The sequence below is a fragment of the Odocoileus virginianus genome, chromosome 1 (assembly GCF_023699985.2).
Source record: "Odocoileus virginianus isolate 20LAN1187 ecotype Illinois chromosome 1, Ovbor_1.2, whole genome shotgun sequence".
Lineage (NCBI taxonomy): Eukaryota > Metazoa > Chordata > Mammalia > Artiodactyla > Cervidae > Odocoileus > Odocoileus virginianus.
Genome location: NC_069674.1, coordinates 6,526,678 through 6,590,465, shown reverse-complemented (window position 1 = coordinate 6,590,465; position 63,788 = coordinate 6,526,678). Strand labels below are relative to the sequence as shown.

Below are 63,788 nucleotides of genomic sequence, written 5' to 3'. Positions count from 1 at the left end.
TGGCAATGTGTGATGCCTGGACCAGACCCCTAACTGGGGGTAATTGTGGTTGCCAGGATGTGGAACGCCCTCCCCTCCCGCTGAATGGGTGACTCTGGCCACGTTCATCCCCCTCCGAGCCAGAAGTTCCCCAGTGATTCCTGCCCTCCAGTTACTCTGCAATAATGTTCAGATAAAAGAATACGTTCATAGCATCACTACCAACAATCAGAGCCCTTCCAGTGGGAAAGCTACAAACTGAAGTTTTCTTCCAGGTTCATTGTTCTTTGCCTCACTCACATACTGATTGGAGTTTTTCTGCAAGAAAAAAAAGTGTTGTTTTTTTTTTCCCTCTCTCACTAAAAGTTCTGTCCAGCTCCATAGACTGCTTAACAAGCAGTAGCCAGGGGAGGAGATCTGAAGGTCAGTGGTTGACAGCTGGCTGGGGGTGCTCTTTGGCTGTTCCGACTGATCTAATCAAACTCGCCTCACCATGGAGTCAAGAACTCACATTTCCTTTTTCATTTGGTCCACAAAAACTCATAGAGTTCCTGCCAGGGGCTGGCACCTTTCTAGGGGCTGGCTGCTAGAGGATTCTCCGGTAGCTCAGACAGTAAAGAATCCGCCTGCTGAGCAGGAAACCCGGGTGGGTAAGATCCCCTGGAGAAGGGAATGACAACCCCCTCCAGAATGCTTGCATGGAGAATCCCATGGACACAAGAGCCTGGTGGGTGAAAAGTCTGACACGACTGAGTGACTAACACTTTCACTTTCACTTTTCATGTAGTGGATTAAAAATGTCAAATCCCTGACTTCATGTGGCTTATATTGTGCTGGGTAACTAGACAAGACTCATTTAATTGAGCACATGTCCAAATAATGTCAGGTAGGTGATCAAATCTATGAGAGCAATAAAACTGAGTAGTGGGCTAGAAGGGGATGGGACAGGAGTGGGCAGTGGGCTGAATCATGGCTCTAATCCCTTCCCAGGCCTGAATCCCTGCCCAACCCTAATCCCTACAACCTGGGAATGTTGCCTCCTATGGCAAAAAGGACGGCAGATGTGATTAAGAATTCTGAGATGGGGAGATTATGTCAGGGAAATAAAATTAAAAACAAAATCTGCCTGCCTGCCCCAGAAAGCTCTGCACCAAGGTAGAGGCGAAAGAAAACAGTTTTGTTACTGGATAAGCATTAAGCCAGCAAGATACATGTTACAGGTGATGCACAAAGAGACAGCAAAGACAGAAGATGTCATGCTATCTGATAGCCCAGCAGATGCGCACATGTTCTCGAGGGAAAGTGTAACCGGTTCTGGGTGAAGGGACCTGATAGCACCATTCTTCATACAGAGTTCGCCCTACATTCACCTGGAATTGGCAACCACCCAGGAGAGCTAACTGCCTTCATGCAAAGGAAGCACAGACTTCTTGGATGTTGGTGATGATGGGAGGAGGATTGCAGCTTGGAGCTGCTGAGTTAGGCTCCCACCTCCCAAGGGAGGGGACACTGGCTGCTGTTCCTTTGATGTTTGGGCTTGGAAGAGATGACTCCCAGTTCCTCAAGAAACACAGTCCTGGGTGTAAATCTGGCAAAAGGCTTAGTGAGCTTTTAAAAATATTTACATACACCTCAAAGGCACAGAGAAAGGACTTCTAATTATAAGTTTTCTAAAGAAAATGCCCCTAGGGATGGGGTGGGAGGGGGACTTTCCCCCCTTTTAGCACCAGGGAGAATTAGAAAGTTTTTCTTAGTTTGCACTTGTATCTTCCCTCACATTACCCTGAGTGATCTGGGTTCCCCCACAGTGTAACCACGAGTGTCCTCATTAAAAAGATGCAGAGAGAGGGCTGACTACAGCAGAGACAGATGTGGCCATGAACCCAGATGCCATCCTGCTGGCTCTGGTGCTGGAGGAAGGGGCCCCGAGCTGCAGGGCACATGGGAGGCAGCACTGGGAGCCTCTGCAGGGAATGTGGCCTTGCTGACACCTGGCTTTTCACCCAGTTGAAACTGGTTTAGGGGGCTTGATCCAGAACCATGAGAGAATAAATGTGTGTTGTCTGAAGCCACTGAGTTTGTGGTTATTTGTCATATGTGATCTCATCCAGGTGGGGGTGCAGAAGGGAGAAGAGGGTCTTTGGGGAGCATGTTGTGAGGAGATGAGGTGTGTGTGTTTGTTAGTTGCTCGGTCGTGTCTGACTCTCTGCAACCCCATGGACTGTAGCCCACCAGGCTCCTCTGTCCATGAAACTCTCCAGGCAAGAACACTGGAGTGGGTGCCATTCCCTTCTCCACGGGATCTTCGCGACCCATATTTGAGCCCAAATCTGAACAAACTGAAAGAGTGAGGACAAAGACCTGGATGAAGAACAACCCAGGCAGACAAAGCAGGGACTCCAGAGACTCTCCCTGCAGTGGACAGGCTTTTGCGGTCGCCCCAAGTGGCTGGCGGGATGTCAGATCCTGCAGAACCTTCGAGGCCTTGGCAGCCCATTGCCATGTTGTCACATGGGGAGTGAGCCATCCGATCTCTGTTTAGGTCTGGGAGACTGGGCTCAGGGTGGCCGGGGCAGGGTGGGGAGAGCAAACGGCGGTAGGGCTGGGCAGGAATGGTCAGCTGGCAGGAAACCCTGGTTTTCTTTGGACCAACTGTGTTCTTTCCTTTCGGGAGAACGGACCCCTGGAACTAGACCTGCAACCGAAGCGCCTTGTTGGCACTTGGCAGCAGGGTTAGGGGGGTGACATTTGATCTCAACCCGGGGATTCCGTACAGGGTCTGTCCTTGCCTTGCGTCCTGAGGTCACGTTCCTGCATTAAACGATGGTTTGGGAACTGCAGAGGGAGGAGCACTATGACGTTTTCCTGAAGTTTCCGCTGGACCCAGCAAGACCCCTTTCACCCAGGATGCTGGCCTGGGACAGTCCAGCTTCCGCTCCAGTGGAAGGGAGGACTTCTGGGGGTTGAGGGCTGCGGGAGCACCTAGGGGTGACAGCGCCCACATGAGGCCCTCCCGGCAGACGTGTCCTTCACCATGGTCAGCATGGAGGAGCTTCCTGCTTCCTCCCCTCACTGTCTGCTGCCCGGGAAATGAGCTCTGACAGTTTCCGGATCGGCCTCGGGGATGCTATGTGAAGCTGGAGAAAGTGATACAGGGGACCAAAGTTTCCTCTCTCTTCTCTTGCTTCCTATTGGTTCTTTCAGAAATCAGCAACAAATATTTGGCTTTATTTCATATGAAGTACTAACTCGAGGGGCTTTCCAGGCAGTGCTAGTGGTAAAGAGCCCACCTGCCAATGCAAGAGATGTGAGAGACGTGGATTTGATCCCCGGGTTGGGAAGATCCCCTGGAGGAGGGCAGGGCAACCCACTCCAGTATTCTTGCCTGGAGCATCCCATGGACAGGGGAGCCTGTGGGCTACAGTCCATGGGATCGCAAGGAGTTGGTCATGACTGAAGCAACTAACACACACACACGTACCCAAGAGGTACGTCCATCGCTAAACCAGCTTCTTTCAACATCCAAGGAGATGGATGTTGAGAAGACATCCATCTTCTCAACAAGCACTGAGAACTGCTTGAACCAAGGAGAAGCAGCACAGATCATTTCTGCTGGGCTCTTGGTCAGGCCCAGCAGCAGGTGGTGGCACTGATAACATATTTGCTGGGTGTCATGAGTGAGGCCCGTGGGCAGGGCCGGGACGCCATACCTGCTAGAGGGATGCAGTTTCCCTTCTTGTGGATGCAAGCCTCTTGCTAACCAATACCTGGGTGTCTTGGAACCGGGCAGGACCCTGTGGGGCCTTCTCGGGGACACACCCCTCCCCCAAATTCTCGGCCATAGCATCTCTCTGAAGTACCTGGATAACAGGATCTGATGCACACTTCCTGAGTTGTTTGACAGCTACAACCCGCACCAAAAGGAAGAATTTAACTATTTGATGACCATTAGCTTGAGGGTTGATCATGGGTTAACTCCCCTGACCCAGCCCTGTCACTCTACCATCAACCAGAGACTGACCACACACCGAGACTCCCCTCCCTCACCTGGCCTTTAAAAATGCTTGGCTGTAAAGCAGAAACAGACACAGACATAGAGAAGAAGCGTATAGATGCCAAGTGGGGAAAAGAGGATGGGATGAATTGGAAGATGGAGATTGACACTTATACACTATTAATACGACGTGTGTGCTAAGTCACTTCAGTCATGTCCAGCTCTTTGTGACCCCAGGGACTGTAGCCCGCCAGGCTCCTCTGTCCATGGGATTCTCCAGGCAAGAATACTGGAGAGGGTTGCCATGCCCTCCTCTAGGGGATCTTCCTGACCCAGGGATCAAACCCGAGGCTCTTACATATCCTGCATTGGCAGGTGGATTCTTTACCACTAGCAACACCTGGGAATTCCTTTGTGTTAACATAAAATAGATAACTAATGAGAACCTACTGTATAGCACAGGGAACTCTTACTCACTTACTCTGTGTGTAACAAGAAGGAAATCCAAAAAAAGAGGGAATCTGCCATTGCGGAGAAGGCAATGGCAACCCACTCCAGTACTCTTGCCTGGAAAATTCCATGGACGGAGGAGCCTGGTAGGCTGCAGTCCATGGGGTCGCAGAGTCGGACACGACTGAAGCGACTTGGCAGCAGCAGCAGCAGAGGTATATGCACGGCTGATTTACTTCACTGTACAGCAGAAACTAACACAATATCATAAAGCAATGATATGCTAATAAAATTAATTTAAAAATATTCTTATTAAAGCTTCAAAAAGTGCCTTGCTGAAACCCGTCAAGGAGTTTGGGTTTTTTCAGCACTAGCTGTCCTCAGCTCCTTACTTGGCACCTGAATTAAATGCTGCACTTTCCTTCACCACAATATGGGGTCAGCCGGTTGGCTTCACTGCATGCAGGTGGTGAGCAGATCCAAGTTTGGTTCGGTCATGTCTTCATAGGGGATTTCTGGAGATATTGTCCCCCTCTAACCCTGGCAAGCCCACCTACCTGGCCATGTAATCCAGTACAGGGGATGCTGGTGGGTTCAGGCACCATTGAGAGGGAAGAGGAAGCCTCCAGGTGTCCTTCTCTGGTATCACTGTCCAGTGGGCCCTTGACCCTGTACAGGCCTATCTTTTTCTTTCAGGTGTGTTGAAGTTGAGACAGTGTCCACAGGGATTGGCCATTTGGCCGTCTGGCTGGTCGTAGATCTTTGTCTCCCTAAGGCGTGTTGAGGGTGAATCCCCGAATGCCAAGGTCTAGAATTTCTGCCTGGGGGAAGGTCAGGAGTCCCTCTCCACTCCTCTGCATTTTCTCTCTGCAGAGGGAAGATCTTGTGGTTCTATATTAGTTCCCTTCGTCTTTCCAAAGACGAAGGTACAGTGGATGGAAAACTGACTGGACAAGAGGACACTGCTAGTTGGGACCGGAGACTGTGGAGTAGTTGATCTTGTTGTTGTTCAGTCACTCAGTTGTGTCCGATTCTGCAACCCCATGGACTGCAGCACACCAGGCTTCCCTATCTCCTGGAGCTTGCTCAAACTCATGTCCATTAAGTCGGTGATGCCATCCAACTGTCTCATCCTCTCTCATCCCCTTCTCCTGCATTCAATCTTTCCCAGCATCAGGGTCTTTTCCAGTGAGTCAACTCTTCACATCAGGTGGCCAAAGTATTGGAGTTTCAGCTTCAGCATCAGTCCTTCCAATGAATATTCAGGACTGATTTCCTTTAGGATTAACTGGTTTGATATCCTTGCAGTCCAAGGGACTCTCAAGAGTCTTCTCCAGCACCACAGCTCAAAAGTATCAATTCTTCGGCACCCGGTCTTCTATATGGTCCAACTCTCACATCCATACATGAGTACTAGAAAAACCACACTTTGGCTAGACAGACCTTTGTCGGCAAAGTAACGTCCTTGCTTTTTAATATGTTGTCTAGGTTGGTCATAGCTTTTCTTCCAAGGAGTTAGGGTCTTTTAATTTCATGGCTGCAATCACCATCTGTAGTGATTTTGGAGCCCAAGAAAATAAAGTCTGTCATTGTTATCATTGTTTCCCCATCTTTTTGCCATGAAGTGACTGGACCGGATGACATGATCTCAGTTTTCTGAATGTTGAGTTTTAAGCCAACTTTTTCACTCTCCTCTTTCACTTTCATCGAGAGGCTCTTTAGTTCTTCTTCACTTTCTGCCATAACGGTGGTGTCATCTGCATATCTGAGGTTATTGATATTTCTCCCCACAATCTTGATTCCAGCTTGTGCTTCATCCAGCCTGGCATTTCACATGATGTACTCTGCATATAAATTAAATAAGCAGGGTGACAGTATACAGCCTTGACATACTCCTTTCCCAATTTGGAACCAGTGTGTTGTTCCATGTCCAGTTCTAACTGTTGCTTCTTGACCAGAATACAGGTTTTGCAGGAGGCAGGTAAGGTGGTCTGATATCCCCATCTCTTGAAGAATTTTCCAGTTTGTTGTAATCCATGCAGTCAAAAGCTTTAGCATAGTCAACGAAGCAGAAATAAATGTTCTTCTGGAATTCTCTTGCTTTTTCTATGATTCATGGATGTTGACAATTTGATCTCTGGTTCCTCTGCTTTTTCTAAATCCAGTTTCAGCTCAGTTCAATCATTCAGTCATGTCTGACTCTTTGTGACCCCATGGAATGCAGTTCGCGAGGCATCCCTGTCTATCACCAACTCCTGGAGGTTTCTCAAACTCATGTCCATCAAGTCAATGATGCCATCCAACCATCTCATCCTCTGTTGTCCCCTTCTCCTCCTGCCTTCAATTGTTCCCAGCATCAGGGTCTTTTCCAATGAGTCAGTTCTTTGCAACAGATGGCCAAAGTATTGGAGCTTCAGCTTCAGCTTCAGCATCAGTCCTTCCAGTGAATATTCAGGACTGATTTCCTTTAGGATGGACTGGTTTGATCTCCTTGCAGTCCAAGGGATTCTCAAGAGTCTTCTCCAACACCACAGTTCAAAAGTATAAAAAAAAAAAAAAAGCATCAATTCTTTGGCACTCAGCTTTCTTTATAGTCCAACTCTTGAACATCTGGAAATTCTTGGTTCACATACTATTGAAGCCTAGCTTGGAAAATTTTGAACATTACTTTGCTAGCATGAGAAATGAGTGGAATTGTGTGGTAATTTGGACATTTTTGGTATTGCCCTTCTTTGAGATTGGAATTAAAACTGGTATTTTCCAGGCTTGTGGCCACTGCTGAGTTTTCCATATTTGCTGGCATATTGTGTGCAGCACTTTAACAGCATCAACTTTTAGGATTTGAAATAGCTCAGCTGGAATTCCAACACCTCCACTAGCTTTGTTCATAGTGATGCTTCCACTTAACTTTGCACTCCAAGATGTCTGACTCTAGGTGAGTGATCACACCATTGCAGTTATCCAAGTCATTAAGATCTCTTTTGTATAGTTCTTCTCTGTATTCTTGCCACCTCTTCTTATCTTCTGCTTCTTTTAGGTCCATACTGTTTCTGTCCTCTATCCTGCCCAATAATATTAATCATTATCATTAAGTATTTTGGGTTTCCCTGTTGGCTCAGATGGTAAAGAATCTGCCTCCAGTGTGGGAGATCTGGGTTCAATCCCTGGGTCATGGAAGATCCCCTGGAGAAGGGAGTGGCTACCCACTCTAATATTCTTGCCTGGATAATTCCATGGACAGAGAAGCCTGGCAGGTTACAGTCCATGGGGTCACAAAGAGTCGGACACGACTGAGCAAGTAACACACAGTAAGTATTTTGGTAAAAACTCAAGTATTTTCTGGTGGCACACATAGAAAAATCCATTCTTCTGTAACCATCAAACTTGACTTCCATTCTACCATATTTTCTGAACCTTAAAACTTTGATAAAGTTTTTTCATATTTGTGAATTTTGTATAGGATAAGTACAAAAGTTACACTATCTAATCAGCAGATAGAAAACGACTATGAGAGGCAAAAAAAGGCCTGGACAAATGGAGGGACAGGAATCTTAAGTCTCTTCACCTGGGTTTTTTAAATAATGACAAGAAAAAATGTTAAACATTGACAAGAAATTCTAAAGCTCATTTAGAAGAATAAATAAAAGAATAAATGAGTGATTTTATTTATTTATTCGTTCAGGTAAGAAGTGGATTTATTTAGAGAGAAACACACTCCACAGACAAAGTGTGGACCATCTCAAAAGAAGAAGCGATAAATGAGTCATTTTAGCTAAGAAAGTTTTGGAGAGAAAAAGGAAATCTGTGTATAAGGGGAGTGCTTACACTAAGAGATATTAAAACATTCTCTGTCATAAAAATACCGACATAAAATTGAATTTGGGGAGGGGTGGTGTGATCTCTCTAAACATAAGGCAGAAACCATAGAAGCCTTTTACTTTAAAAGGAGTGTCCCCCCCCCCCAAACAAAGTGAAATAAAACTAATTTCCCAACTTTTTTTTTTTTCTTGAGGTACTGATTTGCAATATCATATTTGTTTCAGGTATACAGCATGGTGAATCAAAGTTTTTATAATTTATACTCCATTTATAGTTATTATAAAATATTTGCTATATTCTCTGTGATCTACAATGTATCCTTGTAGCTTATTTATATATCTGTAGTATATCTGCCTTTATCTTGCTCCTCCCTCCTTCCCTCTCCTTATTGGTAGCCACAAGTTTTTCTCTGTATGTGTGAGTCAGTTTCTTGTTATATTCAGTAGGTTGTTTTATCTTATGTTTTAGATTTAACATATAAGTGATAACATAACAGTATTTGTTTTTCTCTGTTTGATTTATTTCACTAAGCATAATATCCTCCATGTTCATTCAGATTGTTGTAAAGGGTAACATTTCATTCTTTTAAGGCTGAGTAGTATTCCATTGTTTATGTGCACCACAACTTCTTTATCTTCTTTGTCTGTTGGAGGTCACTTAGGATGTTTCCCTATCGTGACTATTGTAAATAATGCTGCTAAGAACATTGAGATGCTTGTATCTTTTTGAATTATCTTCAGATATATATCCAGGAGTCAATTTCCCAACTTTTTAAAATGAACAAACAGAAAAGTGGGCAAAGGGACATAAGCAAATTCACAAAAGAGAAAATACAGTTAATAAATAACTACATGAAAAACAAGTCAGTTAACTAGTAATTTATGAAGCAACATTCAAAACAATAAGAAAGAACAACTTTGAATTTGAAAAAAGTCTGTATTTTCAATGATATGGAAAAAAGGGCATTTCTCATAAGAAAACCAATAAATTTTTCTCAAAGATAGTTTAGAAAACGTTTGAAAAATATACTTTGCCTTTGACCTGCCAGTTCTCCACTTCCAGAATTTTTAAATCAGGCATCTGTAATAAAATATGAATCCATGATACAGAAAGTAGAAAATGTATGTGCAGTTATGTTGCAATTAAGAATCTTGTTATAAAAGAATATTTAATAGGACGGAAGAAAATTCACAACATTGTTAAGCAAAAAAGGCAGAATACATCTTTGTAAGGCATTCCCCCAACCTCAAATAAGCATAGATAAGCCTAGAAAAAATGCCCGATGATATGTATGTTATTGTTCAGTCGCTAAGTCGTGTCCGACTCTTGCATGCCAGGCTTCTCTTTCTTCCACTATTTCCTGGAGTTTGCTCAAATTCATACCCTAAAGGATTCCTGACGGTGATAAATACCAAGGCATTAAATGCAATTGGCATTTTACATTACATTTAATGTAAATGTATGAGGTAAGTATGAGAAATCTGCGTATTTTATTTCCTATTAATGCAACAGATTTTGTTTTAAGAATAATTGTACAGGAGAACGGATACATATATGCGTACGGCTGAGTCTCGTCCACCTGAAACTGTCACAACCTTGTTAATCAGCTACACTTCCCAATACAAAATAAAGTTTTTGAAAAATTGTACAATTAGAAAGTTGCCTGTGTTGAAAAGCATAAGAGTACGTGAAACGGTCCAAGACTAGAAAACCCAGTAAGTGTTTCGTTGGGAAAGCCAAGGCCACCTGCTAGACGGTGAGTCAGGGACGCAGACTCGCACCTGCCTCCGCATTCGCCCTCGGGATGCGGTGCGTTTCCAAGCGCAGCGCCCTGAGTGCCAGGACCGCCCGCGCCCCGGGTCCCGCAGCCACGGAAGCCGGGGCGCCTGCGCTCGACTGATTTCTGGAAGCGAGGGCAATGCGTTTTCAAAGTTCACCCCATCGGGCCTTTCCTTTTCTCCAGCTCTGAACTACCCAGAAGCCGACTGTCTCTGGTCAGCCATAGCCCCAGCCGCAGCTCAGCCGCTGCGCTATTCAGGTTCTGCAGCGCGGCCAAAGGTCCAGGTGGCCGGAGAACTGGAGGGGGACGGCCGGGTGGGGTGGGGATCGAGGAGCGCCCTCGCCAAGGCTCGGGCCTGCGAGGCCGGGTCTCGCCGACTGACCGCGGTCCGGCCACGCGGTCGCCCAGGGACGCGCGCCCGCCCGGAGGGACAAAGGGTCGGGGAAACCTGAGCCGGGCCCTACCGGGAAAAATCCGGCCGGTGGTCGCCATGGCAACGGAGTCGGGCCCCCGAGCGGCCCGCGAGGGGGCGCTGGGGGCGGGAGAGGGGCCCTGCGCGGCCGGCCCCGCGGCCCGCCCCGCCCTCCGGCCGCGGCCGCCGGCCCGAGCCCGCGACTGACCCTCGGCAGCTCCTGTAGTCACGTGGCGCTGGGAACCGGCGGGGCGGGGGGGGGGGGGGTTGCTGGGCACGGGCCTGGCGGTGGTGAACCCGAACCTGCTGCTGTCGCCGCGGCGGGGTGGCGAGCGCGGCCGCCGGCGCCGGCTTTCGGGCCTCATGGACGCGCGACGCGCCTCCGGGCTCCCCGCCGGAGAGGTTCGTCCCGGGCAGGGCGCGGGGTTCCACGCGGGCCCGTGGTGGTGGTGGCGGCGGCGGCGGCGGCGGCGAAGGCGGGGGGGGGGGGCCTACCTGCGGGGCGCGTGACCGTGTGCGCGCTGTGTTGGGGGGTGCACTGCTGGACCGAGTCGGGGGGCGAGTCCGCGCACCTGCGCGCAGGCTCCGCGAGCCGCGCTCTGCGTGGGGACCGGAGAGGGGGGCCCCCCTTCGGGGAGCGCGGAGCCGTGTGTCCGCGAACGTGGACGGGGGCGAGGGGGTGGCAAAGCACACGCTTGACTACAAAAGGGGGTGTGTGGGGGGGTCTGCACGGCCCTCTGCCACCCGGGACGCGGCAGGGGACTCTGCCCGAGTCCTCGTCACAGGAGCGCGCCTGGCAGCCCCCCTGGGAACCCGGCCTGGAATTCCTGTCGGGAGGAGGGTGGGGGAAGGGGAGCCAGCGGGGATTTCAGAGTTCCTGCCCTCGGCATGGGGGCCTTTGGCCATCAGCATGGACAGTTCGTGCTGTGACCTTACCAGGGGAGGAAGTGAGCCTCCAACGCAGCCCTCGGCTTCGTTTGTGAAGGGGGCAAGTTCAGTTATTAATCCGATGGCCACTGAGGTCACTCTGCCCAGCGGGGTGCCGGGGTGGGGGAGGGGGCCGTGGCTGCGGAGGACACAAAGATGACTTCCCTCGGGGAGCGCTGAGCCTCACGCACGCGTCCTCTCCCCTCCCCGCAGGTAAGGCTGGCCTCTCTGCCACCGGAGGTCTGAGCTCTGCCATGGGGGTAGGGGTGTCTTTACTGCTGCAGTTTTCGCTGACATCCGGGGGCTACCCGAGTGTGGGCCGAAGCAGGCGCTCCAGCCGCAGAAGTATCCCCGGGAACATTCCCAGGAGGAGCTGGGCCAAGCCTCATCTCCAGCTCCACAGCCTCCAGGGTAGAGTGTGGCCTTCTTTGTTGGGTTCTCGCACCATTTCATGGCCCCAGTGCCCCGCTGCAGGGGGGTGGGGGTGGGGGGTTGGGGGGGAGAAGGGGGGCCGGAGTCGGGGGGAGAGGGGGGATGTTTCACGTTCATCACATCCTGGGAGTCTTCCCAGGGCTCAGTCTGGCCGCTGGGAATGAGTCATGTCTGTGCTCCTGGAGAGGAGTACAGGTTCGGGGGAACTTCGGGGGAACTCGTGAGCAGGCAGTGAAGGTCCCTTAGGAGTCTCATCACCACCCCATCTGGCAGTGCGTGTAGGAGACTCCCCCACAGGAGTCTGGGTTCTCCCCGTTTTGGAAGAGCTGCCCGTGGGGCAGCCCCTGGCGGGGCTGGGGCAGGCCGGGACAGGGGACAGAGATCACAATCTCCTCCTTCCTCCCCTTTCCGTGCCCCAGTAATCCCAGTCCCCCGAGGGAAGGCAGCGAGTCAGGCTCACCCCCGAGGGCAGCAGGCTGTGGGTGTTCTTTGGATTCAAGAGCGCTCTCCTTCCTGCAGTGTCCTCATCACGTGCGGGGGTGGAGGAGGGCAGGCGGGCAGAATGCGGGCACAGTCTGGGCAGGCAGTGGCCTGGCATCGCGCTGGGCTGGCAGTAGTATCCGGAGCTCTCTCCTGCTCCGGAGAAGGGGCCGTTCTCACTGGCTCTCCTGGCCGTGGGAGGCTGAGGCTGGGGAGGTCAAAGTGCCTTCCTAAGATGGGCTTAGATGAGAGCCCGCGTCCGGGTTCTGCTGTAGGTTTACTCTGTGCCTCCCGGGGCAAGTCCTGTCACCCTGTCGTGCCTGACAGTGGCTTCTTCCATCAGACAGGGAGTTCGTATCTCTTGTCCAGCCTCACTGAGTTGCTGCGAAGCTCAGATGTGACAAGAGCAAATAGTAGAAACAAGTAGAGGGCGGCAGGGAAGCACTTGGGAAAGCATATAAAGCGCTGAAGGGGGAGGTGACTGCGTGTTTTGGTAAGTCCCAAGGCAGCAATCTTTGTGCAGCCAGCCCTGGCGTGTTTACTCCATGCCGGAGGGGGATTCAAAGAAGGGTCAGGGTTCTTCCTTCTAGTCGTTTCCAGGGCCAGTAAAGACTTAACAGCAGATTTACTTGAAATGCTTCTAGAAACCCACGATGGAAATAACGTAATAGGAGGAAACAGAAGAGTAGTCTAGTGGTCCTGATTCCAGGACTGGAGGAGTGGCGTAGTGGAGGGGGCAGGCTCCTCTTGGGTCCGCTGGGAGGAGCTTGTGGGCAGTGGTGGGGGGGGGGGGAGGGGGGCGCAGGTTGTGTGGTTCTCCCAGCGTGACTGTGCCTTTCCACCCTCAGCAGAGGAAGAACCGATGCTGGAACGTCGCTGCAGGGGCCCGGTGGCCATGGGCCCCGTCCAGCCCCGACTCCTTTCTGGGCCCTCCCAGGAGTCGCCCCAGACTCTGGAGAAGGAGCCCCAGGGGCTGAGGTCGCGAGGCACCGCCGCGGCCCAGTCGGGTGGCCAGGCCCTAGGTCGGGCCCATCGCTGTGCCCACTGTCGGAGGCACTTCCCCGGCTGGGTGGCCCTCTGGCTTCATGCCCGTCGCTGCCAGGCCCGCCTGCCCCTGCCCTGTCCCGAGTGCGGCCGCCGCTTCCGCCACGCCCCTTTCTTGGCACTGCACTGCCAGATCCATGCAGCCGCCACCCCAGACCTGGGCTTTGCCTGCCACCTCTGCGGGCAGAGCTTCCGAGGCTGGGTGGCCCTGGTTCTGCACCTGCGGGCCCACTCGGCGGCGAAACGGCCCATCGCCTGTCCTGCCTGCGAGAGACGCTTCTGGCGGAGAAAGCAGCTGCGGGCTCATTCGAGGCGCTGCCACCCCCCGGCCCCCGAGGCCCGGCCCTTCATCTGCGGCAACTGTGGCCGCAGCTTCGCCCAGTGGGACCAGCTGGTGACTCACAAGCGGGTCCACGTGGCCGAGGCGCTGGAGGAGGCGGCGGCCAAGGCTCTGGGGCCGCGGCCCCGGGGGCGTCCGGCGGTGACCGCGCCCCGGCCGGGCGGGGACGCCGTCGACCGCCCGTTTCAGTGTGCCTGCTGTGGCAAGCGCTTCCGCCACAAGCCCAACCTGATCGCCCACCGCCGCGTGCACACGGGCGAGCGCCCGCACCAGTGCCCCGAGTGTGGGAAGCGCTTCACCAATAAGCCCTACCTGACCTCGCACCGGCGCATCCACACTGGCGAGAAGCCGTACCCGTGCACCGAGTGCGGTCGCCGCTTCCGCCACAAGCCCAACCTGCTGTCGCACAGCAAGATCCACAAGCGCTCCGAGGGCTCCGCGCAGGGAGGGCCCCAACCGCCCGCCGGCGCCCCGGAGCGCGCCCCGGAACCCCCTCCGGAGCCGGCCCCGGAGCCAGCTGAGGTCTCCGCTGGGCCTGGGCCGCCGGGCGCTGTGGCGGAGGCCCCGCCCTCTCTCCACACCTGCACCGACTGTGGGCGGGGCTTCCGGCTGGAGCGCTTCCTGCGCGCTCACCAGCGGCAGCACGGCGGCGAGCGGCCCTTCGCGTGCGCCGAGTGCGGCAAGCACTTCGGCAAGAAGACGCACCTGGTGGCGCACTCCCGGGTGCACTCTGGCGAGCGGCCCTTCGCGTGCGAGGAGTGCGGGCGCCGCTTCTCCCAGGGGAGCCACCTGGCCGCCCACCGGCGCGACCACGCACCCGAGCGGCCCTTCGTGTGCCCGGACTGCGGGAAGGCCTTCCGCCACAAGCCCTACCTGGCCGCGCACCGGCGCATCCACACCGGCGAGAAGCCGTACGTCTGCCCCGAGTGCGGCAAGGCGTTCAGCCAGAAGTCCAATCTGGTGTCCCACCGGCGCATCCACACGGGCGAGCGCCCCTACGCCTGCCCGGACTGCGACCGCAGCTTCAGCCAGAAGTCCAACCTGATCACCCATCGCAAGAGCCACATCCGGGACGGCGCCTTCTGCTGCGCCATCTGTGGCCAGACCTTTGACGACGAGGGGAAGCTCCTGGCCCACCAGAAGAAGCACGACGTCTGAGCGGGCTGGGGCGGCGGAGGCCGAGGGAGGGCGGGCCGGGCGTCGTTCACACTGTGCCCTCTGCTGCTGCTGTCGGCGAGGGGGGTAGCGAGGTGGGGTGAGCCGGCCCCGTTAGGGAGGGAGGTCCCCCGCTGTAATCAGGGAGTCCACTTGCAGAGCAGGGACCCCGGCCTCCCGCTGGTGTTTGCTAAGGTTCGGTCCAGACTATCCTGTGCCCTGGAAAAGTAGCAATAGCAGCTCCACCCACCCCTTAGAGCCCTCCGGCCGGAGGGGCCACCAGTGGACAGGAGGACCCCTCTCCTCTGGTGTTAACGCCTTAACGTCCCGTCTATTATGAGTTCCTTTGGCTCGTTTTTTTTTTTCTTTTTTTTGCAAGTAGGTGTGGTTCAGCCCTTAGTGAATGAATGCCGGGGAGGATCAGTGGAGCAGCTGGACACACCCGGAGAACCTGCCGGCCTTGTTGGGCAGCACCCGGGCCTTTTCCAGTCCTGGGAGGCAAGGCCGAGCTCCTCCAGCCTCTCCCAGTCAGCCCCTCGCTCCCGCCCCTGCACAGGCATCCAGATTTGGAGAGACCCGTCTACTGTTAGTGCCGTGGCTCCTCTTCCTCCCCCGAAAGATCGGTCCCCACCCCCCACCCCCCCCAGAGCATCTTCCCACGCTGCGACTGCCTTCATCCAACCACCCTCCCAGCACTTAGAGCAATCCCATGGCTGTCAGCCGCCCTGTGTCAGGGCTTTTGTCCAAACACCCCAGCCCGCCTTCACTCCCTTCAGAGCTCAGCACATTGTGGGAAGGACTGCCCCATTGATAACGGAAGGCCAGCTGATGGGAAGTGGGGGTGAGTTTCCCTTCCAACATTCTAGCGTGTGGATCCCCAACCTCTGCTTGAACATTTAGGTGACAGGGAATCTCCTAAGGCCCTGGTTCTATTGTAGGATAATTCTAATTGTTAGAAATTCTTCCTTATAATGAAGTCCGCTTCCCTGTAATTTCTACTGTTGGGCCTTGTTTGTTCTCTGGAACTAAACACAACCACTAACCCTCCTTTTCCAACTAGAGAATAAAGATCTGGTTTTAGAGTTGGTGGCTGGAGGTGTTCCTTTGTCCTGGGGAGCTGTGGGGATGGAGGGGGTTGGCAGTTCCACACCACCGGGGGCTGGGATGGGTGAAGGCTGGGTTCAAGCTTCGCTACTACCCCTGGCTGTGACCTCCCCCCCCCCCCCCCCCCGCCTCCATTTAGGGTTAGGCACCCTCAGCAGGTGGGGTTTCTCCTCTCAGTGTCCAGCTCTGTGTGGGGTCAGGTCAGCCCCGCTCAGTGTCAGCCATTAGGAAGAGCAGGTCTGACGTGCTGCTGGCCTGCCGCAGTGCTCATGTCTGTCACTGTGTCTGCTTCGCTGCACCGGTTGATTCACATGCATTGGAGTGCCTGTTTTTGACAGGCTCTTCTCCTGACTGTCTTACTAGTTTCTGCATAGATTTCCAGCACCAAACACACAGTGGTGCAACCACCATTTGTCTATATGACTTGCACCTTGCGAAGAAGTTTACCTAAATTATCTAACAACTTAGAGTTCAATAGGTACTCGGGTTTTTTTTTTTTTTTTCCTTTCCAGATGAAAACATTCGCTTAAGGTCATATAACCGATAATCACCAGAAGCAACTCAAACACTGGTCTGTTCAGCCCGAAAACCATGCTGTTGACCACCGCTGCATGTTTATTAGACAAATGCAGTGCTGCTGCTTTTGGTGTAGACAGGTACTACATGTCTATGGTGTGCTTGATGCAGTGGAAACTGGGAGTTTACAAAAATAAGACCCAGTCTTACCCCTAAGAGGCCTCAGTTGGGAGGACCTATTCCTATACAGAGATTGTGAATAGAGAGAGATGGATGTGGGGTGGGGTGGGTTCTAAATGTGTAGGATGGAAGCAGACAACTTCAAAGTTTTTTAGAGGTTTATGGGGTTATGGGGCCACTTCAAAAACTTGTGTCACTGAGGGCACATGATCTCTCGGAGCCTAGGAACATGGTCTCAAGAAAGCCCCACCTAAATATGTCTTTTTAAGGGAGCTCAGGGCTTCCCAGGTGGTACAAGTGGTAAAGAATCTGCCTGCCAATGCAGAAGATGCAAGAGATGCACATTCCATCCCCGAGTCAGGAAGATCCCCCAGAGAAGGAAACGGCAACCCACTCCAGTATTTCTTCCCTGGAGAATTCCACGGACAGAGGAGCCTGGTGGGCTACAGCCCCTGGGGTTTCAAAGCGCTGGACTCGACGGAGCGCTCGTGACTGAACATGCACATGACTGAGAATGCACATGCCATGTCGGGGAGCTCCGAGCTTCAAGGGAAGGGAGCTTTTTTTGTGGAGTGATCAGGAAAGTAGCTAGATGTCTGAGGATGATGGCAGGAAACAGGTCCTCAGGGTCAAGGGTTGGGATGGGGTGACTGGGGAAAAGGATGAAGGAGAGGGAATGTGATCAGGTTCCAGACTTCCTGAGAAGTCATTACTTGGAAATGCCTGGCGATGGGTCCCCTAGAAACATGCCTGCCCACTGCTTTGGGGCAGAGGGTGAGGAGAGGACCAAAGTTCGGGGAAAGCCACGGAAGTGACCTTGAGGGGGCAAGGACAGAGTGAACTTGCCCATGGCTCCTTCCCAAGTCCCTCCGGGGGCCTGGTGGGAGCTGAGTCCTTGCTCAGCAGGGCGCATGCTGACAGCAGGCTTCAAGGAGGGATGGCCCCACACTGCTAACAGGACCTCCCCTTCTAAAGAGTCCAGGTTTTTTTTCCCCCTCCTTCTACAATTACAAAGTATTAAATTATCAAATTTAACAATGAAGAGATACTTAGGTTTATTTTTTAAGGTGAAAATTATCCTTTACTTTCCCCCACTCCAGCACTCCTCTCCCCCCCCCCCCCCCCCCCCCCCACCCCTCACCCTGTGGCTTTTCTCTCTGCATCCAGTAAAGAGTGCAGGGGTGGCTTTCCTGACATTTTCCCTGTGCCTTCACAAACACACATGTGCAGCCTCCCTCTTGTTTTCCTTCAGGGAAAATAGGATCCCAGATGTGCTTTGTTGTTTTCCACCCTTGAAGCAGCCTTGGTCATGAAATGTCCATCTGGAGGAAGTCTTTCACTCTGTTGAAAGAGGGAGCAGGCCAGAGAGTGGAGATGACTTTCCCACACACAGCCAGTGGCAGAGCGGAACCAAAACACAGGAATTCCGTAAGTCTTGGTTGAACTTTCCCCTAGGCACTCTAGAAAATAAGATGATGGAGACTCTTCAAAGGGTTGATAACCTAGTGATGGATAGGGAGGCCTGGCGTGCTGCAGTCTATGGGTCGCAGAGTTGGACATGACTGAGCGACTGAACTGAACTGAACCTAGGGATGTCTGGTCACTGGGTAGGGTTTTACACTTTACAAATACTTCTGTAGACAGTAGAACCAATAAGGGTCCTGCAAAAGCCCAGGGTCTCTCAGGATCCTCAGGGGATTATTTCCAGGACTCCCCTGGATAGCAAAATCTTTGGATGCAGGAGTCCCTTCTTTAAATGGCATTGCATTTGCATATAACCTTATGCACTCATGTCCTCATGTATACTTTAAATTATCTCTAGATTACTTATAATACTTAATGTAAATGCTATATACAGTTGCCTGCGCCCGGGAAAATGCAAATTTTGCTTTTTTTGGAACTTTTTAAAATTTCCGCCTGCATATTTTCATTGGGCTGTTGGTTGAATTCATGGATGTGGAATCCGCAGATGTGGAAAGCTGACTGTAACTAGGAAATTATTAACTCTTACAGATGAATAAGTCAAAGTCCAGGGACAGAAAGTATCTTTTGTTAAAAAGAAAACAAAACAGAACAAAACTGCACACGAAGACTGGGGCAAAACGTAGAATCTTGGGCTCTGGGTTCCTTTTGTGATATGAGGCTAAAAACAGCTGAGCCTGCAGGCAAACGCTTAGTAGACAGTTGCTGACTGATTAGAGTAAGATCCAACGGTTTAACAGTAAGGTTTGTAGGAAGTCTCAGAGTGAGGCCGGCTTTTCTCCTATCAACCTCATGTCCCAAAGGTGGTTTCTAAGCAGTTCCGGAGAGAGTGTGCCCGTGGGAGTTGCCCTAGCTGGCCAGCCCTTTGAGCTGGCAGTGAGGAATTTTATTGACTTTATAAAAAAGGAACATTTCCTTCCGATCAGGGTGGGTAGATGAGAAAATCCTCTCTTCTGAAGGACTAAGACCGTGCTTGGCCATCTGAACCCTGCCTCTAAATCAGCAGTCGCACTCCACCCAGGAACGTTAAGTCACTGTTTCCTCAACTGCAGGGCGAGGGGTTGGATTTAATGATGTCTAAGTCTCTCCTGGAAACCCCGGGGTCATTTACCACGCGCCTATGACGTGCCTAGGGCCGCGCGTGTGCGGAGGGCGATATCTCTCGGGTCACTCGAGACGCGAACATCTCTAACACCTGGTGTGCTGTCGTGCAAAGTGCCACCACCATGATACATGCACACTCGAGTGTGAGCGTCGGAGCGGGCTCCGTGTGTCTTTTTTTTTTTTTTCCTCCAGATCCCGGCACCTAGGGCGGTGCGGCACGCAGCTGGCGTCGGGCCGAGTGGCCCAGCGACTGGATTGGTTTCAGAGCGCGCGTCTGCGGGGCAAGTACCGGGAGGGGAGAGCTCGGCGGATAGGAGGAGCGGGTGCTGCGGCACCGTCAGGTCACCAGTCACCCGGCGTCGCCCCATCCCCCCTTTCCCATTGGGAGACCAGAGCCCTGCGCCCGCCTGGCGGCAAGCGCTTTAAAGTCAGGCTGGGCCGGTGCCGGTTTCACTGGAAGCGGGGTCAGCCGGCCCGCCCCAGCCATTGGCTCTGGAGAACAAAGGGACCGCCCCGCGGGCTGCTCCGATAGGGCTAAACTGGTCATCTGAGAGGCTCAGCCAATTAGACGGCGGGGCGGCCCCGGGGACGGCCGGGCTCACCAGCCAATGAGGGGCGCGGGCCCGCCCCGCCCGCCCCAGGACTGGCGGGGCTCGGGGAACGCAGTGCCCAAGTCGCCCCGGGGTGGCAGTTCCCGTTAACCTTAGCCACAAAGTCAAAGGTATTTATTTCCGTCCCCTCCCTCCGAGTCCCTCTGAATCCGGGCGGGGAGGGGCGTGCGGAGGGACGCGCCGCGTCGCGGACCAGCGCCCGGCTCCTCCCGCGCCGTTTCCACCCAGCCTCGGGCTGGGGGCGGCCTCCGGGGTCCCCCGAGCCCCCCGCCCCTCGCGCTCTCAGTCCCGAACTTTCCCCACCCTCGCACAGCTCCCCGGGAAAAAGGGGCTCGGGTCGTGCGTGGGGAGGGGCTGCAGGCCGGGGCAGAGCTGGAAGCGGGGGCGTGAGATCTGGAGAGGCGGGGAGGTGAGCTTGGGGTGGGGAGGACTGCCCCTCGGCCTCCCCCGCCCGCCTCTGGGCGCGCTCTGCCAGAGCCGGTCCCGAGGTTTGGGAGTGATGCCAGCCTCCCCCAGAGACCGAGTTCCTGCAGGGGCGGGAACCCCAGTGCTCGCGGCAGAGTGACACATAGTAGGTGCTTAATAAATGATTAAATGAATGGGCCTGAGCTTGGGGACGAGAACAATGAGAGGGAAGCACCACGGAAATCGAAGGGGTCTGTGTGTGTGTGTGAGGGGGTGTGTGTGTGTGTGTAGGGGTCTCCCCGAAACCTCCATTCCAGGAAGACGGGCACAGGAAGCCAAGATCTTAGTGGGGGTGGGGGTCGGCGCTGGGGGTTTCTTCCCTCCTGAAGGTGGAGTATATGGAGATGCGGTTCTCTCCAGCCCTTTGGGAGGATGGAGCCTGGTGCGTGCTTGGTCCTCCCGACCTGGGATGGGGTGTGGCCAAAGCCCCGAGGCAAGGCCCGTGATGGCCAGACTCCACTGTTAGGTGTCCATTTTGGGTCCCAGGGTTCATCTGTAAAATGAAGAGGTTAGAGGTTAGAGTCTCCTTTCAGCTCTAAGGTTCCCTGGTTCTGTGCTTCTAACTTGTTTCTTTTATTTAAAATATTCCTTTATTAACATTTTTATTAATGGTTTACAGCATGCTGGACCTTGTGCTGGGTGTTGGGGAGAGAAAGGCTCCCTGTGTTAAGATGTTTACAGTCATGCTGTTGAGGCAAATTATATTATTACACCATGTGGATGGTACTGGGTTGAGTGGGTGCACAGGTTAAATAGAGAAGGTCCTCACTCTGAGCCTGGTGAATCCATATGGGCTTCCTGGTGAAAGTAATCCCTGGTTTGGTCTGGGCAGAGAAGAGTTACGCAGGGGTATTCCAAGACTGATCACAGGTGTTGCAGACACAGCAAGGTCAGGGAGCTGAATTTGGGGACAGTGGGGTAGGTTGGTGGTGCAGTGAGGGTGCTCAGAGGCCAGATTTTAAATGGTCTTGCCATGAAATTTGTAGAAGAACCTGAAAGTACTGGGGACCCGCTGAAGTTTTTAAGCAAAGCAATATCATGTTTAAATTGTAATTTTAGGAAAATTGCTCTGAGTCTGGGTGGCAGATGGATTGGAGAGCAAGGTGAGTGGTAATATGGGTGCTGCTTCCAGGTGAGCTGAAGCTTGTAGCTGTGGCAGGTGTTGGAGGTGTTAAAATAGCACTAATACGATTTAGTGGCCTGTGGACTCTGAGGGCTGCCCTCTGCAGTAGTGAAAGGTGGTGAGAGTTTTGAGAGGCTTGGAGAGTTCCCCCCTGGAGGGGCAAGGGATGCCCAGGGCAAAGTGTAGAGCTGGTCCGTGCACCCCTTGGTGCAAGCTTACCCCCTTGGTGAGGGGTAAGCTGTGGAATCTCAGGTTTCCTAGGATGGGGGTGGCCTGCAGGGAAGTAGCAGACAAGCTGTGCAGAAGACCTGAGCTCTAACTCATCCAAAAAGGGGGAAACACTCCTTATCCTTGCCAAGCTCCTGTGAATATAGCGAGGGATGGAAAAGCGTTTATGAATTAAAATGTGATAACTGTTCAAAGTGTTGTTAGCAGCTGGTTTCATCCCTTGCCTTCGGTCAGGTAACTGGGGTCTCCAAACCCTGGCAGGCTCTTGAGTCTTGGACTGGGGCAGAAGAATATGGGTGCTGCTCTGTCTTCTGAAGGGAGATGGGTGAGCAACGACTGGCGATGTGGATGCCATGGGCGGGGTCAGGCCTGGGGCAGGGAGGCGGGACGTGGGACGGTCCCAGCAAAGGTGTGCATGTTGGGCAGGGCGGGTGGGGCAGGAGTCCCGGAAGGCGGTCCCTTGGGGACTGGTGTGGGGGTTGAACCCAGGACCTCTGGGAGGTGGGCAGGCATGATGGGATAGGGCAGCTGCCCTGGCCGGCCGTAGACCTGGTTCCCAGGGAGTGTTGAGACTGAAGTCCCTAAATTGGGCTATTCCTGTCAGGGCAGCCGTGAGGTACCGTTCTGCAGTCCAGTTGAGAAGCAGGGAGGGGGTGACGGCCATTGAGCGACCTAAAAAGAACTCCTCTTGCACCTCATGAACCTTTCCCAGAGTCCTTTCGCAACGTTTGCCCGCACTGCTTGGCGTAACAATTCTACACAGAGGACCAAGTGTGATTTCCCTTTGCAGATGGAGACACTGGGGCCCAGGGAAGGAGACTGGCTGGTCCAGGGCCACCTGGCTAACCCGAAGTAAGCCCGGTCCCCAGGTCCCAGGCCTCCCGGTCCAGGGCTCCTCCTCCTTCCTACCGCCTGGTCTCTCTGTGGGATGCTGGCCTGCCCCACCCCCTTGCTGCCCGCCTCTGTCCCCTCTCCTGGGACTGAGGACCACGGTGTTTGGGAACCCGAGGCCTGAAGATGCTGGTGTAGGAGGAGGGGAAGAGAGGGCACCTAGAGGCCCTAATAGTAGGCATGCAGGGGGACACCTGATCCAGTGGTGAATAGATCCCAGGAACGAGGGAGGAGCAGGGAAGACGATGAGACCGGAAGATGGGGGTGGGGGCCCTGGAGGGGCTTGGGAGGTGCTGTGGGACTTGTAGAAAGATGCTGGGCGTGCCTGATGCTGGCACGTGGGTTGGAGGCAGGCCTGCAGGTGGGGGCGGAGGTGATGCTCACCAGGTCTGCCTGTCTGTCCTCAGTACGGGGCCCTAGAAAGTGGGAACAGCAGTTACCCTGCCTTTTTGATATCATTTAAAAGCCACTTGTTGGGGATCGATCTGTGTGTCCTCCTCGGTCATAAACTCTGGAGGAGAGGGAGGTGTGAGGTCTGGTGGATGCAGGGATGGGAGTTCAGAAAGGGTGCTGATTATCCAGGGGCCAGCCAGAGACCAGGCCTCCCGCATGTGTGGCCTGCCTGGGATCGGCTTTGGAAAAGGGCCTGGGGGCTGTCTCCTGGGAGACAAAGGCTGGACGAGCCCCTTTCCTCCCAGTACTGTTGGGGTGTGAGGCCCCCGGGCTCGCCTGAGCTGGGCCGGCAGAGCGTCCAAGGCTCTTTAGTCCAGCCCCCTGCCTGGCACTCAGGCCCGGCCCCACTCAGCCCGGAGGAGACCATCCTCCTGGCTCAGCATCCATCTCCTGGGCGAGGTGGTACCTGGAGCTGCCCTGTGGAGCCTGGCTCCGCAAGCAGCCTTGCCCCTGAGAGCTGTCTGCTCTCTACTCCCCTGGGAGTCCAGCTCCTGTTGCTGAGCAGAGTGTGAAGTTCCCATGTGGGCTCCAGGGGCCTCTGGAGACTCTGAAGCCGCATGAAGAGGTCCAGTTTAGAGTGAGCCGGCAATGAGGGTTTCTGGGGGGAGGGCTCAGAACCTTCCGGTGTGGGTTGTTCTCAGGTCCTGGTGATGGGAGAGAAAAGACGATTTATAGACTTTTAGGAAGTCGAGTGTTTCCACACCTGATGTTGGCAGCAAACCCCCACAGCAGGCGTTTTCCATCACCTTCACCACTGGGAACCCAGGCGGAGAGGAGCAGTCATTTGCCCAGGGCAGCGGGGCTCGAACTCAGGGCCCCTGATTCTGGGTGCGGGTGTACATGGGCCTGAGTAGGGGGCAGCGCTGGGAGTGGACTGCAAGGGGCAGATTTGGAGGCTCAGCTTCCCACGGGAGGGGGCAGCAGTCTGCTGTCGCCTCCTAGCCTGACCCCTCCAGCCTGGCCTTGGGTCTCGGGCTGCCCTGGCCTGCTGGGCACAGCCTCATCTTCTTTCTAGAGCTTTCTGAGCCCTTCCAGCTTCTCTCCATGCTGACTCACACCGCCCCTGCCCTCAGCTCACCCCACAGGCAACCCAGCAGGTGACTCTTCCCTATCCCCACCATCGCTTTCCAGCTCCCTGTGGCCTCGGGGGCCCCCCAGTTCCATTCCTTGGAGCAGTGGACCTGGAGGGCTGGTCGGAGCTCCTGAGGACACTGTGTCAGCAGGGAGTCACGTTGCTCTTTTCTCCAACAGTGAAAGGATAGTGACTTGTGCTCGTGCGGTTCACGGTGGCTCACTTGTATCTCTGTGGATCTGTAGGGCTGTCCATGGGTTTCTTCGTATTTCAGTTTCTCTGTACTTTGCATGTGCAGTTTTGTAAGCATTCTTGTATGTGTGAGTATCTCTGCATTTCTGCATCTTTAAACTCGTGTGTGCTCAGCCATGTTGGATGTGAGATAAGATTATATCTGGATGTCTTTGTGTGCACTGAGTGTTCAGGTCAGTTTCTTCTCTTATGCCTATGATTGTATTTTATCAATATCTTTTTAGTTGAAGTATAGTTGACTCACGATGATGTAATTTCTCTTGGACAGCAAAGTGATTCAGTGATACATATATATAAAATGAAGAATATATATATATATATGCATGCATATATATATACGTCCTTTCTTTTACTATTTCCCACTGTGGTTTATCACAGGTTATTGGATATAGTTTCCTGTGCTCTATAGGAGGACCCTGTTTTTTGTTCATCCTCTATATAATAGTTTGCCTCTACTAATCCCAAACTCCCAATCCATCCCTCCCCCGATACCCTCCCCCTTGGCAACCACCTGTGACTGTAAACTTTAAATAAAACATCCATTGGGATGAACTGAACTCCGTTTCCCAGGCAGAGGACATTCATTAGCTCGTCCTGAGGTGTCTGTCGTTTGTGATGAAGCCCTGGGGTCAGAAGACCCCCCTCATCAGTCCTCCCATTTCATGCATTCATTCAGTATAAACCGAGCACCTTCTCCTTCTTGGGCCCAGGCAGGTGGGGACCACCCCCACCCCCACTCCCTGGAGCTTTATATCTCGAGCAGAACTTTGTGAACTTGGAAATCTTCTCTTCCGTTGGACGTTATGGTAGCTCTAGCCACATGTGGGCGTTGAGCACTTGAAACGTAGCCAGCATGATTGAGAAACTGAGTTTTTAACTTAACTTATAGACACTTAAATAACCACATGTGAGTACAGAGGGCAAACGCCTGAAAATGAGGTCCTGGCAGCTTAAGGTTTGGTGCATCCCTCACCTTCTCTTAGAGGCAGCGTGGTCCAGGAGAAGGCGCTCTGACTGGGTGGGCCCCCACCCACCTGGCCCATCCCAGCTTGTTCGGTTCTGGCTGCAGCCCTTCCTAGCTGTGTGACCTTGAGCAAATCGCTTAACGTCTTGGAGCCGGAGCCGTGTATCCTTAGAATGAAGCGGGTGATGCTTGCTGAGTGCTTGGTACACAGTCCGTCTCCCGGTCCCTACTGAGTCGCTTGGCTGGCCAGCCCCTCTTCTTCCCAGAGCCAGCTCAGTACTGAGGTGTCCGGGGAAGCCCCCGCGCCCCCTCAGTGAGTGAGGGAAGGACAGACAGGGTCTGTGTGTCCCCGGAGGACTCTGAGAGCGCACTGTCAGGGTGGAGGCTGGCTGGCCCATCCCCAGCTCAATGCTGGCCTGCGCTTCTCCCTGCGGGTCTTGACTGCTGGTATGAGGGCAGAGGAGCAGTCGGCTTGATGGGGAGGGTACCTTGAGAAGACTGCCCTCTGTCCACAGTTTCCCATGGGGAGGGGCTCTGAGCAGAAGTGAGCAGTGGGCAAGGACGAGGACCCGGGTGTGGCCCTGAGGGGAGCCAGCCTGGGAGCTGGGCTTTGGCCAGAGTTTGGGCGGTGCCACCCCGGAAGCCTCAGTTCCCGGTGGAGGGCACGTGGCCAGTCCTGCTCCACTGGTGACAAAGGCCACACGAGGTGCCGTCTGCTTCTTCCCCACCTGGGGCCTGAGTCTGTGAAGAGAGCTGTCCTGGGCTGGTGGGAAAGACCCAGGGCCCTGAGATCAGGAGGATGTGGCCGGGTGGCCTGGACGTGTCCCTGCATTGACCGTTCTGGCACATGGGCTTTGTCCACCCCCTGGCCGCTGTGTACCTCCCCTTGCTCAAATTCCTGCTGAGCCCAAAGCTCCTCTGTTCCCTCCCCTGCCCCACCCTGACTGCAGCCCCTGCTGTGGACCACAGTCCCGATTCGTGTGGCCTGGCGGTTGTCATGGCAGCTGCCCAAGAGGCCTTCCCATCCTGGGGCTCTCATCCCCACAGGGGCCTGACCCGGAGCCGAGACTGGGAAGGGGGAGGTGACAGGGCCCTGTACCGAGACCTGGCCCTGGTGGGTGTCCCGGCCTCCATGAGAGCTGCCAGGCAGGGAGGGGAGAGGTCATCAGAGGCCAGAGCTGGGGCGCTGGTGGATGGGGACCAGTCTCCCCACTGCCGGGGTGTTCTGCTCGCCGGCTCCCTGGGCGTGTCTCCCTCCAGCCAGCTGAGCGATGTGTCTCGTGGGTGAGAAGGGGCGGGCAGTGCCATGTGGCCGGGCAGGGTGTGCCGTGGCCTGGCCGTCCTGGAAAGACACCGCTACACACTGGGCCCTTCTGAGGTCTGGCCGTCTCAAGGGTTTGCCTGCAGGACTCCTGTCGGCCTGGGTTCCAGACACATCCGCCCTGAGCACGCAGGTGGAGGCGGGCCCCCGAGACACAGCCCCTGGCCCTGCGCCTGTCCCCTGGGCCCTGCCCTCTCCTCTCTCCCTTCTTCACCTCGGCCCATGAGGGTCCCTTCCTTCCATTTCCACTTCTGGTCTTTGTTGGACCATGAGCAGTTTGGTGACACTCCTTGGACTGGTCACCAAGAATCGAAGCCCTTCTGCCATCTGAGATGATTTTGAGTTCCTGGATATCTCCTAAGACAGAACGGATCAACCAGGATAGATTTGATTTGGCTGGAGAGACCTCAGTTGTGTTGTGTTGTGTAGGAGTTTCATAAATGAAGCCAAGACCCACCTGCTGTCCTTGTCCTGAATTGTGGCCCGAGCCTCCATCCTCCATCTGAGAGTCCCTGTCACCAGCTCCCTGAATCTCCTTGGGCAGACATTGACTCTCCGGTTGATGAGAGGCTGCCCACAGTGTGGGATGTAGAGTAACCTGGAGGGAAGAGGTGGTGCTAAGGCAGGCGCACCAGCATCCATCAGGGGCCCTTAGGGGGTCTTTCTCTTGCCCTCCTTTGTGGCCCTCTTTCTTCTGTACCTCAGGCAGGTTTCAGCATCCCTGAGAACCCACAGCTGGAATATGTAACAGACCTGTGTCAGGGAAATAGAGTTAAAAACAAAATCTCCTCCTTACCCTGGAAAGCTCTGCACCAAGATAGATGGGAAAGAAAACAGTTTTGTTAGTGGATAAGTATTAATCCAGCAAGATGCATGTTACGGGCGATGCACTAAGAGACGGCAAAGACAGAAATGTCATAGCCCAGCAGTTGCGACCTCACTACATACAGGTTCTTGAGAGAAAGTGTAACCGGTTGTGGGTGAAGGGACCTGATAGCACCATTCATCACACAGAGTTCGCCCTACATTCACCTGGAATTGGCGGCCACTCAGGAGAGCTAACTGCCTTCATGCAAAGGAAGCACACACTTCCTGGATCTCCGTGACGATGGGAGGAGGCTTGCATCTTGGAGCTGCTGAGTGAGGCTCCCACCTCCCAAGGGAGGGGACACTGGCTGCTGTTCCCTTGATGTTTGCGCTTCAAAGAGATGGCTCCCAGGTCCTTGAGAAAGGGTCCTGGCAAGACACTTCGTGAACTTTTCAAAAGATTTACATATACCTAGAAGGGGCAGAGAGAGGGCTTTCAGTTAAAAGTTTTTTCTAAAGAAAATGCAAGAAAGGGGAGGGAGTCTCTTTCCCTTTTCTCAGCAGGGAGAGACTTTTCTATCAGATTTGTGTTTCCCTGACACCCCTGACCCCCCCACTCAGATTCCCAGCCTGGGTCCCTGCCCTGGAGTAGCTGCTGGAAGGGGAGAGGACTTGGGAGAGAGAAGCGAGGAGGCTATCCGGGGCCCGAGGTGCAGAGCAAGGGGGGTCTGGGGCCCCTGTGCCTGAGTGGTGGCCAGGCCCAGGTGTGTGGGGCAGAGGCTGGGGCCCATTGGGAGTGCAGGGGGGCCAAGAGGGGTACTGGTGCAGGAAATGAGATCCATGTCCTCAGGAGGGCCTGCCCACAGCTGCACAGGGCAGCTGCCGCACCTCTGAGTGCCCACAGCTGGCTGCCTGTTGGTGCCACACACCACCGTTTGGTGCCAGCCCCCGGCATGGACGTGTTGGGGATAAGCAGATAAGGAAATACCCTATCGGATGGCGGAAGTGTCAGGGAGGAACGGGAGGTGGAGCCAGGGTTGTGATTGTACACAGGGTCTCCTGGGAAGACCACTCAGAGCAGGTGACCTTCGGCCCTGGAAGGGGCAGCGGCCACACAGGGACCTGGGAAGGGGGCGGCACCCCAGGCAGAGGCGACAGAGCAGCAGGACCTCGTTCTGATCGTGTTCCAGGCACCAGATGAGCCAGTTGGGAGATGCACCAAAGACCCAAGCTTAATGCTTACCATGAGCCTGGAGTGGTGGGCGAGGGACCAGGCCTCTGGGATGGTCCCCTACCCCGGGGGCCGGGTGGGGGAGATGGCAGGGAGGCCCTGGGAGGGTTTTTCACTGGGACATGGACAAGAGCTTTGAAGGACAGAGGGCTGGTGATTTTGGAGGGACAGTTCTGACCACCCCCCCACCAGGGTGTCCTCGCGCCCACGAGAGGGGATCTCTAGACTTATTTGAGTTTCCTGGTTCTCATGTGTGGCCTCCTGCATGCCTCACCCCGCAGGTGTTGAGTGTGTGGGCATCAGGCTCTGGCCTGGGGGTCAGAAACCCCAGGACCCTGCCCAGCTCTGCCGTCCGGCCACCTCTATGAGTGGGTGCATGTTGGGGGGCTCAGGTTTTTCCTTAGAAAGTGGGAATTGTACACATTTTACTTGCTGAGCAGGTATATCTGTGTGCTCTGAAAATTCCTGCACGTTTCAACAGAAGCCATAGTTAGAGAGACGTGAAAGAGAGGGACTGAGGACTTCCCTGCTGGTCCAGTGGCCAAGACTCCACGCCTCCACTGCAGGGGTCAAGGGCTGCATCCCTGGTTGGGGAATTAAGACCCCATATGCTGTGTGATGTGGCCAAAATTTAAAAAAAAGGGGGACTGCCCTGTGTGCGGTCCATTTGTCTCAGGCCAACCCTCTTCTGCTTCCATCCCACCCACAGACGGCCGGGCAGGGAGCTGGGCTGATGCAGACAGGCCTCTGGGGATGGAGAATGGCCTGGTTGGCGGCACAGGTAAGAGCAGGTGGGCAGGTGGGAGCCCTCCGCATCCTCCTCCCCAGCCCTGTCCCTCTGCAGCTGAGCGGGGCTTGCTGGTGGCCAGTAGACCCACAGTGTGGGACCAGGACACCAGGGTCACATGAAAGGATGGAGCAAACACAGAATAGGGGGCTAAGAGCTGGGCAAGCCCAGCCCCTGCTTGCCAGGCTGGGGCGCGGGCACACACACACACACACACACACACCCCTGACACACACACACACACACACACACCCCTGACACACACACACACACCCCTGACACACACACACACACACACACCCCTGACACACACACACACACCCATCAGTGCTAGATCAGGGAGGGCACGATGTTCTTGCTGGTCATGTACTGAAAGCCAGTGCTCTGGAGAGGACACGTGGTTAGAACAATCAAGCCTTGCTGTCTGTCTGTCAAGAGAGTGTCTCCATTTCAGTCCATGAAAGCTTCCTGGGTCTGTCTCAGCTGATGCACTCAGAGCTGGTGGTGGGGAAACACAGCAGTTAGTCCTGGTGTCTCCCGGGCAGGGGGCGGGCACCACAGAGAGTGGGAAGTGCCCTCTGGAGACCCCCTCCCCAGCTGCTCGCTTCCTGCTTCCAGGATGGAGCAGCCCCGGCCCGAAACCTGCTCTCCCAGTCTCTGCAGCAGGCCCTGCAGAGGGTGCGGCTGGGCCGATAGGATCTCTGAGCCCAGGAGAGGGGACGGGACCTGGGTGCTCTGCCCCTCGTGGGCACAGTGACCAGGTTTCCTTATCTCCTTTTCCCTCCAGGGGAGTTGCCCTGAATGCCCCAGAGCAGCCCCCGCCCCCAGGACAATCGCTACGGTGGACCTAAGGTGAGACAAAAATCAGGCAACAGAATAAGAAAGAAACAAAACACTGGCTCACAGGGGGCCAGTATGCTCTATACATGCTGCTGTTCTGTGACTGAGTCCTGACACCGGGCAGTGAGCAGAGCCACCCACTTCCCAGGCTGTCACTGTGAATGCTGAGAGCACTCGGGGTGTGTGTGTGTGTGTGTGTGTGTGTGTGTGTGTGTGTGAGATGCTGACATTATGGCACTTCCCAGGCTCTCACTGTGAATGCTGAGAGCACTCGGGGTGTGTGTGTGTGTGTGTGTGTGTGTGATGCTGACATTATGGCACTTCCCAGGCTCTCACTGTGAATGCTGAGAGCACTCGGGGTGTGTGTGTGTGTGTGTGTGATGCTGACATTATGGCACTTCCCAGGCTCTCACTGTGAATGCTGAGAGCACTCGGGGTGTGTGTGTGTGTGTGTGTGTGTGTGTGTGTGATGCTGACATTATGGCAGTTCCAAGAAAACCTAAGGCAGACAGTCCCAAACGTTTTAGCTGAAGGGCTCTTTGTTTTCCCCCCAAATTTTAATTTTTTAACACCAAAAACATTCTGCATTGGGGTATAGCCAATTAACAACGTTGTGATAGGTTCAGGTACAGTGAAGGGACTCAGCCATACAGATACATGTCAAACCTCCTTCCCATGCAGGCTGGCACATAACATGGAGCAGAGTTCCATGTGCTGCAGCAGGTCTTAGCTGGTCATCCATTTTAAATACAGCAGTGTGTCCATGACCTTCCCCAAAGTCCCTAACTGTCCCTGCAGGACCCTTTTGCCCACATAAACTCATAAGGGGGATCCTACTTCAGACACGAGCAGTGGGCTCCACCAGGCTTTCTCTGTCCATACGGCAGCTCCACCACCAGGAAGAGGCGGAAAAACCCGGGGGCCTGGGGACCCCTCAGGCCACAGCCTTCCAGGCTACCATGCCTGCTGGCCAGGCTGAAGGAATGACTCTTCTGGACAGTTGAAGGTTTCAACATTCCTGAGACTTTACCTCTTTTAAGTACCCTTTACTTTTTTATTTGTATTTGAATGTATTTTTAATACATTTGTGGTGAAACATACGTAACATGAAATCTACCACTTTTCCCACTTTGAAGGGTACAGTTCAGTGACAAGAAGCACATTCACGTAAAGGCACAGCATCATCACCATTCATTTCCCGAAGTGTCCCATAACGTCAGAACCTGTACCCACGAAGCAACAGCCCTCCGTTCCTTTCTGTTTCTTCTGAACCATGAAGACGTTTTAAAAATGATGCTTTTTTATGCTGACTGAGGAGCAGTACCCTGAGAACCGGCAGGCGGAGGCCTGTTTCCCTCTGTGTCAGTGTCTGATCCCTAGGGGAAGGTGCCCGGGACGACTGAAGTCACAGGTCCACACCTGCCATCCCGGGCTTCCTGGCCTCCCCACACAATTCAGCCACGTATACCCAGCTGGGCCCTGGAGCAGTGGGTGCAGGTATCCTCTGGGCTTTCAGGCTGCACTATACATCTGGCCAGGAGGGTGAGCCTTCTGAGGCATCAGCCAAGCGTGATGGATGTCAGGCCAGGTTTAATCAGGGAAAGGCAGTGGTTTTTGTGGGGTTCTGAGGGCATTCGTGGGCTTCCCTGGTGGTGCGGTGGTAAAGAATCTGCCTGCCAAACAGGAGATGGGGGTTTGATCCCCTGGAGAAGGAAGTGGCAACCCACTCCAGTATTCTTGCCTGGGAAATCCCATGAACGGAGGAGCCTGACGGGCTACAGTCCTCGGGGTTGCAAAGAGCTGGACACGACTTGGCGACTGAGCAGGCACGCATAGGGGGCGTGGGCGCCTCGTCACTTGGGCACAGGGGTGCCCCTCTGACCTGACTGTATTTGGGATTCACTACCCGACAGCCATCTGGACAGCTGGGCCTGTCAAAGACATCCACTGGCCAACAAGTCAGTGCATCTAAGGCAATGTTTTTATAATCGATGAAACTCATTACACATGCATTTTTGATCACTGCCAGTATACAATTTAAATCATCGCTTTCATTTTCAAATTACTACTCCTGATAAAATGATTTCTCACAACCAGCACCTGGGGAGGACCCATGGCATTGTTTTGCCAGGAGGAAAGTTGGTCCGTTATGGGTGCTTTTCTGTAAGGGAACCCCCACTTGCCTCCCCCAACTGCCCCCCCCCCCTCCGCCCCGGGTCACCACATTGGTTTCTATGCTCTCATGGGGCCAGTGAGGCTGTGGACTGGTGCAGAGCTCTTTGGTCTCAGAACTAAAGGCCACTGGATTAGAGGGAAGGTTTTCTTTTTATTTCCTAAGATAGTTAAGATTTACAAACTATAATGTTTGAATTTTTATGAGAATACTCAAATAACACGTACAAGGCGCAAGTCCCCCTTTCCTGTCCATCTAGTCCTGCCATGTATGGTCCATATCACCCGCCAGGTGACCACCATCTTGGGTTTGGTGTGAACTGGCCTGGATTGAGCATGTGAATATACACAGAGAAGTATGGCTTTATTTTCCATAAATTGGAGCAGACTTCTGATACTGATTTTCAATGTGCTTTTTTTTGTGTGTGTGTGTGTTGCTATTGTTTGTTTTCTCTTAAAATCTTTTGGAAATCTTTTCATATTAGCATTTATAGCTCTTTTCAGTCTCTGTATAGTTCTCCACATTATGAAGGGAGTGAACATTGTATTAGATTATTGTTGACAGGTAATTTGGTTGTTATCCTCCTTTTTTGCTTATTACAAACAGCACTTCAGTGAATATACTTGGACATTCCTCTTTGGACTCACATGTATTTCTTAGGATCAGTACCTATTGTGAAATTACTGGGTGGAAGAGGTGAAGGATTGTTTTCCTTTACTTGCTCAGTCAGTGTATCACTCAGTCGTATCTGACTCTTTGCGACCCCATGGGCTGCAGCATGCCAGCTTCCCTGTCCTTCACCATCTCCTGGAGTTTGCTCACACTCACGTCCATTTAGTCAGTGATGCCATCCAACCATCTCATCCTCTGTCATCCCCTTCTCCTCCTGCCTTCAATCTTTCCCAGCATCAGGGTCTTTTCCAATGAGTCAGCTCTTGGCATCAGGTGGCCAAAGTATTGGAGCTTCGGCATCAATCCTTCTAATGAAAATTCAGGGTTGATTTTCAGGGTTGACTGGTTTGATCTCCTTGCAGTCCAAGGACTCTCAAGAGTCTTCTCCAACACCACAGCTCAAAAGCATAAATTCTTCAGTGCTCAGCTTTTTTTTCAACATGACAGAAAGATAGAACATATTTATAATTTTAATAAGCACTGTCAAGTTATCCTCAAAGAGTCTGAATTCATTTATGCCCCCAGCATATCCGTGTTGTACTTATCCTCCTGTGTAGTTTCCATGTGTATCATGAAGTCAGGATATTATCAATTTCTTCAATATTTGCTGGTGTGATGGGTGAAGAGATGCTACACTCTTATTTGGCACTTTGCTAATTACTAGTGATGGTGAGCCTCTTTTCATCCATCTATAGGGGTCCTTTATATAAGTGAAAGTTGCTCAGTTGTGTCCAACACTTTGCAACCCCATGGACTATACAGTCTATGGAATTCTGGCCAGAATTCTGGAGTGGGTAACCTATCCCTTCTCCAGGGGATCTTCCCAAGCCAGGAATCAAATGGGGTCTCTTGCATTGCAGGTGGATCCTTCACCAACTGAGCTATCAGGGAAATTAGTCTATTGGTCTATAGTCCTTGGTCTATTAATATTAAATCCTTGGTCTACTATATATCTGCATATGTGTTCTCCTAGACATGTGCTCAGAGAAGGCAATGGCACCCCACTCCAGTACTCTTGCCTTGAAAATCCCATGGACGGAGGAGCCTGGTAGGCTGCAGTCCATGGGGTTGCAAAGAGTGGGACACGACTGAGCGACTTCACTTTCACTTTTCACTTTCGTGCATTGGAGAAGGAAATGGTAACCCACTCCAGTGTTCTTGCCTGGAGAATCCCAGGGACAGGGGAGCCTGGTGGGCTGCCTTCTATGGGGTCGCACAGAGTTGGACACGACTGAAAGGACTTAGCAGCAGCAGCAGCAGCAGACATGTGCTATCCAGTAGGTGGCCAATAGCCACATGTGGTTATTAAATGTAAGTTAATTTAAATGAAAGAAAAGAAGTTCAGGGCCTCGGTTGTACTCGCTGCATTTCCAGTGCTCTGGAACCATGTGTGGCTAGAGGCCACATGTATTGGGCAGCTTGGATGCAACAAAGCATTTTCACTCTTGTGGACAGCTCTGTTGGGAAAGGCCACCCCAAACAATCATTTCTACTTTACTCATATGTGGGACTTTTGTCATACAGGTGTTTTAAATTTATTTTTTATGTTTTGCATCCTATTTAAGAAGGTTTTCAATTACCTCTGGATTCTAAACAAATTCTCCTAATTCTTCTACATGTATTTGCTTCTTTTAAACCAGCACTTAAATCCATCTGGAACTGATTTTTATAAACTGTATGAACTAGAAACCTAACTTGAATATTTCCCCCAAATAATTAGTTTGTCCTAAACTGATGGATAGGCCAGCCTTTCACTGTTGACTTGGAATGCTACTGTGTATAATGCTACCGTGTATCACTTATCAAATGTTTCTGTTCTCTTGATTTATCTGTTGGTTATGTGTATTCAACATTTATAATTGTTTATTGTTTTTTGTTTTTTTTGGGTGGGTGAGACCCTCACTCACAGCCTCACCTTACCTGGCTCACTATGGAGCAGCCATATCAATAACAACTGCATCTGTCAAGACTTTTTAAAAATGGACTTCATTTTTTAGAGCAGTGTTATGTTTATAGGAGAAAATGCAGAAAGTTCAGGGAGTGCCCTATGCCCCCTCTCTCCAGTTTCTCCTATTAAAAATATTTTTTTTAAGATTTTTTTTTTTAATGTGGACCATCTTTCGAGTCTTTATTGAATTTGTTACAGTATTGCTTCTGTTTGATGTTTTGGTGTTTTGGCCATGAGGCATATGGGATCATAGCTCCCCAGGAACTGAACTTGCACCCCTTGCACTGGCAGGTGAAATCCTAACCCCTGGACTGCCAGGGAAGTCATTTTCTCCCATTATCAGCATTTTGCATTGGGTGGTGCGTTTGCTACAACTGATGAACCTTTGTTAATACATTTTTATTACATAAAGTTCATAGTTTGCATGAGGGTTCACTCTTTATGTTGTGCGTTCTGTGGACAAACGCTTAACATCCTATACCCACCACTATAGTATCATACGGAGCCGGTTCACTGCCCTAAAAATCCTCTGTGCTCTGCCTCCTTCATTCCTTCCCCCAGATCCTTCAAGCCCTGGCAACCACTGATCTCTCTTTTTACTGTCTTCATAGTTTTGCCTTTTCTGGAATGTCATATAGTTGGAGTCATACAGTATACCTTTTCAGCTTGGTTTCTTTCACTTAGTAATATGCATTTACATTTCCTCCATGTCTTTCCATGGCTTGAGAGCTCATTTCTATCGCTGAATAATACCCCATTGTAAGGTATACCACTGTTTATCCATCCCCCCACTGAAGGACATCTCTTGGATGCTTCTGGGTTTTGACTGTTACAAATAAAGCTGCTATAAACATCTGTTGGCAGGTTTTTTTTTGTGTGAACATAAGTTTTCAACTCCTTTGGGTAAATATACAGGAGAATGACTTGCTGGATTGTGTTGTAAGGATATATTTAGTTTGTAAGAAACTGACAACACTGTCTTCCAAAGTGGCTGTACCATTTTGCATTCCTACTAGCAGTGAATGAGAGTTCCTGTTGCTTCACATCCTTGTTAGCATTTGGCGTTGTTGGTGTTTTGGATTTTAGCCATTTTAACAGGTGTGCAGTGATAGTATTGTAGCTTTTAATGTTGCATAAGCCAAATTCTTCCTTGATCATTTTTAGAATTTGTGGGTGATTTACTACACAGTAAATTTTATAATTTACTTAACTAAGATTATACTGAATTTGAACATTGGTTTGGAGTGAAGAGCTTCTTATCTAGAAATATGATGTACCTGTTCTTTTATTTACATTTTTATTCATTCAATAAAGTAATAGTTTTCTTTATGTTTTGCTTATATATTAGGTATACTTACAGTTATTTTATTGCCATTTAAAAAAGTTATGAATTTTAATGTTTTTTAAGCTGGTAGTTTTGTTGAAACTTTTTATTTCTAATACAACCTTCAGTGGATTCTCATGTAAATGATAGTTATAGGTTAATAATAATCAGCAAATGACAGTTTTCTCTTAATCTCCAATATATATATATATATATCTTTCTTTTTTCTCCTTGTTCCTAACTGGAATAGGCTTCTAATCTTTTGCCTTCAGTTAGTACATTTGCTACAGTTTCTAGTGCAGCTTCTTTGTTTATTTTAGGAAATTTCCTTATGTTCCTAGTTTGCTAAGAGCCTTCTTCCTTTCTTTTTTCTTTTTCCCTCCCTCCCTTCCTCCTCCTAACTTCCTCTCCTCCTTCTTTTCCTCCAGAAATGATGTTGAATTTTATTGTGTGCCTTTTCCACCTCTATTGAAATGGTATAAGGTGTTTAATATTTAAAAAGTCAGTGTCATGAACTGTGTTGAGTCATCTTTGTTTTCCTGGGGAAGATCCAGCAAAGTCATGATAGGTTGTTCTCTTAACATTGCCGAACTTGCTTTGTCAGTATTTTTGCTTGTTTGTTTTTTTACCTCTACTCTCAAAGAAGGATAAACCTATAATTTCCTGCCTACCCAACCCTTGCCTTGTTTTGGGTCAAGTATCATGTAAGCTTCCCCAGCACACCCCCACCCCCCACCCCCCTGCCTGCCTAGTCATGGTCATGGTCTATGTAAGCTGGGAATAGTGCTTCCCTTGAAGTTTTAGTAGAACTTGTTTGTACAGTTAAGTGACCTGTTACCCATTTTTGAGGTCTAATTTTAGCTTTCTTTTCAGTCTCTTCTATGTTTATGCAGACATGGTTTCTACCTCCTCTTGAGTCAGTTTTGTTATTTTCTCACAAAATCATCCATTTTACATAGGTTTTTCAAATTGATAGGTCTATACATAGGTTTTTGGGATTTATCAGAATCCTTTTTGTATCTTTACATTCCCTTTATCCTGTAATCTCTGCTTTCATCTGTTTTAATTCTCTCCTCTTACTTCCTTTGGGTTTACATCATTGTCTTTTTAACATGGGCACCTGTTGTTTAGGGTTTCTTTCCTTTGTTCACAGTTTTTTTTTTTTTTGGCTGCACAGCATGTGGAGTCTTAGTTCCCTGACTGGGGATCAAACCCACATCTGCTGCTTTGGAAGCATGGAGTCCTAACTACTGGATTGCTGGGGCAGTCCCTGTTTCATCTATTTTTATAGGCCATAAATTTTTTATTGACATATAACACACAGAAAAGTACACAGGTCTCAGTCTCTATAAATTCTCAAAGTGAGCATGCCTATGTAACCAGCACCCAGATCCATAAGGAGAATATATCCACCCCAGAAGTGCCCCAGGCCCCCTTCCAACCACAGCACCCTCTGTCAGGGGCATTACTCTTAACTCTAACTCATCCTTTAGTTACCAGCTTTTGACCTCTGTATAAATGGAATTCAGATAGCCTGTATATGTAGTGTCTGTAGCAGACCTTTTCCATCAAGGCTTATGTCCAGGAGCCTGGAAGCAAAGTTCCCAGCAGACCTGAGTCTGGTCTAAGGGGCGGGTTAGTGACAGAGTGTGCCGCTGGTGTGTAGGCTTCCTTTAGTACAAGGACGAGGCAACACTTGACCTGTTCTGGGTGCTGAGAGCTTTCTGACTGGCTTTCTTGTTCTTCGTTTTGTTGCACCACAGCTGCTGCCCGGGAGCTGCCTGGCAGTGATACCGGGCTTGGTTGCCCAACCTCTGGGGGACTGGGCATGCACTCACCCAGCAAGCGCCCAGCACGTCCATCCTCTTAGGATGAGAACCAGATGTTTTGAAACTTGGCCACGTTCTGCTTGCTCCCGGGGTCGGAAGACTCCCCTGGATTGGCTTCTTTATCTTCTTTGCCTCTCCTGGGCCTCAGGGTAGAGGAGGCGGGAAGCAACGTGCTTGGCACCTGCAACACTCACCGTTTCTTTTTTCTCTGCCCTCCTGCACACTCCTCTGACTGTATTGTCCTTCCCACCCTCCCTGCTCTCTCCTTTGCCCCATTGCCTCTTCTCCCTTTACTATATTCCATCTGCATCCTTTTCTGCCCTGCTCTGCCCTCCTGATGCCCCCCCCCGCCCGCCCTTTGCCTCCATCCTAGGAGCACAGCACCCACCGAATGACTTTCCCTGACCTCTCTCCGTTTCCCCTGGCAGCAGATGGGCTGGTGATGAAGATCAAGCGGGAGAAGCCCGAGTGGCTGCTGCAGACGCAAGCCGTGCTTTCGCAGAAGGATAAGAACATTTTCCGGCCCTGTCGGGCGCCCGCACCATACCAGACGGCGGCGAGGAAGCCTCGAGCCTGGGGGCGCCCGGACAAGATAGGGGGTCCAAGATGGGCCCCTCCCCCTGAGCAGGAAGTGGGGCCGGCAGGCCGGGCCCCGGGGGCGGCTCCCGGCCCCCTGAGCCCGGCTCTTCCTGCCGGCGAGGGTCACTTCGTGTGCCCGGACTGCGGGAAGAGGTTCAGCTGGTGGTCGTCGCTGAAGATCCACCAGCGCACGCACACGGGCGAGAAGCCGTACCCGTGCGGCAAGTGTGGCAAGAGCTTCAGCCAGAAGCCCAACCTGGCGCGCCATCAGAGGCACCACACGGGCGAGCGGCCTTTCTGCTGCCCCGAGTGCGCCCGGCGCTTTAGCCAGAAGCAGCACCTGCTCAAGCACCAGAAGACCCACTCCCGGCCCGCCACCCACCCGTGCCCCGAGTGCGCGCGCTGCTTTCGCCACCAGGTGGGCCTCCGCATCCACCAGCGTGCGCACGCGCGGGACCGCCAGGTCGCCCGCGCTGGGCTGCCGGCGCTGCGGCGGGACGCCGCGGCCCCCCGGAGCCGGCGCCCGCGGCCGGGGCCCCAGCGGGGGCGCCCCGAGTGGGCCTGGCTGGGGCTCGGCCAGGGCTGGTGGCGCCCGCCCGGGGCCCGGCCCGCCGCATCCGGCGAGCCGCGCCAGTTCATCTGCAACGAGTGCGGCAAGAGCTTCACGTGGTGGTCGTCGCTGAACATCCACCAGCGCATCCACACGGGCGAGCGGCCCTACCCTTGCCCCGAGTGCGGCCGCCGCTTCAGCCAGAAGCCCAACCTGACGCGCCACCTGCGCAACCACACGGGCGAGCGGCCGCACCCCTGTGTGCACTGCGGCCGCCGCTTCCGCCAGAAGCAGCACCTGCTGAAGCACCAGCGCACGCACCAGCCGGGCGCCCGGGCCGCGCCCCGCCCTGGCCGCGCCGCGCTGCGGGCTCACCCACGCGCGCGCCCTGCGGCGGCCACCGCCCCGCCGCCCGCCCAGGCCGTCCCTGGCCTGTCGCCGCCGACCCGGGGCCCCTCGCCCGCCCGGGGACCCGGGGACCTGCCGTGGGGCCGGGCGCGGCCCGGGGCGCCGGGCGAGCCGCGCCAGTTCATCTGCAACGAGTGCGGCAAGAGCTTCTCGTGGTGGTCGGCGCTCACCATCCACCAGCGCATCCACACGGGCGAGCGGCCCTACCCCTGCCCCGAGTGCGGCCGCCGCTTCAGCCAGAAGCCCAACCTGACGCGCCACCGGCGCAACCACACGGGCGAGCGGCCCTACTTGTGCGCCTCCTGCGGCCGCGGCTTCAGCCAGAAGCAGCACCTCCTCAAGCACCAGCGCGTTCACCTGGGGGCTCTGGCGCCCACCCTCAGCGCCAAAGGAGACGCACTCTAGTGCGGCTGGACCCACGCAGGCCTGTGGGTGGGGTGGGAGGAGGCTTGTCTGGTGCGTGTGGGCGAGTGACCAGGAATGATGGCGCTTAGAACTGCAGGGGCTGACACCCTCTCCAAAGGTGCCTTCCTCAAGGCTCTGAGACCTGACAACAGATTCCAGGAGCCTCCCAAAAAGGGGATCGGGAAAAGTCCCGGGAAGGGTCGAAGGCAGAAATATCACATCCCGCACTGTGGAGCCTGGATGTGTCCTTCCTTGGAGGTGGGACCCCAGCTCTCAGGCACTGAATGAGGGAGCTGTTGGAGGCCCTGGGTGAGATGGCCCAGATCTGGACTGGTCAGCTGTGGCTGTCCAGGGTCCATCCCGGGGGGGTGGGGGGCGGAGTCTCAACAGACTGAGAGATACCCAGACGGGAGCTAGAAGCTGCAGCTGGGGAGGGGCGAGCATGTCCCCAGTGCGAGGCCAGTGCCCAGCACTTAATGGCCACTCGTGTTAGGAAGGCGTGAATGGCTTGATGGCCCTCAACCCCGAGTGCCCCACTGCCCTGGGTGCTATCGTGGGCGGCCTGACCCTAGGACTGTGGTGTGTGTGTGTGACGGTCGCGGCTGGTACTCGGAGGGTGGTCTCACTGGGGTTTGGTTCCTTGGGGAGGGCCCTGCAGAGGGAGGGTGCCCAGCGTGCTGCTCCTGCTTGGTAGGAGCTGCCTGGGACCCTTATTGATGATGATGTCGCAGAAGAGAGAAATGAAGGACTGACTGCCTCACGTGGTCTCCTTTTCCTTTCTAAGCCGCCCTCCTGAACTCCGGGTCCGTGTGTGCTGGGAGGGATCCATTTGTTCCCCACCCCGGCTGGGGGCAGCCAGTCCCAGTGGCCAGTTCTTGCTGGGGTTGGAGGGAAGGATTCTCTTCCCCCTTTCCCTCTCCAAGACAATTTGATCGCTTCTCACATAACCCCCTCGACCTCTAGGCCCCCCAGAGGTCACAGCTCACACCCTTCCAAAAGCAGAGTCTTCTGGGGCCCTAGTGCTAACAGAGAACCCAGGCCTCCAGCCCGACCGTGGTCTTGGACCACATCTTCCCACGTGGGAGAGGAGGGAATTGCCGAGGGAGTGGGTATGGGGGTACCAGGGTTGGGTAGCTGGAAAGTGGGAGGGGAGAGGGGGACCTTAGGATGATTCTGTAGGAGGAGCTCTGCCTTCCTGCCTCCCAGGGACCCGCTGGGTTCTCCCTTGAACTCAGACAAGTGTGACCTCTGGGATCTGTGCGTTCACCCTGGCTTCCGGCCACCCCTCTTTTCAGGTTTTGTTTAGTCCCTTTCATCTGGCAGAAGCATCACAAAAAGACATGGAGGTGATCCAGCTTCTCTGGGTAACACAATGCTGGGGATGGTTAATGTGCAGCCAGGGCTGCTGACTCGTGGTCCCGGCCTTTGATGGCATACTGCGCTGTGTGAGACCTCATGAATAGACGAGGTGTGTCTATCCAGGAGTTCAGCTCTGAGGACCAGCGGGGGCCAGGTCACAAGGATTTCCGGGGCAGGCTCTCTGGCCCTCCCCAGCTCCAGGGGCTCTGCTGTCTCCCTGCCCTTCTCCTGCAGCGCCTCCCCCAGCCTGCCCTGCTCAGGGCAGCCGGGATCTCATCAAAACCCACTTTAATGATGGGGAACTCGCTTCCTCAAATCCTGAGGCCAACTCATGCAAGCCTTCCTCCTCCAGGAAGCATCCCAGAGGTACCATGTCTGTGTTAGAGCCGGGTTGAATCAGGTTCCTGAGGGGCGGGGCAGGCAGATACTGAAGAGATCAGCTGGGCAGGAGTTTCTGTACAATGAATGTGTTACCATTCACAAATGTCCTGTGTTTGATGATCAGATCAATCAGACGGCTGTATTGGTAGGATTTGGGGTTAGGTCTGGTTGCAGCGCCCCATCCACTGCCTCCTCCCCCCACCCCCGGCCACCAAAGTCATGAGAATGAATACCTGTTCACTGACCCCAGGTGCGCATCCCCTCACAATGAGTGCTCTGGGTCACAATGGGGACAGGACGAAGTCCATCAGACCAAGAGTAACTGAGGTGCAGGTCCCATTGACCAGGTCAGGATGGTGGGATGGCAGAGCCTAAACAAGCTCTGCCCCATGATTTCCTAAATAAGCCTCCAGTGTGCCAGGCACTGTGTCAGACCTCAGGGACGCTGTGATGAAGAAGCCACTGTCTTCGTCAGCTCGGGTCAGCAGAACACCACCACAGGCTGGGCGCTTCAACGATGGACATGTGCTTCTCACAGTCTGGGAGGCTGGAGGTCCAAGATGAAGGAGCCAGCAGGTTCTTTTCCTGCTGAGGGCCTGCTTCCTGGCTTGTAGACAACTGCCTTTTCTTGGTGCCCTGATGTGGTGGGATGGAGAGGGGAGAGGGAGAAGTAGAGAGAGAGGGAGGACCTGGTCTCTCCCTTCCTCTTAGACACTCATCTCACCAGGCGGACCTCACTCTCACGACTTTTGTTGTTCAGTCGCTCAGTCGTGTCCCACTCTTTGCGACCACATGGACTGCAGCACGCCAGGCTTCCCTGGCCTTCATCATCTCCCAGAGCTTGCTCAAACTCATGTCCATTGAGTCGGTGATGCCATCCAACCATCTCATCCTCTGTCGTCCCTTTCCCCTTCTGCCTTCAATCTTTCCCACCATCAGGGTCTTTTCTAATGAGTCGGCTCTTCGCATCAGGTGGCCTAAGTATTGGAGCTACTTTGTCTAAACCTAATTCCTAGTTGCCTCCCAAAGGCTCCATCTCCAGATACCATCATACTGGGGGTCAGGAACTCAATATACAAATTTGGGGAACACAGTTCAGTCTACAGCAGTCACAGTCCCTGCCCTCGAGAAGTTCATTTTGATACACAGCTTGGAACAATCTATATACAGTTAATTCTTCAACAAATTATCCCCAGCCCCGGCTCTCCCAACAAGGGTTTCTTATTTGCCATCTCACCGTGAGCTGTGAACTGGGCAGGACAGCGATATAGGGGAGGGGGTGGGGATGGTGGGACTAGTTCACCAAGTCCCCTTGCAAGTGGATGGTAGGTCCTAGACTTCCTGTTAGCCTAAACTTCTTCCACCTTTGCAAGGCTCAGGCCTCTCCGAGGGAGGTCTGGCATCATCAGCTTTAATTTTTAATTCCCTTTCATTTAAAAATAATCAAACTAGGTCAGAGAAAATTTAGGAAGAGGCATGCCATAAAGTCAAAGACAAGGTCAGACCTGGCCTCGTGTTTTATAGTTCAAAATGTTCCAGAGCATGCTGAGATTAAAGGCTTGCGTGGGGGAACAGAAAACAACCATGAGTAAATAAATCAGGATCTTCAAAGACTTATTTATAGCCTATCCACAACCAGGTAAGTGCAAGTCTACAGTGGGGACCCGGAGCCAAGCTTCCAACACAACGGAAGAGCTTGGTGGGGTGGGGTTCCAGGAACTGCATGCAGCATCCTTGTGTCCTTTGTTAGGAGCAGGCTGGGAGTTATGACAAATGAGTTAGGTACTGGGCAAATGCTTGTCCTTGGCAAGCAGCATGAGCTTCGACTCAGCCAGCCAGATGGCAGCCTTCTTGGGAGAGTGTGGTTCCCCACTGCCCAGCCCCAGGGAGCCGCCAGGGAGAGGTCCCTGCACCAGGGGAGAGAGGAGGACCAGCAGGGACTTGGCAAGGAATGCCTGGCAGAAGTGGAGCCTCTGCTGAGCTTTTTACTTTTTCTTTTTTAAAGTAGTTTGGGTCTGCTAAAGAAATAGCCTTGACCTTTTGGCAAGAGGAGTCCTTGGGGCTGAAAACAGTAGGCTTTTACATGATCCCAGCAGACAGAGGGAAATGAATGATCCCAGCATAGGTTGATCTTTGGGTTAAAAAGAGACCAGAGTCTCCCAGTTCTGGAGGGGGAGGGGCCCTAGACCAGTACCGTCCAGAAGTTTCTGTGATGATGAAATGTTCTATATCTGTGCCCCACAATGTCGTGGCCACCAGCCACGTGTGGTTGTGGAGCACTTAACTGTGGCTGGTGGGGTGGAGGCCCTCAGAAAACATGAATTTTCCATTTGATTTTAGTTAATTTCAATGTAAAGAGCCACACGTGGCTATTGGACAGTACAGCCCTAGGAATAATGCTCCTATTGAGAAGTAGACATGTTTTCTCTTGCCCTCATCTCTCACCCCAGTCTAAAAAGAGCTTTCTTTTGTTGTTAGGAATAGTGGATAGATTCTGTCCTGTGGCTAAATTCTGGCCTTAACCATGTAAGCTGGGGGACCTTGGGCAAGTCACCTAGATAGAGTGTGGGTTCCTGGTACACAGCACTCAGCCAATAAATGATTGCTGTTGTCATTTAAAAAATGAATCTCCATGTCTGGCTACTTGCACGGCATTTGTAGAAATGGAAGTCGTATCATGGAAAGAGAAGAAAATATGTTCCCCAAACAGAGCTCAGTTGCTATAGAATTAGCTGGTATCAAGCAGGCTGCAAGCTTAGGGGTCGAATGGATGTCCTAGGTCACATCTTGGGTTTTAATTCCAAAGAAAAAGAACGTTGGAGCAGATAACTCATGTCCAGAGCCCCACAGCACCATCCAGGTCTCGAAGTGCCTCCTGGCCCTTGGAGCCGTGGCTGGGGCTGTAACTTGCCTGCAGCCCCTCACCCCTTACACATCACATCAGCATACCTGCTGGCTGTGGCCCCCCCCCACCCCACCCAGATGTAATTGGCAGACATGCATTCATTCATTCAGCAGACACTGACTGAGGGTCTATGATATGCTGGGCTCTTGGGATACGGAGATGTTGAGTCCTGCCCTTTGAAGCTTGTGAGCTGGTGGGAAAACCAAAGTGAACTAAGTCCCCTTAGAGAGGGATGTTAGGGATCGCCATCCAATCTGGGGGGATGGGACAAGCTGATGGAGGGTGGTAGCATGGTCCCTGAACTGAGTGCAGAAGCGCTGGGGCTGCAGCCCAGAGCTGGGGGAGCCAGAGGATGACCAGGTTGACCTCTGTGAGGGAGCACACGGGTCCAGGGGAGTCACAGGGATCGCTGCTCCAGCCAGTGTACCCCGGAGGCGGGGGAGGGAGGGAATACAGGGCCCCGAGAAGGACTCAGCTGAGCTGAACATGCCTTTACCCAGAGGGGGCTCATGGGCCAGCTGTTCTTGGCCGTGAGCAGGCCGGAGCTTTTTTTTTAGGGTCCAGAGTCCAGCTGTCACATGAGCCTCCTCGGAGTGGTGGGGATCTCCATGCCAGCCTCTGGCCCTGCTGGGACAGAGAAGTGTGACTGCATTTGCAGAATATTTCCACGCTGCCATTCTATTGTGCTCAGGACAGCACGTGCAAACGGCAGCAGGAGATGCGTGCGGGGGTGTCTGTGTAAGAAACCAGAGACATGAAGTGAGTCAGCAGAATCACACACACAGGCAGGGCTGAGGAAGGAGGCTTCCCAGAGCCCTGGGCATTCCGCTGAGAGTGACGAGTTTGAGGTGATGGTGTCTGCCTTCACTACCCCGACCCCGGCTGTGTTCCTTCCCTTTCTATGTAGCTTACCCGGAAATATGGCACAGCTGCTAAAAATAAGGGAGACATCCTCAGGTGCATTGTTTTGCTTTTGAGAAATCTGGTCATTTCCTAAGTGTTCCCATTTCTCCTGTAGCCTGTGGGAGAGATGAAAGCTGGTCGCGCTGGCAGGTGACGTTTGCAACCAAAGAGCTGGGTGGCGTGGCTGTTCATGAACCAAGCTCCATGGGCCAGGTGGGGTGTGGGTGTGTGTTGTCGTCAGTGGTTAGAGGGTCCTTTTGTCACTGCCGTAGGAGACCTACACTTGGCGCTGGAGTAAACATCTACCCTGGTAGCTTCACGTCTTTGGCTTTCCCAGCATTCTGCCCCCACCATTGACTCTATTTGAAATACCAATCTCCTTGGGGTGTCTCTCCTGTGGAGCTCCACAAACCTCAGTGAGGGGCTACCAGAGGAGCGTGGATGGGGGTGGGTCCTTCAGAGGCTGAGAGTACCCAAGAGGGGACCGGCTGCGGTGAACTGGTCCATGGGGCGAGCTGTGAAAGCTGGTGTCAGGAGTGAGAGATTGGTTTTACTCCCAGATGGACTCCCACCTGGAATTCATTTCCCAGGCCCTGGAAGGCACCTGGGGTGCCTGGAGGGCTACAGGGGGCACCTCCAGAGGCTGGGAGGCTTGTGCCTCCCAGAAGCCTTCATCAGGGATAACGCCACCCCAACAGCCATACCCACTGTCTGCTGTAAGGAGCCCTGCCTGGACCTTCCGGAATCCTAGCAGTTTTATCCACCAGGGACGGCAGAGCCTGGTGGGCTGCCGTCTATGGGGTCGCACAGAGTCGGACACGACCGACGTGACTTAGCAGCAGCACCAGCTGCAGAGGGCCAGGGCAGAAAGGGCCAACTGATATTCCTCTGCGTGCGTGCTTGCGTGCTAAGTCGCTTCAGTCTTGTCTGACTTTTTGTCCCGCCTCTCCCACCACCAGGCTCCTCTGTCCGTGGGATTCTCTAGGCAAGAATATACTGGAGTGAGTTACCTTGTCCTCCTCCAGGGGATCTTCCTCACCCAGGAATTGAACCTGAGTCTCTTATGTCTCCTGCATTGGCAGACAGGGTTCTTTACCGCTAGTGCCACCTGGGAAGCCTAGAGTGTTCCTCTAGCACTTTTAATTTAAAAAACCATTTTCCTTCTCCAGCCTCAGTTTCTTCATCTGTAAAATGTAAATTTGGACGTATTTTCCCTTTTGGGATGAGATTATTCCTTCTGATCCTGGTGAGCATGCTGTTTCTGTTTCTCTGTTGAGGGACCAGGGCAATGCCAAGGAGAGAGAGCTGGGCCTGCCTTTCCACCTGGACTCTGCCATGTGAAGCAGTGGGGGAAGGGGGGACGGGGAGAGGCGGGGGTGGGGTGTTGGCAGAGTTGCTCTGTGTTTCAATTTTATTTTATTTTCCCATCTATGAAATGGGATAATAACACTTATATGGTTCAGCCGGCACTGGTTATTGGAAGGCTGCTGCGAGAGAATACATGGGAAAGGGCTTTGTAATGAGAGGAGTAATGCCTAGGTAAGGTGCATTATTAAGTGACATTTGGAAGCTGGAATTCAGCCCAGCTTTGCCCACACCAGCTGCCTCCCCAGGGTGTTATAAGTGGCTCTTGCATGGGCTGTCTTTAGTTTGACTGTAATGGGCTCCTTTGTGGGAAGGATGGCATGGTAGGGGAATAAGTGTCTCTTCTATTCCCAACCCAGTCATCCTGATGGCATAACCTGGTGGTAGGCTGGGCTCGGTCTCCCACCCATGAAGCCCCTGCTCAGAAAGGTTCCCCGGGGGTGGAGGTGGGGGGACAGTTTCCTGCCTTCACCCCTTTCTCTCTCTTGCAAGGAAAGGCTTTGTCCCTCCCACACCCCCCAGACCCAGCTTCCCAGACGCTGGGGCCAGTCTGTGGGCCTAACTAGAGTAGCTCGGCTGCCCTGGTGGCTCAGACGGTAAAGAATCCACCTGCACTGCAGGAGACCCTGGTTCAATCCCTGGGTGGGGGAAGACACCCTGGAGAAGGGAATGGCAACCCACTTCAGTATTCTTGCCTGGAGAAGCCCCATGGACGGAGGAGCCCGGCGGCCTACAGTCTATGGATGGGGTCGCAAAGAGTCGGACACAACTGAGCGACCAAGCACAGCACAGCCAAAGGATGAGGGAGGCGAGACTGCGGCCTCGGGGAATCCTGAACCGGGAATGGCTGGGGCAAGGGGACCCGGGGCGACCCGCCCGTCTGGGTGTCCTGAGCGCCCCCGCCCCCCCCCCCCGACCGGCCCTCCGCCTGGTTTCTTGTTTTGCCCCTGGCGGGAACCCCGCTCGCAGGCCTCCTCGGTGCTCCAGCCAGGCTGTGGGCGAGTTAGACCTCCCAGCCTCACGGGGCTGCTGTGCGGCTGCGGCGACGTTGGCGGCTGCGGCGCTGCGGAGGAGCGGCGGGCTGCGGGGAGGCGGCGCCTCGCGAGTCCCGGGTCGGGTCCCGGGCGGAGGCCGCGGCGGGAGATTACCGTATTTACCCCAGCCGGTGCCGGACCCTTGGGGGCGGGTCACTGCGGGCGCGCTACCGTATTTGCCGGGAGTCGCGCAGACCCTTTCCGGGAGTGGCGAGCGCCGAGACTTAATTACGTATTTATCCGGGGTGGCGTGGTTTCTCCCCCTACCCCCGGCGTTGCGGGAGCGGGGTGGGTTGCACGAATTCCCTAAGGGAGCCAGCGTTTGCAGCGGAATGGGGTGGGTTGCTGCAGCGGAGTGGGAGGCCTACATATTTTCGTGGGGGTGGGGCTGCGACGCAGAGTTTACCATATTTCTCCAGGATCTCGCTCTGGCCCGAGGAGCTGGCAAGGTTGTGTGCGGGGGGTCGGGTGGGTGGGGTCAGCTCTTCCGATTCATGCCGCGGTCTGATAAGAAGAGCGGTGCTGGAGGCTGGCCGTCTTTCTGGGGGTGAGGGAGAAGGGGCCCCCCGGAGGCGTTGCGGAGAGTTACCGTATTTGCCTTGGGCAGCGCAGACTCGAGGAAAGAGCCACTGCTGGAGGCCGGAGGACCTGGGGCGCCGCCTGGGCTGTGAGTGCGGGATGGGATGGAGGAACTTGCCGCCGGAGAGACCGGGGACCGTGGCCGAGACCCTCTCGGCGGGCGGGGCCCTCGGCCAGGGGTATAGCTGGGGGAGTGGGGAGGCGGCTCAGAGACAAGGCCAAGCTGAGATTGGCCCAAGGGGACAGAGATGATCTGTCTTTGCAGACGGCCGTGCAGCTGCCTGGGGAAAGAGTTGGGGGTGGGGTCTGTTGCAAGTAGTCCTTGTCCCCTTCCCCGGGGTGAGTGGTGTTCCACCGGGGGCCTGAGGGTAGGGGAAGACAAAGGGATTGCCTCTGGGACCCCACTCTGCTGGTAGGTCCACTGAGGCGGTGATAAGCAGGGAGATCTGGAAGTGTGAAGGCCTGCATGGAGGTCCAGGTGAAGGGCCAGGAGGCTTCCCTGATAGGGGCAGGGGAAAGCCTGGGGGGAGGTCAGCTCGGCCTCTCGAAGCAGGCCTTACTGCTCTGCAGGAGCTGGAACCCAGGATTTGGGGAGGCATGAGGGTGTTGGCCACAGACAGCACCCCACAGAAGCAGTGCTCCTGTGGGTCCTGATGACCTGTGGTGGCCGGGACAGTGGTGGTCTTCTGTGTGTGTGTGTGTGTGTGTGTGTGTGTGTGTGTTGAGGGACGCTTAGCTGGTGTGCAGCTAGGACATTGAGAAGAACTTTTGACAATGAGGAAATTTACAGCCTAGTCCTGGTTCACCTTGCTGGGCGACCTTGGGCAAGTAAGTTGACCTCACTGAGCCTCAGTTTCCCCATCTATAAATTGGAGTTCCATAAGCCTGCCCCTTCCTCGGGGCTGTTGTGGGCAACAATTTAAGAGGGACACAGTGCCCTGGGAAAGAGGATCCTTAGGAGAAGCAGTGTGAATGAGATGGAACTGAACTTGGGGCTGTTTGTTGAGCTGTTGAGTGTTCCTCAGCCTTGGGCCAGGCTTTGCTGGGGGGATGCCAAGAGGAATCAAGCTGAGACCCGCCCCCTGCGAGCTCACACTGTGGTTCAGTGACTTGCAAACCTTTTACAGGCATGCCTCATTTTGATAAACAAAGAGCTGCTGCCTTTAATGTTTAACTGAGGTTACTTTCAAGTTTACAGGGCTTTTGTTTTGTTTCTTCTAAGCTTTGCAAAAATATCTTTAAATCACTGTCGACCCCACCCTCCCCTCCAGATTGGGGATGTCTGTCCCTCCCCTCCTCCTTGAGACTCTGGTTGGAGGGATAAGGTGCACCCGGGTTCAGGACAACTTATAAGACTAGAAGCCCCTGAGTATTACTTATCGGCATTTGTTCTGTGCCTTGTGTGGTAGGCACAGCGTTTGATGTGGGTCATAAAAGGAAGCAGGCCTGTCCTTAAGATGCCCACAGGTTAGGGAGACAGAGGTGGCATGAGTGCCCCTGTGTGCTGTGTGATGCATAAGGGTCACAGGGTTGGGCCATGTGGCTCAAAAGAGGCTGGAAGGGTCAAGGAAGGCTTCTAGCAGGAGGGGTCATTTGAGAAAGGCCCGAAGGAGGGGTAGGATGTAATTAAGGGGTAAAGAAGAAAGAAGGATATTCCAGCAGGGGGACACTGGCTCGAACAGGACTGGGGAGTGATGGGCACTGAGGCTGGGGGCTGGCCAACCCTCGGGTGCCCTCTGACTCCTCTCTCTGTTTCTGCCTCCTCAGGGGCCGGTGATTGCAGCCGGACGTGCCCATGACCGAGCTGGCATCCTCCGGGGGCGGGTCCCCTGCGGGGGACGGGGAGGAGGGCCTGGGGGACGATCGAGGCCTGGTCATCCACCACCCGGCGGAGGAGCAGCCGCACCGCTGCCCGCTGTGTGGCCAGACCTTCGCCCAGCAGCCAAGCCTGGTGCGGCACCAGAAGGCGCACGCCGGGGCGGGCCGCGCAGCCGCCTTCGTGTGCCCGGAGTGTGGCAAGGCCTTCAGCGTCAAGCACAACCTAGAGGTGCATCAGCGCACCCACACGGGCGAGCGGCCCTTCCCCTGCCCCGAGTGCGGGCGCTGCTTCAGCCTCAAGCAGAACCTGCTCACCCACCAGCGCATCCACAGCGGCGAGAAGCCGCACCAGTGCGCGCAGTGCGGCCGCTGCTTCCGCGAGCCGCGCTTCCTGCTCAACCACCAGCGCACCCACGCGCGCATGCCCGCTCCGCACCCGCGCCGCCCCGGCGTCTTCGGGGAGCGCAGGCCCTACTTTTGCGCCCGCTGTGGCAAGAGCTTCGCGCGGGAGGGCTCGCTCAAGACCCACCAGCGCAGTCACGGCCACGGGCCCGAAGGCCAGGCGGCCCATTTAGGCCGCGTGCTCTGATGTGCGCAGAACCTGCCGGCTCCGCCGACTGTTTCCCGCCCCAGAGCCGCATCTGTGACCCCTGGAGATGCTGCTGGGCTGGGGCTCCCTCTCTGGATGGGATCCTGGGAGACCGTGAGGGCTGGCTTGGGGGGTCTCAAAAGGAGCGGGCCGCTACTGGGCTTAGGCCTCTGCCGGGCTTGGGCCGCCTCCTTCCGCTCCTCCGCCAGGACCCTCCGGGTGGCTGCACACGGCTCTTTGGGCCCCTATGTTGGGCTTCCTCCACAGGCACACCCAGCTTAGAGCAGGTGAGACCTGGCGCTGGCCAGAGCCCTCTCGGGCTCGTTGGGGGGTCACATGGGGCAGGTGGGGCAGACTGGGCTTCTCGGTGTAGGACTGTTGTCTTACACGATCCTCATTCCCTGAATGCCAGAATTAAAGGCCACCCGGAGAGAGGACACTGTGCGCAATCCTCAGGCCTCCCCAGTCCCAAGGTCTCCTGGCACAAGTGCTTCCTCCTTAGTACCTTGGAGAAGTCATTTCACCTCAAGACGCAGTTTGCTTCTGTATAAGTAGGGGCTGAAGATGAGGGCCTCCTCCTCCTGGGGATGTACTGAGGACTGTAAGTTTAGCAGATAAGAGGGGGTGACATCATTAATTGAGTGCCCCAATGTGCCAGGCTGTGTGCTGAGTGGGGTCCTTGGGAGGAACATAGCCCTGTTCCTGGGGTGCTCATACAGGGTGATGCCTGCTACCTTAGGGGACGACTGAAAGTGTTCTGGAGGGTGGGGAGGTGGCTGGCGACACCCAAGGCAATTTGATGGTTTGAGCTGGGTCCTGGGGACTCGTAGGGAACATGGAACCTTCCATAGATGTGGAAGATTTCTAAGGTGGGGGTTCAAACTTGGAGGCTTATATTTGCTCTAAAAAAGGATTTGTAGCAAGGGGAGGGGACACCAAAATGTCTAATGGAAAGAGCCCAGTGAGCCCAAGTGCAGTTCAAGGACGACTGGAGGCATGGAGGAGAGATGGAAGTGGGACCGGGGTCCTGGGGTCATCCAGGCAAGAGAATTGAGGTCCCCTGAGAGGCTTGGCCAGAGTCATGCAGTGAGAAAGGGGTGAGCCATGACTTGTCCCCCAGGCCTCAGATTCCAAGCTGATGCTTGGGCTTCTCTGCCATGTGGTCGACAAAGAAAGTGAGGCAGCCCCAGGCTGGCCCTGGGTCACACATAGGAGTTAGTGGTGCAGCAATGCAAGCCTGGACCTCGTTTTGGATTCTGGACCCTAAGGCCCTGTATCTCTACTGTACCATCATTAAGAGATGCTCCTACAGGTGGGAAAATGGCACCTTGAGGAAGCGGGACCATGTGGTAGGAGCATGGGCAAGGGCGTTGGTGGGAGATATGGGTGTCTGCAGGGGATGTGGCCTCCTGGGTGGTGGGTTGGGAAGAAAGCAGTTGGGGGCTGGGAGAGGACCTGCCCCCACAGGGCCCTTGCTCCGCACCCAGGCTGCTGCTCAGTGCTGGAGACCCGTCTCTGCCCTCCCCCCTTTCCTTAGAGCCATGTGGCTTCTCGGGGATCACTTGTCCTCTGCCTGCCACCCATCGGTGGCTGTTGCAGTGTGGACTAGTGCTTAGTGGTGGAGATTAAGAGATTAAGTCGGGACCGGGGACATCTGGAACCAAGTCACCAAGAACCCTGAACCCACGATGTCTCACTGGTAAATGGGATTATAATCCTGGGCTGCTTGGTAGGGGCTAAGAGGATGCAAGACCCTGGACTGGGTGCAGGGGGCCCATGACTGCTCCCTCCTAGCCCTGACTGAGTGGGGGGGGCGGTGCTGGGCGGGGCCATGTTCCACCCGAGACCTGACCCTGGTCTCTTCGTCTTTATGCACAGATGTGGAGTGGGCAGGAGCTCTGGGCAGTGTGCAGGGCGCCTCTGACACAGAGACTCAGAATGGGGCCCTGGGCCTGTGCCCCAGCATGAGGCCATGTCCCCTAAGAAGACCTACCTCAGGAGGTGAAGGCAGAGGGTCTGATGGAGCCTGGAATCGGAGACAGACTCTGTGCCTTGGCGGAAAAACTCCCCTGGCCTGCTGGGAGTCACGGCTGAAGATGAGGTGGTCCTGGCTGCCCGGCCTGTCCCGAGGTAGCAGCGATGGTGCCTGTGTGGGGAGCCCACTTCTGTGCTCCTCCCACAGACAGGAAACGTGGAAGCAGACACCCGGCTCCAGAGGCAAGACCACCCCCAGGGATGAACACGCCTGCAGGCTTCCCTCTCCTTTCAGGGCAGTCATTTCTTCACACTTTTGGGCTCACGAAGCCCTCTGACAAGATGGCAAAGGTTATGAACCTTCTCCCCAGGAAGACGCACATACTCACAGGGACGCAGAATCTACGAGGGATTCCCGGAGCTCCGGGACTCCTGGCCGAGATCCCCAGGCCCTGGGGCTAGCCCGCCGCTCCTTCCTGAGCTGACACAGAGTCCTGGGTCAGGGTCTTCGTTCGAGTCACATTTCGTTTCCCCCATTCCGCGCCCATCGACCTTCCTTCCCTTTTCAGGAATAAAGAATTCTGAGGAGGGGCCCTGGGTAGCCACTGTCTTCTCCCACACCCCACAGACGGCGCGTCAGGAGCCTCAGTCCCCTTCCCCAGCCTCCGTCATCATCGGGAAGCGCTGGGGGGATGGTCTGCTCCCCTCTGCTTTGGGGTTGCTTGTTCTGGCTTCCTGGGTGCTGGCTCAGCATGATGTGAAGAGGGCGAGGAGGGAGGCTGGGGAGGAAGTGGCACCTCCCTGCTGGTGCCTGCCAGCTCCGGGCAGGGAGACAGGCTGGCAGATAAGCTTCCGTGTGTCTGCAGGGCGCAGAGGAATAAGAGGAAGGTGAGGCTGGGGCTGGCCGCAGGGTGAGGGCTCCTCTGGGCTTCACACCTGGCCTGGAGCTCCCTGGCCTCCCCAGAATGAACCACCCCTCAGAAAAGGGGGGACCCACTATGGCCGGGCTGGGGTTTTGAGGACAACCAGACTTTGTAAGGTGGGTCACAGGGAGTGAAACCCTTGGTGAGAGAGGCCTTTAGTTATGACATGTAGGTCAAATCCCAGGGATGTGAGTGCCAAGACTCAGGGGAGTTGTGTTGAGATGGGGAGTGGCATCCCAGGGCTGAGCTGGGGTTCAGGCAGGGTTGCTGGGGGGCCCCCATGGGTCTCTGGTGCAGTTTGCACATGGGTTCTTACCGACCACCTGCCATACACTGGCTTCTGGGATAACAGGCTGCTCTGCGGGGGTCAGAGAACAAGGCCCCGTGCTTCTGGAACTCCCCTCAGTTGGGTCCTTGGCCCACCTGGGGGCACCCTTGCAGACGCCCCTGCTCTGCTCATCTCCTGCCTCCCCTGGTGCTGGTCTGACCCGTGCCCCTCTGCCCATGTCCGCTCCACCCTCCTAAGCCCTCTTCTCCGCCAGGCCTGCCTTCCAGAACCACCTAGCACACACCCCTCCCTCCTCGGAACAGTCCCCGTGTTAACACACCATCTCGCCCCTGAGAGGTATGTGCGGGCTTATACCCCAGTTTCCTCTGTGTGCATGAGACCTCCGCTGAGACGGGGGCCCCCTGAAGGCAAGGGCCGCGTCCTTCCTTCTTGAACCCCGGCAGGGTCCAGTGCAGGGCTGGGCTCATACACCCAGGCGGTAGTTGCCCACTGGCTGGTGGGTCCAGGGCTGGAGGCCGCGGGCTGGGAGGCGGGGGTGGGGGGGTGGGAGGTGTGCCCACTGAGTGCATTTTACTGGGCTGTGGGCTGGTCTCCTGGACAGTAATGGGAGGTCGGAGGCCTTGGGTTCTCCCTTCCTTGGGGCAGTGGGACAGGAGAGACCTCGTCCCCCTGCACCACCCCCCCAACCCCCACCGGGTCTGGCTCCTCAGGAGTGTGTGGCATTGGACGTCCAGGCTGGATGTCTCCTCTAGGTCACCGACGCCTGTTGCAGCTGACTAACGGGAATTGATGTTTTCTCAACACCAGCTCGTCTGAGGAGTGGTCATTTGAGCTCAGTTGGGAGCAGGGAAGCCTCTACCTCGGCCTCCTTCATTTTCCCCCACCCTGAGGGGGTTATGTTCAAGGTCATGGAGCTCCAAAGTCACAGCAGTGAGTCAGCTTGGGCTCCCCCCAGCTGGATAATGACTGCTACTGGAATTGGGTAATAGATAGACATCGGGGTGCCTTGGAGTAAGCCCCCGCAGCTTGCCCAGCTGGCGGCCAGACAAGACTGCTGAGAATCTTCGAGGTGGTTCCCTCTGCTGGTCCCTGAGCTCCGGGACACCTGGGCACCAGCCCATCCCCACCAGGAGGCCCTGGCCCGTCCTGTCTCTCTCCTGACTCAGGTCTTCTTTCCTGCTCCTCCTACGTCAGGGGTTGTGAGACTCAAATGAGAATGTGTGCAAACCGCGTGCACTGCAGAGACCACTCAGAGGCAGGGCCGTGTCCTGCTGTGACTCCCAGCAAAGGCGGGCCCTGCCGCTGACACTTCGCTTCACAGCCCGAGTCTCCTGCCGCAGAAGGCGCTGGAGCCTGGGGTTGGGCCAGGCCCGCCGCCAGGTTGCCAAGGCTTGGATGAGTGATTTCCCCTCCTGCCCCTGGTGAGGGCTGGGCCTGGTCACGGCTACGGGCTCATTCCAGAACCTTCCTTCCATGCCTCGCTTTTCAACTCAGACCCGGGGCTGCATCAATTGTCTCTATCAGCTGATGAGGGTCCCAAGTCAGGGTAACTCATGGACAAAGGCTTGGGAGACTGGGCTCAGATCAGGGTGAGTCAAAGCAGGAACTTCATTCAACTAAGATCCACTGACATCTTAAAGGGGAACCGTGGGATCTGTAACTGAGAAGGGCGGGGACTTGACCGTGAGGCCGAGACCCAGCCCATCTCCCTCTCTGCTGCCTCCTTGTCTCGTAGGGCAGGAAGGAGCGGGCAGCAGCTCTGCCTTCTGCTTGCCCAGGCTCATTTCCTTCCCTGGGGTCGGAACCAGCTGCAGGGCTGACCGTCCTCTGCCGGAATCTGTTGATGCTTGCTGCCAGAGCAGTGGCTCCACCAGATCTGGGGAGGACCACGTGATGGAAGGCCTGGCCTGGGCACATGCTGCCCCGAGAGGCTCAGCTCCACCTGGAGGCCATGGTGTGTGTGTGTGGAGGGGAAAGGACGAATCACCAGGGGAAACCAGAGTTGAGAGGGCAGGCGAGTGGACTCCAGGTGACAGTCCAGCACCCCTGCTATGCCCAGCAACCTCGTGGCTTGTTATGACTGCAAGATTGCAGCCCCCTCCCAACTCGAATCAGAAATGCCCTTTAACAAGAGGTCCAGGCTGTCGTGTGTGCAGGTGGTCTGCCCTACCTCACTTTCCCACCTCTCTCGGGTGGGCCTTTTGACTCCGACATGCCATGTTCAAAGTGTGGGCTGGGGGGACTGAAGCATGTCATTTGTCTTAGGCAGCTTGTGGGGTGTAGAGACAAGACTCTGTCTCCACCTCCAGGATCCTCCAGGGTCCAGGATCCCAGACACAATGCCCCTCCGTCCCACGTCCCCAGGGACCAGAGCATTCATCGGCGGTGCCCAGCCTGGCCTGGCCAGCCTGGCTTTATGAGAATTTTCCATCAGTACAGAGCACAGCACAGGAGAGAAAGGTCCAGGAAAGGGCGGGTCCTGAGAAAGCAGAGCAGCTCCTCCACCCCGTTGCTGCGCCCTCCCTGAGTCCCCTCTCTACCTCCTCTGAAGCATCACTAAGCCTCCCTCTCCTCACCCTAGTAACGCCCAGGTGAGAGGATGTCTGCAGTGGAGGCTGCCGGGACCCTGTGGATTCTGTGTGCAAGCTGCTTCCAGCGCTGACTGCTAAGGTTCACAGCTGCCTAGCCTGGGGGCTGCTCCCAGACCATCCCCACCACTGTGAGCGAGTCCTGACCCAGCAGTCACTGTGTCCGGGTGTGGGGCCAGATCTGAGGGCAGCCTGTGCTGGGGGTCAGGCGACTCTGTGCTCCAGCTGAGACCACATTCCTGGCTCCTTCCCTCACCTGAGCCTGCGTCCCACTCCCCTTCTCCTGAGAGCCCCTCCCAACACTTCTCATTCCCCTCGAATAGAATCTTTGGCTCCGGCTCCACTTCTTAGGACCTCAATCTAAGGCAGTGTCGCTGAGACATGCACGCTCAATTACACGCTCAAAGCATCTCGCGCAGACGAGATCGTGACTAGTATTGAGTTCTGTCTGCTGCTGTAGGCTTTCATCAGAGAGCGCTGGTGGACAGATTGGAGGTGATTGTGTCCTTTTTGAGGTGGTGAAACCCACGTAGAACAGATAACCACTGCTTTTCTCATGCCCGCCTTAGACTTAGGTAGCATTTCAAACAGAGATGCTTCAGACAAGCATGTTAGCTTGTTGTGTTTGGGCATGTGTGCTAAGCTGCTTCAGTCATGTCCGACTCTTTGTGACCCTATGGACTGTAGCCCGCCAGGCTCCTCTGTCCATGGGATTCTCTAGGCAAGAATACTGGAGTGGGTTACCATGCCTGCCTCCAAGGGATCTTCCTCATCCAGGGATGGAACCCGCATCTCTCACCTCTTCTGCCTTGGCAGGTGGGTTATATACCACCAGCGCCACCTGGGAAGCCGTTTGTGTTTAATACTAATCATTTTTATTTTATTTTCCCAATTATTTTTATTAGTTGGAGGCTAACTACTTTACAATATTGTAGTGGTTTTTGCCATACATTGACATGAATCAGCCATGGATTTACATGTGTTTCCCATCCTGATCCCCCCTCCCCCCTCCCTCCCCATCCCATCCCTCTGGGTCATCCCAGTGCACCAGCCCTGAGCACTTGTCTCATGCATCCAACCTGGCCTGGCGATCTGTTTCAGTACTAATCATCTTTGAAAGGTTATCGTTAGGCAGAGCATGAGGGGACTGGGCTCTGAAATGTGGAAAAGACCCCAAGGGCTGAGCTGGTCTTTCCCCACCCCTGGAAACCTGCTAGCAGACAAGCAGCATCCCAGATCAGGGTTCAGGCGTCTGGGTTCAGGAGAGCCTGAGTTTACAGGAGCAGCAGAAACTGTGTCCAGGTATGGGGCCTGAGGGGTTCGGGAGCGGGGTGGTGTGACTGTGCCCATGGGTCCCGAGAGGTGGCAGAGACAGCGGCTGGGGAAAGAGGGGACAGGCAGCCTCCAGTGCACACGAGCACCCCCCAGAAATGACTGGGGGGTGCGCTGTGGGCTCCTGGAGGAAGAATGGACCCCGCAGAGTCCCAGGGGCTGGGGAGCGCTTGGCCTGTGTGTAACAGCCTGTGTCAGGCTGGTGGAGCAGGACGCTGGCCCCCGCTTTCCCACCTCATCTCTGTGCTGGCTCAGCGGGCCAGCTGCCTTGTTTTCTCTGCCAACCCCCTCGACAGCACGGCCGCCTGCTCTGTGCGCCCCTCTTTATTCCAGCTGCAGAATCCCAGGGACAGGATTGATGTGACTAGTCACCGTCCCTCGGACGGAGCTCATTCTCCCCGCGCTTCCCATGTGACCTGTGAGCCTGGAGCTGGCATCCCGGGCGCAGGCCCAGTGGCTCCACCGAAAGTTCCAGTCCAGGGAACTCGGAGACGCCTGAGCACGTGTTCCCGGAAGGGAGGGTCAGCTGACAGCCTCCGGGGTCTGACCAGTCCAGCCCTGGACTCTGGTTTCTCCCTCACTTTAATGTGCAAATCTCTCTGCTGCCCCGCCCCTCCCCAGGATAGGTGGAAGGCATGTTGGTTTTGACTGGATTCGAGCTCTGGGTAGGGTGCTGGAGGTGGAACAACAACAAAAAAATCCCCTTTGGACCTTCTTTCTGTTCCCATGACCTCTGCGTGGTTGGTGTATGTTAATATTTGCAGTCACTTCTCCCGAATGCCTGGAGAGGGTTATATAAAGGGGGACTGTTCTCTTGGCCATCACTCCGGATATATTCAAGAAATCTTGCAATATAAGAAAATCAACAGACAGAGCCAGTGAATAAAACAGTCCCACTTATGAGATGATGTTAAAAAAAAAAAACAGGTATCATTGAGAGGTTGTATTCTGTGAATACAACGAAATTAGAAATACAGGCACACCTGCGAGATATTGTGGGTTTGCTTTCAGGCTGCCGCAATAAAGTGAATATTGTAATGAAGCATCAGGTGAATTTTTTGTCTTCTAGTGCATATAAAAATTCTGTTTACACTATACTATAGGCTGTTTCGGAGAAGGCAATGGCACCCCACTCCAGTTCTCTTGCCTGGAAAATCCCATGGATAGAGGAGCCTGGTGGGCTGCAGTCCATGGGGTCACTAAGAGTCAGACACGAGTGAGCGACTTCACTTTCACTTTTCACTCTCATGCATTGGAGAAGGAAATGGCAACCCACTCCAGTGCTCTTGCCTGGAGAATCCCAGGGACGGGGGAGCCTGGTGGGCTGCCGTCTATGGGGTCGCACAGAGTCAGACACGACTGAGCGACTTAGCAGCGGCAGCAGCAGCAGCAGCATAGTCTGTTTAGTGTGCAGTAGGATTATATCTAAAAAAACATGTATGGCAACTTAATTTAAAAATACTATATTATGAAAAAATTCTAACCATTATCTGAGTCTTCAGTAAGTCCTAGAGTAACATCAGAGATCACTGATTACAGATTACTGTAATGTAATATGTTAACATTATTTCATATCATGATAATGAAAATGTTTGCAATATCGTGAGAATTGGAAAAATGTGACACAAACATGATGTGAGCAAATGATGTAGGAAGAATGATGCAGGTAGATTTGCCCAACACAGTATTGCCATAACCCTTCAGTTTGTAAAAAATGCACCATCTGTGAAGTGCAATAAAAAGATGTATGCCTATAATTAACAAAAAGATGACAAAATGAATGAATGACTGTGAAAACACCACCTTACAAATCTTGTGTCATGCAACTATAATTATAATTTTACCTTTAAATATATTCATCAAAAGAGAGGACATTTTGAAAATCAAGAAGTCAAGAGTTTAACTTAAAAAGTTAGGAAAAGAACAATAGAATATGCCCAAAGGAGGAGAAAAAATAAAAAGAAAGGTAAAATTTAATTAAAATAGGAGCCCAGATTGCTTTATTTGGGAAGGCTTTCAACCTCGAATGATGAGATAATTCTTCATATATAAACAGAGAATAGTGGGGAAAATATCCCCAAATGTTTTAAAGAGGCTGGTATAATCTTGAAAATGAAACCAGACAAGGACAGGACAGTGAAGGAAAAGTTTCAGCCCATCTCACATATGAGGATCTCCACAAAAATCCAAAATAAAATCCTGGCAAGTCAAATCCAGAAATATATTTAAAAATGCATCATGACCAAAAAGGCTTTAGTAAAAAAATATAAAGAGGTTTCAACATAAGGAAAATCTATTAAAGAAATATACCACTGTAACAGATTAATGGAGAAAAAAGCATGGTTATCTCAGTAGATTCAGAAAAAGCAGTCTTCCTCCTCCTCATCTCAGTATACCTTCCTCCTCTGCTATCTTTTTTAAGTGAAAGTATAGTTAGTTTCAGATATACAACATGGAGATTCAAATTGTTTATAGATTATACTCTAAAGTTATATTCCTTGTACTGTACAACATCTCTTTGAAGCTTATTTATTTTATACCTCTGTAGTTTGTACCTGTGAGTGGCTCAGATGGTAAAGAATCTACCTGCAGTGCAGGAGACCTGAATTTGATTTCTGGGTCAGGAAGATCCCCTGGAGAAGGGAATGGCAACCCACTCCAGTATTCTTGCCAGGAGAATTCCATGGACAGAGCAGCCTGGCAGGCTACTACCCCTATCTTGCCCCTCACTCCTTCCTGTTCCCCACTGGTAATGGTTAGTTTTGTTCTCAATACCTGTGAGCTTGTTTGCTTTGTTACATTTATTCATTTGTTTTATAGTTTAGATTCCATGTATAAGTGATAACATACAGTATTCGTCTTTCTCTTGCTGATTTATTTCACTAAGCATAATGCCCTTCAGGTCCATCCATGTTGCTGTAAATGGCAAAACTTCATTTTTTAAATGGCTGAGTAGTATTCCACTGTATATATATACACCATATCTTCTTTATCCATTCACCTGGCAATGGACATTTGGTTGTTTCCTTATCTTGGCTGTTGTAAATAAAGCTCCTGTAAACATTGTGTGTGTGCTCAGTTGCTCAGTTGTGTCCAATTCGTTGTGACTCCATGGACTGTAGCCCACCAGGCTCCTCCATCCATGGAATTCTCCAGGCAAGAGTACTGAAACAGGTTGCCATTTCCTTCTCCAGGAGATCTTCCTGATCCAGATCTTGCCGCGTGTCTTGTGTCTTCTGCGTTGGCAGGGGGATTCTTTACCACTGCACCATTGCATTGGGTGCATGTATCTTTTCAAATTAGGGCTTTCATTTCCTTCAGATACATACCCAGGACTGGGGTTACTGGATCATATGGTAACTATATTTTTAGTTTTTTGAGGAATCTCTGTAATGTTTTCCATAATGACGGCACCAATTTACATTCTCATCAACAGTAGGAGGGTTCACTTTTCTCCACATCCTAATACTTGTTATTTGTGCTTTTCCTACTCCCTTTTATCTTTTAAAACCTCACACTCTCATGGATAAGACTTTGCCCCTGTTCCCTCTTCCTGGAATATTCTGGAAACTTCTGCTCCCAGACATTCCCAGCGCTCTCTTGTCACTGAGATATCTGTATAGCTGTCATCTCATGGAGACATTTTCTAAACACTTGACTCAAGAGCTCCCTATCTGTTCTTTTCCCCATCAACCAGCTTTATTTCCTGTCACAGTGATCACAGACCTGACCTTGTTTATTTATTTGTTGGCTTGTTCATTACCTCTCTCTTCAAATGTAAGCACCAAGGGCAGTGGGACTCTGTCCATCCACAGCCCAGAACAATGCCTGGTGCAGGTTAGGTGCTGTATAAATACTGGTTGTGTTAGCTGACTGGGGTTTCTTGGCCGTTACTGGGGCATATTCAGGAAATTTTATTGTATAGAGAATTAAACTTGTTAGTTGTTTTAAGTGTAAGGAAGTCTTTTTGAGCCTACAGTTAACAGTTAGCAAAGTTGATATGTCACTCTCATTGACATTCAGTTGAAGGTTTATTGATTTCAACTTTTCAGTTTTCTTTGGGTATTTTGGAATGAAAATAGTCTTTAACATTTTTGTAATTTTGTCAAACCTGTAAGCCCTAGGCATTCTACCTGTGGAGTCTGGAAAAATGGACCTTTGGGGGGAATTATGTAATTTCTTTATTTCTCTTTTTGTCCGTGAATCCAATAAATGGAATTTACTTCGTTTTTAAGGGTCAAGTTGTGTGAGATTATCACTTGACTGTGTCCTGAGGTGTAGGCTGCCCATAGAGTTAGCCACGCCGCTTGTCAGATGCCAACGGGAAAGACGCGCCCTCTAGCGCACATTTCGAGAACTGGAGTGCGTGAATTAGATTTTGTTCTCTGGGGCCTGCCTCGCCACGTTTTTATTACAGTGTACAAGTCAGGGGCTGTGTAGGTGGTTAGTAAATATTTGCTGGATGAATAAATAGAACCATGAGGCTTTCAGAGTGCCCTATGGAAGTTAGTCCAAAAAAGAAAAAAAAAAGCAGAGTTGTAAAGTAAACTGTCCCCTTAGAGATGAAGGGAAGGTTGATGATAACAGAAAGGTAGATGAGAAGAAAAATATGGAAGTAATGAATTTCAACATATATTTCTTGCCTGAGTTTCAAGAGGGGAGAAGAAGAAAACGTGGAGTAACTTTCCAAAGGGAATGAGCCAAAAATCCGGCAATGAAAGTTTGCTCATCAAAGTTTATTTAAAGGGACTTTTTAAAAGGGAGTAGGCCCCAAATGGGGTGAGGCACAAACTCCACAGGCTGCTGAGTCTACCGCAGGATGAGAGAAAAAGAAGAATGTAGTAAGAGTGGGAAGAACAAAGACCAGATGAAAACGGTGTGTTGTTTTAATCTGTAAGCAAATCTTTAAAATATAGATGCTACACTTACATGTGGAATCCAAAATATGACACAAATAAACCTGTCCATAGTGGGCTTCCCTGATAGCTAAGTTGGTAAAGAATCAGCCTACAACGCAGGAGACCTGGGTTCGATTCCTGGGTCAGGAAGATCCCCTGGAGAAGGGAAAGGCTACCCACTCCAGTATTTTGGCCTGGAGAATTCCATGGACTATATGGTCACAAAGAGTTGGACACGACTGAGCGACTTTCACTTTCACTTTCATAGGTGGTGCTAGTGGTAAAGAACCCACCTGCCAATGCAGGTTAGACATAAGAGACGCCGATTGGATACCTCGGTCAGGAAGATTCCCCTGGAGAAGGGAATGGCAATCCACTCCAGTATTCTTGCTTGGAGAATACCATGGACAGAGGAGCCTGGCGAGTTACAGCCCATGGGGTCTCAGAGTTGGACACGACTGAAGCAGCTTAGCATGGGGAACCTGTCTATGAAACAGAGACAGAATAGCAGACATCGAGAGCAGACTGGTGATTGCCAGACAGGAGGGGGTTGAGGAGAGCGTGGAGTGGGAGGCTGGGGCTAGCAGATGTAAGCTTTTATATATAGCATGGATAAACAGCAAGGTCCTCCTACATAGCACAGAGAACTATATTCAATACCGTGTGATAAGCCATAATGGAAAAGAATACGTTAAAAAAGAATGTGTATATATGTATAAC

At 53.3% G+C, this 63,788-nt stretch overlaps 3 protein-coding genes and 1 long non-coding RNA gene across 20 annotated transcripts; 3 read left to right on the top strand and 1 right to left on the bottom strand.

The window, feature by feature from the left end:
• The first annotated feature begins 10,080 nt into the window (after positions 1–10,080).
• Positions 10,081–15,894, top strand: REPIN1 (replication initiator 1). Of its 5 annotated transcripts, none has more exons than XM_070457783.1 (3): positions 10,081–10,236; positions 11,575–11,772; positions 13,122–15,894. In XM_070457783.1, exons 2-3 carry the CDS (start codon positions 11,616–11,618, stop codon positions 14,813–14,815), a joined length of 1,851 nt encoding a protein of 616 aa, XP_070313884.1. In that variant the 5' UTR covers positions 10,081–10,236; positions 11,575–11,615; the 3' UTR covers positions 14,816–15,894. The 5 variants fall into 5 exon arrangements, with proteins under 5 accessions (XP_070313884.1, XP_070313823.1, XP_070314007.1 ...); XM_070457722.1 differs by having other exon boundaries at positions 10,081–10,300; XM_070457906.1 differs by lacking the exon at positions 10,081–10,236 and adding an exon at positions 10,343–10,836 and having other exon boundaries at positions 11,626–11,772.
• Positions 15,895–19,820: 3,926 nt separating this feature from the next.
• On the top strand, positions 19,821–40,891 carry ZNF775 (zinc finger protein 775). Of its 7 annotated transcripts, none has more exons than XM_070457100.1 (4): positions 19,821–19,919; positions 27,593–27,718; positions 29,326–29,397; positions 38,618–40,891. In XM_070457100.1, the coding sequence occupies exons 3-4, from the start codon at positions 29,370–29,372 to the stop codon at positions 40,129–40,131; spliced, it is 1,542 nt and encodes a 513-aa protein (XP_070313201.1). In that variant the 5' UTR covers positions 19,821–19,919; positions 27,593–27,718; positions 29,326–29,369; the 3' UTR covers positions 40,132–40,891. The 7 variants fall into 7 exon arrangements, with proteins under 7 accessions (XP_070313201.1, XP_070313189.1, XP_070313228.1 ...); XM_070457088.1 differs by lacking the exon at positions 27,593–27,718 and adding an exon at positions 22,416–22,477; XM_070457231.1 differs by lacking the exon at positions 27,593–27,718 and adding an exon at positions 30,191–30,255 and having other exon boundaries at positions 19,905–19,919; positions 38,621–40,891.
• Positions 40,892–41,702: 811 nt separating this feature from the next.
• LOC139031888 (uncharacterized) lies at positions 41,703–48,568 on the bottom strand. The gene is made up of 3 exons (XR_011484398.1): positions 48,485–48,568; positions 45,689–45,795; positions 41,703–42,507 (listed from the first exon to the last, which is right to left on the bottom strand). It is a non-coding gene; the product is annotated as an uncharacterized lncRNA (long non-coding RNA).
• LOC110147911 (oocyte zinc finger protein XlCOF26) lies at positions 48,544–53,631 on the top strand. 7 transcript variants are annotated; one of them, XM_070457542.1, is made up of 4 exons: positions 48,544–48,745; positions 50,425–51,351; positions 52,602–52,763; positions 52,943–53,631. In XM_070457542.1, the coding sequence occupies exon 2, from the start codon at positions 50,453–50,455 to the stop codon at positions 51,062–51,064; it is 612 nt and encodes a 203-aa protein (XP_070313643.1). In that variant the 5' UTR covers positions 48,544–48,745; positions 50,425–50,452; the 3' UTR covers positions 51,065–51,351; positions 52,602–52,763; positions 52,943–53,631. The 7 variants fall into 7 exon arrangements, with proteins under 7 accessions (XP_070313643.1, XP_070313492.1, XP_070313607.1 ...); XM_070457391.1 differs by having other exon boundaries at positions 51,477–52,763; XM_070457506.1 differs by having other exon boundaries at positions 50,425–51,665.
• Positions 53,632–63,788: the final 10,157 nt, after the last annotated feature.

Coding starts and splice junctions, on each gene's coding strand:
- REPIN1 (XM_070457783.1), top strand. CDS start 11,616: ATGGGGGTAGGGGTGTCTTTACTGCTGCAGTTTTCGCTGACATCCGGG. Junction 11,773..13,121: donor CCAGCTCCACAGCCTCCAGG/GTAGAGTGTGGC, acceptor TTCCACCCTCAG/CAGAGGAAGAACCGATGCTG.
- ZNF775 (XM_020909693.2), top strand. CDS start 29,370: ATGGAGAATGGCCTGGTTGGCGGCACAG. Junction 29,398..38,617: donor TGGCCTGGTTGGCGGCACAG/GTAAGAGCAGGT, acceptor TTCCCCTGGCAG/CAGATGGGCTGGTGATGAAG.
- LOC110147911 (XM_070457598.1), top strand. CDS start 50,453: ATGACCGAGCTGGCATCCTCCGGGGGCGGGTCCCCTGCGGGGGACGGG.